The 70,819-nt window shown below is 41.5% G+C and overlaps 6 protein-coding genes across 19 annotated transcripts in view; 1 reads left to right on the forward strand and 5 right to left on the reverse strand.

The window, feature by feature from the left end:
- Positions 1-2,679: 2,679 nt before the first annotated feature.
- On the reverse strand, positions 2,680-10,690 carry stx6 (syntaxin 6). Its single transcript, XM_069519359.1, has 9 exons — positions 10,321-10,690; positions 8,365-8,596; positions 7,377-7,546; positions 6,994-7,088; positions 6,852-6,911; positions 6,579-6,707; positions 6,373-6,479; positions 5,352-5,446; positions 2,680-4,236 (listed from the first exon to the last, which is right to left on the reverse strand). Exons 2-9 carry the CDS (start codon positions 8,397-8,399, stop codon positions 4,160-4,162), a joined length of 768 nt encoding a protein of 255 aa, XP_069375460.1. The 5' UTR covers positions 8,400-8,596; positions 10,321-10,690; the 3' UTR covers positions 2,680-4,159.
- On the forward strand, positions 10,142-15,973 carry LOC109642499 (ELAV-like protein 1). Of its 5 annotated transcripts, none has more exons than XM_020107316.2 (8): positions 10,145-10,329; positions 10,749-10,809; positions 10,906-10,977; positions 11,231-11,399; positions 13,885-13,988; positions 14,425-14,578; positions 14,667-14,892; positions 14,995-15,973. In XM_020107316.2, the coding sequence occupies exons 2-8, from the start codon at positions 10,774-10,776 to the stop codon at positions 15,311-15,313; spliced, it is 1,080 nt and encodes a 359-aa protein (XP_019962875.1). In that variant the 5' UTR covers positions 10,145-10,329; positions 10,749-10,773; the 3' UTR covers positions 15,314-15,973. The 5 variants fall into 5 exon arrangements, with proteins under 5 accessions (XP_069375445.1, XP_019962875.1, XP_069375439.1 ...); XM_069519338.1 differs by having other exon boundaries at positions 10,160-10,188; positions 10,753-10,809; XM_069519331.1 differs by having other exon boundaries at positions 10,168-10,329; positions 10,753-10,809.
- A 25-nt stretch (positions 15,974-15,998) lies between these two features.
- On the reverse strand, positions 15,999-30,553 carry tmem259 (transmembrane protein 259). 2 transcript variants are annotated; one of them, XM_020107313.2, is made up of 12 exons: positions 30,081-30,552; positions 27,585-27,993; positions 25,331-25,627; positions 24,292-24,394; positions 23,196-23,306; positions 22,973-23,095; positions 22,711-22,811; positions 22,505-22,562; positions 22,159-22,242; positions 21,208-21,340; positions 17,995-18,094; positions 15,999-17,759 (listed from the first exon to the last, which is right to left on the reverse strand). In XM_020107313.2, exons 2-12 carry the CDS (start codon positions 27,795-27,797, stop codon positions 17,085-17,087), a joined length of 1,998 nt encoding a protein of 665 aa, XP_019962872.2. In that variant the 5' UTR covers positions 27,798-27,993; positions 30,081-30,552; the 3' UTR covers positions 15,999-17,084. The 2 variants fall into 2 exon arrangements, with proteins under 2 accessions (XP_019962872.2, XP_019962874.1); XM_020107315.2 differs by lacking the exons at positions 15,999-17,759; positions 17,995-18,094 and having other exon boundaries at positions 21,204-21,340; positions 30,081-30,553.
- Positions 30,554-33,539: 2,986 nt separating this feature from the next.
- On the reverse strand, positions 33,540-53,238 carry LOC138406729 (ephrin-A2). 2 transcript variants are annotated; one of them, XM_069519369.1, is made up of 4 exons: positions 52,298-53,215; positions 38,008-38,300; positions 35,669-35,734; positions 33,540-35,476 (listed from the first exon to the last, which is right to left on the reverse strand). In XM_069519369.1, exons 1-4 carry the CDS (start codon positions 52,423-52,425, stop codon positions 35,337-35,339), a joined length of 627 nt encoding a protein of 208 aa, XP_069375470.1. In that variant the 5' UTR covers positions 52,426-53,215; the 3' UTR covers positions 33,540-35,336. The 2 variants fall into 2 exon arrangements, with proteins under 2 accessions (XP_069375470.1, XP_069375474.1); XM_069519373.1 differs by lacking the exon at positions 35,669-35,734 and having other exon boundaries at positions 52,298-53,238.
- LOC138407295 (octapeptide-repeat protein T2-like) lies at positions 52,676-54,481 on the reverse strand. The gene is made up of 2 exons (XM_069522751.1): positions 54,435-54,481; positions 52,676-53,126 (listed from the first exon to the last, which is right to left on the reverse strand). The coding sequence occupies exons 1-2, from the start codon at positions 54,479-54,481 to the stop codon at positions 52,676-52,678; spliced, it is 498 nt and encodes a 165-aa protein (XP_069378852.1).
- A 7,173-nt stretch (positions 54,482-61,654) lies between these two features.
- Positions 61,655-70,819, reverse strand: part of ptbp1b (polypyrimidine tract binding protein 1b) — an 18,336-nt gene continuing 9,171 nt past the window's right edge. For 5 of the 8 annotated variants that reach the window (XM_020081927.2, XM_020081925.2, XM_069519394.1 and 2 more), the window contains 8 exons: positions 70,709-70,819; positions 70,522-70,599; positions 69,951-70,093; positions 67,981-68,014; positions 67,209-67,301; positions 66,825-67,041; positions 66,635-66,712; positions 61,655-63,919 (listed from right to left, as the gene is read on the reverse strand). The exon at positions 70,709-70,819 is cut by the window's right edge and continues 67 nt beyond it. In XM_020081927.2, coding sequence (XP_019937486.2) covers positions 63,787-63,919; positions 66,635-66,712; positions 66,825-67,041; positions 67,209-67,301; positions 67,981-68,014; positions 69,951-70,093; positions 70,522-70,599; positions 70,709-70,819 — 887 coding nt within the window. In that variant the 3' untranslated portion in view covers positions 61,655-63,786. The remainder of the gene's footprint in view (positions 63,920-66,634; positions 66,713-66,824; positions 67,042-67,208; positions 67,302-67,980; positions 68,015-69,950; positions 70,094-70,521; positions 70,600-70,708) is intronic. The other 3 variants (XM_069519425.1, XM_069519402.1, XM_069519407.1) reach the window with 1 other exon arrangement.

Consider the following 70,819-nt stretch of genomic DNA (forward strand, 5'->3'; position numbering starts at 1 on the left):
TAACTTCTACTACAATAAAATCTTCTGATGTTCAGACATCTTAATCATCACCATCATTTCAGATGAACCTGAAAGAAAATGAGACAGAAACTGCTGATTATTGAAGAAGTTTGTTTTATTTATGATGAATCAGCAACTTTAACTTTAAACAGCCATTGTTTGATGACTTTCATTCACACAGGAAATAGGAAGCTGACTTTCCTGCCACTTATACCATAAACATGATGATGTGGAACCAGTTAGAATATCACAAGCTCCATCTGAAAACCTCCTTAGACATTTAAAAGCTCTAAAAAAGTGTCACTGTTGCGCCACAGATCCTATTTAATGTTGTGTCATTGTTATGTGTTCACTCATTAGATTCCACAAGTGGCACCATTGCACTCAAATCACTAGTTTAATCAGCTGAACTTCTCATCACTGAGTTGATGGGTAATATTTGAATGAACTTTAAAACAAGGAGTGTTTTATTCAGTATGTAGGGTTTATGGACGAGTCAAAATGGAAACAACAAAGTGTCGGATAATTTGGATTCACCAACTACCAGGAAGTGATGACCACAGGGACTCCAGCTGCTCTGCTGACAGTCACAGCTCCACTGTGGAGGGAGAAGCTTCAGTGGAGTGAGACACCACCACCTCCACCTGCTGCAGTAAACCAGGGTCTGAACCTGCATCTGGACCAGGGTCTAAAACTGTGTCTGAACCTGCAGCGGCAAACCAGGGTCTGAACCTGCGTCTGAACCAGGGTCTAAAACTGTGTCTGAACCTGCAGCGGCAAACCAGGGTCTGAAACTGTGTCTGAACCAGGGTCTGAACCTGCAGTGGTGAACCAGGGTCTGAACCTACAGCGGTGAACCAGGGTATGAACCAGGGTCTGAACCTGCAGCGGCAAACCAGGGTCTGAAACTGTGTCTGAACCTGCAGCAGTGAACCAGGGTATGAACCAGGGTCTGAACCAGGGTCTGAACCAGGGTCTGAACCAGGGTCTGAACCTGCAGCGGTGAACCAGGGTCTGAACCTGCAGCAGTGAACCAGGGTATGAACCAGGGTCTGAACCTGCAGCGGTGAACCAGGGTCTGAACCTGCAGCGGTGAACCAGGGTATGAACCAGGGTCTGATCCTGCAGCGGTAAACCAGGGTATGAACCAGGGTCTGAACCTGCAGCGGTGAACCAGGGTCTGAACCAGGGTCTGAACCTGCAGCGGTGAACCAGGGTATGAACCAGGGTCTGAACCAGGGTCTGAACCTGCAGCGGTGAACCAGGGTCTGAACCAGGGTCTGAACCTGCAGCGGTGAACCAGGGTATGAACCAGGGTCTGAACCAGGGTCTGAACCTGCAGCGGTGAACCAGGGTCTGAACCTACAGCGGCAAACCAGGGTCTGAAACTGTGTCTGAACCTGCAGCAGTGAACCAGGGTATGAACCAGGGTCTGAACCTGCAGCGGTGAACCAGGGTCTGAAACTGTGTCTGAACCTGCAGCAGTGAACCAGGATATGAACCAGGGTCTGAACCTGCAGCAGTAAACCAGGGTCTGAACCTGCAGCAGTGAACCAGGGTATGAACCTACAGCGGTGAACCAGGGTATGAACCAGGGTATGAACCAGGGTCTGATCCTGCAGCGGTAAACCAGGGTATGAACCAGGGTCTGAACCTGCAGCGGTGAACCAGGGTCTGAACCTACAGCGGTGAACCAGGGTATGAACCAGGGTCTGAACCTGCAGCGGTGAACCAGGGTATGAACCAGGGTCTGATCCTGCAGCGGTAAACCAGGGTATGAACCAGGGTCTGAACCTGCAGCGGTGAACCAGGGTCTGAACCAGGGTCTGAACCTGCAGCGGTGAACCAGGGTATGAACCAGGGTCTGAACCAGGGTCTGAACCTGCAGCGGTGAACCAGGGTCTGAACCTGCAGCGGTGAACCAGGGTATGAACCAGGGTCTGAACCAGGGTCTGAACCTGCAGCGGTGAACCAGGGTCTGAACCTACAGCGGCAAACCAGGGTCTGAAACTGTGTCTGAACCAGGGTCTGAACCTGCAGCGGCAAACCAGGGTCTGAAACTGTGTCTGAACCTGCAGCAGTGAACCAGGGTATGAACCAGGGTCTGAACCTGCAGCGGTGAACCAGGGTCTGAACCTGTGTCTGAACCTGCAGCAGTGAACCAGGATATGAACCAGGGTCTGAACCTGCAGCAGTAAACCAGGGTCTGAACCTGCAGCAGTGAACCAGGGTATGAACCAGGGTCTGAACCAGGGTCTGAACCTGCAGCAGTGAACCAGGGTCTGAACCTGCAGCGGTGAACCAGGGTCTGAACCTGCAGCAGTAAACCAGGGTCTGAACCTGCAGCAGTGAACCAGGGTATGAACCAGGGTATGAACCTAGGTCTGAACCTGGGTCTGAAACTGTGGCGGTGAACCAGGGTATGAACCAGGGTATGAACCAGGGTCTGAACCTAGGTCTGAACCTGGGTCTGAAACTGTGGCGGTGAACCAGGGTATGAACCTGGGTCTGATTATGGTGATGCATCATTAACCTTCAATTGGACAAGGAAGCAATGTGCAGAAAGCAAAGTGAGTGGAAAACAAGGCTCTTAACTCTTCTTTTGGAACTTTTTTGGTTTTTGTTGGAATACACAGACCAAAGTGAAATGTCAGGAGAATTAAGGGACAGTCAACAACACAGAGGGACAGAGGGAGATTTTATTTTGTTGTAGTTAAAAACAGGTTTTCTAAATAATGCTCAGCAATGTTGTTCAGGTATTGTTCCTGAAGTAGTTTGTATGAGAAGCAGAAAGCTGTTTCCTGTGTCCTCCTGCTTTTGTGATTGTTTTTTTTGTTTGCTCTGATTAGGCAATTAAATGAATTGCTTTTATGTTATGTTGTTGTTATTGAGCCTGTTTGAAATGTTATTGACGGTATTAACTCCCTGTAGGAATAACAGTAGGATTATTTTCAGAGTTACCATGACATGTCAAGTACTCTAACCCTGCACTGGAAAATACGGCTCGCCATAAGCCACCATGTAATTGAAACCCTGTGTCGAACAATGTGATCTGTAGCACCTGTTCACCTCATGTCAGCCATTTTATTCAAACCCTGAAGACTCATTCACAATAAAAGCCTTCCAATGATTCCCTGAGGGCTTTTATTGTGAAGGAGCTGCAGGAAGTGCATGGTTTCATTTACGAGTAGTTTAACACTAGAAAGTCAATAAACTGTGTGTGTTGATCAATACATAACAGGAACATAAAATAAAACAACTTAAATAAAGTAAAATCAAAATAAAGTGTTGAGATAAAAATAAAATGTTTCAGTCACTTAAAATCCACAAAATCAAACTGTAAACAACAATAACACAAACAGTTTTAGTGTTAACACATTATTTTCAGACTAACAATTTCACACTCAACAAACTGGCATTAAAGAGTTCAGAAGAGTCAAGTAGAGTCCAGTTCAAACTAGTGGAGACCAGTATAGAGTAGGGTTGGGTACGGAAATCTGTACTTTAATGGGAACTGACCAAATTACATCAGTACTACCCGGTACCAATTAAGTTGTCTGATGACACTGTGTGTGTCAGTGTGAGAGATGAAGAATGATTTAACTCAAAAGTATTGATCAGTGTTGATATTGTGGCGACATTTCAAACAAATCAACGTTGAAACTGTCGCAGGTCAGAGACGTCAGGTGAGTGAGAGAGAGAGAGAGAGAGAGAGAGAGAAAGAATGGAAAGAAAGTGAAAGGTGGGCAGCGGAGTCAGTCAGTCAGTCAGTCAGTGTGTGTGTGTCCCGTGACCTCCCTCAGGTTCTGGGTCCATCATACAGAAGCTACACAACTTTTATAGTAATCAATCGTTTGTAGTGATGAATTTGAACCCAGGACAAACATTATCTCTATAAGCATTTATACTGAAATTTTGTCGCGTAGCGTATGCAGCACGAACTTCTCTGTGCAGGACAAGTTATACAGTGAGAGTAAAGTACCGAAAAAAAGTACCAACGGGTACCAGTACAGACTTCCAGGTACAGGGACCAGTACCGATTTGAATGTGAACGGTATCCAACCCTAGTCCAGTAGAGACCAGTTAAGTCCAGTTCAAAACAGTAAGGGCCAGTGTAGTGTCCAGTAGAAACAGGACTTAGTTGAATTTGGAGCTGAAATCAGAGGATGAAGAAGAGGAGGAGGACGACAAAGAGGATGGCGAGCAACACTCCGATAGCACACCACTGACGACGATCTGTAAAGACACCAGACTTAATTACTATCTTATTACAACAATATAGAACTCAATATAACTAACTATAATGTATTACAACTAAAATTAAACACAACCAGCTATAACGTATTACAACTACAACTAGTCATTAGCTGGTTTCAGACATGTCTTTCTCCAGAGTTTGTGTTTCACAGCAGCAGGTTTTCTGCACAGACTCATTCACAACAGCATCAAATCCTCCTCATTCTTCAGGTGAGAGGTGGAGCAGCCGGGTGCAGCAGACAGAGACAGGAAGTGATCAGAAAGTCTGCAGATAATCCGAAGGCTGTCACTCGCACATTTATGTTCATGCAAGAGAAAAAGAAAGTGCAGAGATTCTCTGGTGGAGGTGCATGTCTGAAAGCAGCTATATTTATATCTTATTTCTCTAACTTCCTGTAGTCACATATAATTTACTACAACTATAACATATTACAAATATGACTAGTAATTTTTATATCTAACTATAACTTCCTACAATGACATAAAACTTGTAATTAAAACTAAGAATAACTAACCATACCTATCGTAGCTCATTATAACTACTTTAACTACATTAACTATAAAACCGAGACACTAATTGAATCTAAACTAACTTTAGTGTATAATCATATACTAACCCTAACTTATAACTAACTAATTTATATAACTAACAATTTCTATAATGACCTAGAACTGTAAATATGATTTCAACTATTACTTTAATATAACAACTATAATTGTAACAAATAAAATAATTAATTATAATAATCACAACTATAACCAATCTTTACTATACCTAATCCTAACTACATACAACCACTGATATAGATCTGTAGAGATACAAAGCGTTTTTGGTCAACACCTCCAACTCTACATAACTCTAACCCTAACTACTAACAACCCATTTTAAAAAAACAACTAGTTATAGTTAACTAGACATTTGGTATATTGAAGCTATGTTATTGATTATAACTCCAGTGTTTCTGATACCTGATCAATACTGATAAGATTTAAAACACAGAGAATTATTCAGATTTCTAATGGTTCTTATTTTTCTATTGTTGCAGCTCCAATAGAAACAGAGACGTGACATCACGTGTTGCTGGTCAGATTACCACTGGTCATGTGAGACACTTTGGCCAGTTTCTTCATGACGTTGTCCAGTCTGGACTGAGTGTTGTCCATTTCATGACCGAAGTCATCCAACATCCTGCAGGGACGAGAACGAAACACTTTTACACTTTCTACACTTCTACGTACTTTTACCCAGTTTACACTGGTTTCTTTTTCTTCCTTTTTTTTATTGTTGTTATCATTAGTGATGTTTGATTATAGGGTCTGTACTACGAAGCAGGATTTGTGATCGGGTAACATCAGTCTTACGAAGCTTGTTCCCTTGTTACTGAGGTAAATCACCATGGTAACATGGTGATCAGCTGACCTGCTCCAGGTTAAGATAGAGATAAGAGATCAAACAGTATAAAGCTCCGCCCACTGACCACTCCCCTCCTTTGAACCATGACATCATGTTCTTATCGTGGAGCTGCTGTGGATCGTTCCAGTCTCTGAGGAGGACCAGGGTCTTCAGAGACCCACAAGATCCTCTGAGGAGTTTCTGAAAGATCTAGATTCTCCTCAGAGGATGAACCTTTGTCAGCTGCTGGAGCCCAACAGAACCAACCTGACCCGTAGGAGCAAAGTACTCTCAGTACCACAGACTGTCTGCATGTACTACACTTACTGATACTGATGTACTGGGAGTGTTAGCGGAGGAGAACCACACATACTTTAGTACTTTGATCCTTTAAGTAGCTTCATCCTGTGAAATAAATGTTTATTTGGGGAATAGATAGTTTACAGATTTACCTTGTGACCTTTTCGGTTAATTGCCCAGCCCGGCTTTGTATGTTTCATCACATATAAATAAAATTAGATTAAAAACAGGCCTGACAGTGGCAGTAGCACCACGGCCACCACTAAAAGGGGCTATGAGGTGCCTTGTAACTGTTGTCACTAAGTATTAGAACGTCCTCAAACTGGGTCAGAGGTCAGAACATGCAGGAGGAACACGAAATAACTTCAGTTAACAAGTCAGGGCACATGAACCTCTGACGTGAATCTGAACATGGTTCTTACACGGACTGCTCATCCAGCTCCATCCCGATCCGCTCTGACATGTTCTTCAAGACTCCGATCGTTCCTGACACGAGTTCCAACTGTTCATCCTGCTGCTCAGATATCAGCTGAAACACAAACACGTTAAATTAATCTAAGCAACACACACTGTCATGACATCATCACCCACAGCTCTGTAATTAGGTTAAGGTCATGTGAAACTGTACCTGCTGCTGCACCTGCTGCCCCTCAATAAACTGAGCGTTCGCGTTCTGTAGTTGATGATCCAGTCGAATGTATTTATCAGGACCAGGCTGCCACATTGGACCTCGAGCACCACACTCAGCCAGAAGAGCCTAAATGTCACAGGACAGACAGTCAGATGCAACTAATGGTCCATACAGGAGAACCTTCCATACCCTCAGTCTGACCCTCAGGAACCTTTCACACCCGTCTGGCCTCCTGTGGTAAGGTGTGTTACCTGTAAGAATGTGAATTACCTGTGTTTTCGTTCTGTCCACAGATGCAGCAGCTGGACTCGACAGCTGTTCTTTCATTTCCTTAAAGAAAAACAGTCAGACTCAGTAGCCCATCAGATCAGACCTGTTGGCAGCAGGCATGACCACAGAAATGTGAGTTTACCTTAACTGTGTGCCTAGTGCTGGTGATGAAAGCTTTTCTTTTCGACAGCTCGCCAGTGTCCAGGTTGAACTTTTTAGGATTTGACTCAACGATGCCTTCACTGACTGTTAAGAAAAAATCCTCTGCAAACATTTACAGTATAAATCAGGTGACCTCAGGTCAGAGGACCTTGTATCACTTCAGGTCACTGATTAAAGCAGGGGTGCCCCTAAATGAAAAGGTTTGGTGCACCAGTGCAACCAATGTGAAAAAGTTAGTCCGGAGCCCTGGTGTGATTTATGTGTTAATGACAAACAATAATTTAGTGTGGCCCTCGAAGGATGTTATAAAAATTAAGATGGCCCTTGAAAGAAAAAAGGTTGCCCCCCCGGATCAAAGGATATTGATAGTTTCGTCCAGGTCCTCCAGGTCCCATTCGATGGAGCGCAGACTGTTTCTCAGCTCATTGGTCGTCCAGTCCATTTCCTCTTTGGAGGCTCCACCCCCCTGTTGCAGCAGCTCACTCCACCTGTGATGGAGGCTCTGTGCTGCGTTCACTGCCTTCTGAACCTCCCTGTTCTCAACACACATCAGATAAGATGCTCACATCCATTACACATCACAACACTGCTTATCTGAAATCAGATGCTGACGTCTTTTAGCAAACTCATCATGTCGAGCAGTCTGATTATTAACGAGGCTTAAGGTTCAGTGTAGAATTTAGTAAAATCTAGTGGTGAAGCTGCATGTTGCAGTCTGGGCTACTGTAAAAAACATGGTGTCCTCTGTAGAGTAGACCCGCTTCCGATGTAAAAAGTATTTAAATATAAAGTATTAGGATATAAAGCATTTAATTATCAATGGCTGATTTTTGGGGTAAAGAAAACAACAAATCGTACAATTTAGATGAAACACACTTGTGAAAACATCACTAGGATTATTTTCTATTCAATTTCTGCCAATAGCCAAAATCTGACACACTAAACCTTTAAAGTCTAAAGGTAAATTAAATCATCATTATTATGTACAAACACACCATCATTTGACCGGAAGTGGTTTGACATCAGGACACTATGACGACATTCAAACTAAATAAGAAAATGTTCCATGTTGTGTCTGTGAACGACTGCACTGTTTACTGTGCACTTTAAAACTAGTCAGAGTGTGATTCCTGTTGATAGACGAGCTCTCTACTAACATGCTAACATGCTAACTAACTCAGAAAACACTGTTTGTGACCGTAAGCATGTCCGTTAGCTCGCTGCTAACCCGTCTGTAGTTAAAATACACGCTCCAGTTTCCGGTTTGTGTATAAATATCGATTATCGATCAACTATCAGCGGCCCCACACTAACATTACTCCTGTTAGCCTGGTTAGCACGGAGCTCTGACCCTTTGACGACGAAGAACGGGTCTTCCATGGACATGGTTCCGGTCCTGGCTCTGTTTCTGGCTCTGGTCCTGGTCCTGGGTCTGGTTCTGGTTCAGACTTTGTGGATCTCCATCCTCCGTCTCTTTGCTCCGGGTCCGTTTTAACAAACTTTATTTGATGATCCGCTTCTTTGTTTACATCATCGCGGCATCTGCAGCGGGAGACAGCCCGTGACGTCACACGCACGTTGTCCTGACGTAGAAAAACAAAAGATTGATTTAAAAACAATAATTAAAGAATTATAATAATTTACTCTTCACACAAATGAACTCTGTTATTATTTATATATATATATATATAGGTATAATTATTATAGTATTATATTATAGTATGGTAGTATTAGTGGTATTAGTTTAAATACACAGTAGTATTAGTGATAATAGTAGTTTTAGTCTAAATACACAGTAGTATTAGTGATAATAGTAGTATTAGTCTAAATACACAGTAGTATTAGTGATATTAGTATAAATACACAGTAGTATTAGTAATATTAGTATAATACACAGTAATATTAGTGATATTAGTAGTATTAGTATAAATACACAGTAGTATTAGTAATATTAGTATAATACACAGTAATATTAGTGATATTAGTAGTATTAGTATAAATACACAGTAGTATTTGTGCTATTAGTAGTACATGCTCTCCCTTGGTCAGATTATCCGCCACAACGGTCTAAGCTTCAACTGCTATGCTGATGACACGCAACTGTATCTCAGGACCAAACCATCCACTCAACTCCCCCGACAGTCTCTTGTCAACTGCCTGCATGATACAAAAATCTGGATGTCATCAAACTTACTCAAACTCAACAATAACAAAACAGAGCTCATGGTTGTGGCTCCCAAGGCGCTGCTCCGGAAGGTTGGAGATCTCCTTCTCACCGTGGATGGCTGTTCCATCCGAAGTCCGCAACCTGGGTGTCATTCTCGACTCCCCCCTCTCCTTCCAGTCTCAAATCAAATCCATCACAAAATCTGCTTTCTACCACCTCAAAAATATCTCCAGACTCCAGCCATCGCTCTCTGACTCCGTATTATCTTGTGTTAGTGTTAGTTTCATTTTTATTATTGTATAATTGTATCATTGTTTCTTCTCCTGTAAAGCGCCTTGGGTACCCTGAAAGGCGCTATACAAACCCAAGTTATTATTATTATTATTAGAATTATTATTATTAGTATAATACACAGTAGTATTAGTGATATTAGTAGTATTAGTATAAATACACAGTTGTATTAGTGATATTAGTAGTATTAGTGATATTAGTAGTATTAGTATAAATACACATTAGTATTACTAATACTAGTATAAATACACAGTAGTAATAGTGATATTAGTAGTATTAGTATAAACACAGTAGTATTAGTGATATTCGTCGTATTAGTATAAATACACAGAAGTAATAGTGATATTAGTAGTATCAGTATAAATACACAGTAGTAAAAGTGATATTGGTAGTATTAGTATAAATACACAGTAGTATTAGTGATATTAGTATAAATACACAGTAGTATTAGTAATATTAGTAGAATTAGTATAAATACACAGTAGTAAAAGTGATATTGGTAGTATTAGTGTAAATACACAGTAGGATTAGTGATATTAGTATAAATACACAGTAGTATTAGTAATATTAGTAGTATTAGTATAAATACACAGTAGTAATAGCAGCATTAGTAGAAATACGGACTGTGTTTCTCCATGTCACCAGGAGGGGGCGGTCAGTAGCTGATCGTACATTTTTAAATAGGAGAAGAAGATCTGTGGTCGCGCGATACTCAGCGTGAGTTGGTTTGTTTCCTTTGTGTCGCGCGGGAGCAGCTAACAGCTAACAGCTAATCTGTGTTAAAGCCGGTGTGTTAGCTTAGCATCAGCACAACATCCACCCGAAGATCCACATCAGACACAAACTCACCTGCCTCAGGTAACTGCTACGACCCGGGTTAGCGTGAGCGCGCTCTGTTAGCTGCGAGGCCTCACAAGAAGGCCACGCGGCTAACAGGCGGCTAACCTTAGCTCAGTGTTAGCTGGGTGCTATCTCAGTGTTAGCTTCGTCCGTTCATATGTTCAGTTATTTTCGGCTCCACGGCACCAACGCGCTCAGTTTTCGGGGGTTCGAGTCTCAGACTTTGATCCGGACCAGGAACCAGAGTCTGCAGCCGCCATGTTCTCAGCCAATAACGTTGATAATGTTACCACCGTTGATTTCTGAATCCACGTGTGACTCCATGTTTTCACTAATGGGAGACGGACGGTTCTTGGTGGATCACTGACGTATCGATCCTCACGCAGCTGATCACCGATCGATCACCATCAATAACGTGAAGTTGTTGTTTTTTTCAGACAGTGATCAACCTGTGACGTCACCATGGCGCTTCGAAGAGGACACATCAGGTACCTGAAGGTGAGTCAATCAATAACTGATCACATCAATACAACTTTGTCTTTTTCTTGTTCACTTTCTTTCCGGATTAACTTTTTTAAATCTTTTTTTATTCAGGTGTGCGAGGTTCAGTCATCCCAGAGTGACGTCAGGGACGCTCAGCTCGCCGCCAAAGGAGCCGTTGTGAAGGTGAGCGCTGCTCTCTGGTTGACTGAGTGGTTTTAATAGGGTTAGGGGTTAGTATTGTAGTATTCTGTCATAATAGTTTATAATTGAAACTGTATTGATCCCTCAAGGGGAAAATCTTTTTACACTCATTTTCATACATGCAGTTTAACCCACAATCCCACACACACACACACATAAAGGGCTCAAAGACATGCAAGTTTGCAGAGAGATGGTAGAGTCATCTGATGATCCTAATATGGCGTCTGTTGCTCAGGAGTTGTACGACAATGGCTTCAGTGACCAGATGATGGAGGATGAAGACGCTCGTACGAACCTGATCGTGAACTACCTGCCGCAGAGCATGAGCCAGGAGGAGTTGCGGAGTTTGTTCAGCAGCGTCGGCGACGTAGAGTCCGCCAAACTCATAAGGGACAAAGTGGCAGGTAAGTCCCCCTGCTGTGTGCCTAAGGTACTACAACTCCAAACTACTGCTCAGCTGCAGTACCACTGTCCACCACAAGGAGCACTGTTGTGTTGCACTGAGTGTAATTACGCTGCAGTAACTAACGAGAAGGGCTGGGTTTATGAATTCAAAGTATTCGCCGTAAAACGATTATCAATTCGGGTTTCGTTTGCAATGAGGCTCTCGTTTTGTCTTTATGACGCCAAGGTGGGCGGTGCATGTGGTTTCTGGTGTAACGACTGTTTTTCCTTAAATTAATGTCGGGCAACTAAGACAGGGTTAGAGAGGAGCAGGACACCATAGCGGACCGCAGGCTGCTGCAAAAATTATGGCTGCCGCTGCTTCAGGATTGCGGCAGATACACATTATAGGCTAGAGTTTGGCGATATCAACTTAACGATAGCATATCACGATGTTTGCAGTAAATGGACAATGAAATGGGGGGGGGAGGGGGCGACAACAACTCAACTGACGCCACAATATCAACACTGATCATCACATAATGATTGAGACTTTTTCACTGGAGTCTTTCTTCAGAGCTAAACTATCATTCATCAGACACGTGTAAACTCAGTCTGGGTAAAATCAACAAATCTGTAAACTTAGTAAATGTATGTGGAGCTGGGGGGGGGGTGAGCTTTGGTTTTGGCTGGATTTGGTAAATTACTGATGAATTAGCCAGTAAAACCTGCAAAAATAACTTTTTTATGAAGCATGAATCGTTATAACAGAATTATTTTTATCAGCATTTGTATGGGGACGACTCTGTTCCAAACTTTTTATTCATATAAACGGTTGATCTCTATATCCACTTTATTTTTCTACATTTGAGTAGAAAATGAATTTATAGTCTGTGGGGGGGGGCCCAACCCTATCCTTGCATCCTTTGTACTGTGCGGTATTACCAGAATCAGAAATAATTAGGACATGTACAATACTTGAAGTTTGTGTTTGTTTGATTCGCTCTAGAGTTTGAGACACGTATTTAAACATATTGAAAAATAAGTCCAACATTTTGTGCGCTTGCATTTCACCTACAATACACAACTTGAGAGGTAATGTGACGCACATGACCACAACATCAGAGTTAGTCACTGGAACAATCTGGATTCGCGATCCAACATCGACTAATGACTCCATACATGGGATCATTGGTTTGAACAGACACACATTTCCCTGCTCACTCATTCAGTGTAGACACTTTTATCTGTTAACATGGACGCCAAAATAATTTTTTTAAGTTCAATAAATGCATGTTTCCAAAGTCAAGGAGTAATCATGTTAACTATTCGTGATTATAATATTACTATTTATATAATATACTTTTGATATCTTACCACAGTGACTTCAGAGTCAACTCGAAATGTTGCTCGATACAGAGTAACTGTAATCTACTGCTATAGTTATCAGTGTCAGTAATGTTACATGTATGTATCGGTAGTTATAGTATTGTATGTATTGTTAATATCAGTAAGATTACATGTATCAGTAATAGATTACTTGCAGCATTTCCTGTTTTTTTGGGGCATTATTTGGTCGTTTCTGTGATCAGCTGATTTTTGTTTACATTTTTTTTCTTTGTTTTTAATGAATTTTAATGTTTTTTAGGATGATTTTGTGATTTTCTCTGAAAAGTTTCTGAATTTGTTTTGACACTAATGTATTTTTTTTATTTTTCACATGACAACGTTTCTGATCAAGTCAGGTCTAAACGACATGAATCAATCAAATATCATATCAGACTGAAGTTTTCAATGATTTAACAATCAATGATTTTTGTTGATCTGATTTAACTAAATTTTAATGTATTTTTCTAGTCCTCCTCATGTCGTTCAGTCCTTTGTTGTTTTGTTTTTAAAAGAAATTTCATGTAAAATGTTTTCACCTGGTTGATTTTATTTTTCAGGTTTAAAATCTTTGTTAAGTTTTGATGATGAATGTATGAAGATGTTTTAGTTCTGAACAAGTCCACAAAATGTCAAGTTTCCATTTCCCTGACAACCGCGAGATCGATCAGCTGATCGTCAGATCAATAAGTGACAGCACGTGATGAAACTCAACACAGCCAATCACATTTCTCCAAATGCGACCAACTCAATTTGGTCTCAAGAATACAAAACAGAATGAGACCTCTACCGCTGTGACAAGCTGTTTAACCTCTGTAGAGAGTGCACCACCATGTGGTGAAAATTCAGTAATCTGAGGTCAAAGTGTAATAGATCTGATTGGTCACGTTGACTGTCAATCAAATGACTCTGTATAAAGCTGTGATGGTTGACGAGAGCGTGATCGGGTCAACATTTATCAAACGCTCTGGTCGTTCTGACGTGCGTCGCTGAGTTTTGTGGGTTTGATCAGAAGGTTTTTTTTCCGCCCGTCGTCTGTGGGACGCCGGCGTGTCTGATTGGAGAATGTGCGTCGACAGTTTTGTTATTTTATTTTGTTGTTTGTTTGTGTTTCTCTAGGCCACAGTTTAGGTTACGGCTTTGTTAACTTTGTTAACCCTAGTGATGCAGAGAGGGCTATCAGTACCCTCAATGGCCTGAGGCTACAGTCTAAAACTATCAAGGTAAAGTTTCACAGGTGCTCTGTGATTTTCTACTGTCTCAACTGATAGATGTGTTATGTTCCCTGGACATTAGTGGGCGCTGTCACCTGCACTCTGTCTGACGGATGAAGGTATTTTTAACATCATATTCATGTTTTTATTGACGACACATGTCAACACTGAGTCTGTGACTTTCTTCAGTTCAGTGTGACCATATGTCAACTTTTATTTTGATAGATTGATGCCTTTATTTTGAAAAGTCCCTGATGATCTGAGCCTGTTTGGATGTATTTTGGTTTTTTGTTTTGCTTTAAACAACTGTTTCATTGTTTAATTTTTTTCATGAATATTCAAATATTTTTTTTAATGTCCGATTAGTCGGCTGATGTCACTTTTTTTTAACAACCTTTGTGTCGCGAAGATGTCCGACTAAGACGCTTCTTTTCACCTGCTGCAGGTTTCGTTCGCGCGGCCGAGTTCGGACATGATCAAAGATGCAAATCTGTACATCAGCGGCCTGCCAAGGACACTGAGTCAGCCAGAGCTTGAGGACATGTTCACTCGCTTCGGACGCATCATAAACTCCAGAGTTCTGGTGGACCAGGCGTCAGGTCAGTGCCGCAAGTCATGTGACCTGCCAAGCGACCAATTGTAGCCTTGCAGTCCTGACTCCTGTCTTTGATCTTGTTGGCTGTTCAGGTTTGTCTAGGGGTGTGGCCTTTATCCGTTTTGATAAGCGATCTGAGGCTGAAGACGCTGTCAAACACCTGAATGGAAACACACCCCCTGGGAGCTCTGAGCCAATCACGGTCAAGTTTGCTGCCAACCCCAATCAGGCCAGGAACTCGCAGATGATGTCACAGATGTACCATGGCCAATCACGGCGCTTTGGAGGACCTGTCCATCATCAGGCGCAGAGGTTCAGGTACTCTCGCCTTCCGCCTCAACTTTCACAACAGGAAGTGATGAGTTTTTTTTATATACTGCTTGATGATTGAAAAATGTCCTTCATCCTGATTGGTTCCAGGTTTTCTCCAATGAGTGTGGACCACATGAGTGGAGGGGGGGGGGTTTCCGGGAATGCATCCTCTGGTTGGTGCATATTCATCTATAACTTGGGTCAGGACGTCGATGAGGCCATCCTGTGGCAGATGTTTGGGCCGTTTGGTGCCGTTGTCAACGTGAAGGTGATCCGGGATTTCAACACAAACAAGTGCAAAGGCTTTGGCTTCGTTACCATGACGAACTATGAGGAGGCTGCCATGGCGATCCACAGCCTGAACGGGTATCGACTGGGAGACAAAGTCCTGCAGGTGTCGTTCAAGACCAGCAAGGGACACAAGTAGAGGGGGGAGGCATCTTCCCAGAAACAAGTTTTTGTTTTTTATCGTTTTTTCCCAGCATGCTCGGTTTATTTGACGTCACTTGTTGTAAATGGCAGTGGTTACTGATGTAACCACTTGTTAATGTTTCACTGACATCAAACTGAGGCTGTGGGGCAAAGGTCACAGGAAGTAGGCTTTTTTTTTCCCATTAATTATAAAAACACGTGTTGTGATGTATCAGACGATTGACAGCTGTCTAGGCCAATGAGTATGCAGTGGGCGGGGCTTCAGGTCACATTCAGAAATGTTCAATAAAGATTTTATTTCCTGTTTTTATAAAGTCATAACATTTAATGTCGTGATGTTTTCATTTAGTTTATTTTTGTATTTTTATTCAGAAATAAAACATTTCGTCATTGAAACGTCTTTTTAATGATCACGTATTGATAAGCTGATCCGTCATTTTAGTGCTAGCTGTAAGTATGCTAACTTCAGTAAAGAGCTGCTAATGCTAACATAACACACCAATGATTGGTTCACCCAAATATAAGCAAGATCATGCATCTAATTTTATTAGTTGACTTTATAGTGATGTCATTCCAAACAAACTTAAACTCATTTCTGTAGTCCTTCAAACAGCGTCTGTTTTATTGTTGAATAAAGTTTGATGTTTGAAATGAACAAGAAGAGTCGGAGGCATTAAGACTTGATGTTGTGAAATTTTACTGGTTAAACAGACGATGGGTGTCAGACGACTGACGACCAGCAGAGGCACAAAGAAGAAAGCTTGCTGCAGTGTCTGTCTCTGATGTCACACTTTAGGCCCCACCCTCTTCATCGATGACCCGGGCTCACGTCAGTGTTAGACTTCACCAGCCGTTGGGGCTGTTTATTTACATGTTTTGTTCTTAATTTACTGCGTGATTCAACATGTGCAATAACCGATCACAGGAAGGCTGAACATTAGAGACCAGATGTGACGAAGATTACCAACTGACACGGAGCACAGAGGGCGTGGTCTGTCACCACTATGCATTCACGTCACTTCAATTAGTTCTCTGGAGGCGGGGCCTAAGGTGTGACACAGTTGGCATCAAATTGCACAACCTATCATCTTGCTCTGCTGCTGACATTGATGAGACGTTCATAGTCCGGAGATTATTGATAAGGCATCGATTCTGACAGGAAGTCCTGATCCACCCTTCAAAACAAACGTCCTCTTCTAAAAGTCTTTTTCTTCTAAATAAAAGCAGGTGGAAACAAAAAGTAACACAGTTCAGAGTTTGTGCTTCAATCTGTCAGAACCAGAGCTAATGAACATACAATCAATGATCAATAACTGATCATCGGGTTAAGTATGTTGTCGCCTCTTTTCAGCTCCAAGTCCATTGGTTCATACTTAAGACGTGAAACTTAACGAACACTCGTCAAACACAGTTTCAAACAGGAATTTGAATTAAATCTTTGTAATTCAGATGATCAATTACTTCAATTGTTGATCGATTGTTTCGCCTGAAAGACGAAAAAAGCAACAAGAAAAGAATTCAACATCAAAACAACAGTTTCTCTGATTGGTTACACCGTCTCCATGGTGATAATTTAACAAACGGCTCGTCTCAGTTTCATGTATTGTTTCCATTGTAACTGAATCACGTCTGAACCAGATTCAGAAGTAAACTGATCAATGAGTCAGGAATTAGTTTACATTAAAAAGGTCAGATAATCAATCAATCATGACAAACGGAGGCACAGTGTCCGACAGGTGAGTTGACGTCAGACGACCTGAGGATCCTCAGGTCATAGACGACGTCTGATGAGGTCGACAGTCTGTTCCTGAACTCTGTGAGGGGGGGCAGTCTGTCTGAGGGGGCCCCGCCTCTGTCCCTCTTATTGGATGGCTTGGTGGAGATTCAACTCCGCCTCCTGCGGTGGTTTTAATTTCTACTGAGACGTTTGGATCCTCTCCCCCTTCACCCCCTCCTCCCATCCAAAACTCAGCCACCACACTGATCTCTCCAGCTGACCCGTGGCCTCCAGCTGACCCATGGCCTCCAGCTGACCCGTGGCGTCCAGCTGACCCGTGGCGTCCAGCTGCGGCTCCAGAAGTGACGGACTCGACAGAGACATTGTGGGCGGAGGAGGACAAAGCTTCGGAGATGATTGCAGCCGTGTGAGCGACCCAGTTTAGCTCTGACCTTACTTCCCCTACCCCACCACCTGCTGGAGAGGAAGGGGGGGGCGGCTGGAGGTCGGCCGGGGGCTGGGGGGGACTGGGGGGGTGGGGTTGTTCTGCTTCAGCAGGGGCGGGTCCTGCAGTGGCGGCATCGTTGTTGTTCAGGTTGTCTTGCAGAGCTGTCTGATTGGCCGCCTGAGCCGCCTGCTGGTTCTGAAGTAACATCTCCTGAATCCTGATCTGCTGAAGAATCGCAGGAAGCTCGTAGTGATGGAAGAAATAAATCATAGAGTGCTGAAGACGAGGAAGAAAGGAAAGTGGAAGGTTAGTGATGTTGTTTGACGTGATGTAAACATTACACATGGCAATATGTCTCCTTTACTGTTTTTAAACATACTCTGATGATCTAGTTCTACTGTCTGAGATTTGATGTGGTTCTCCTAACGATAATGTGGTTCTACAGTCTGAGGTTTGATGTGGTTCTCCTGAGGATGATCTGGTGTTTGATGACAATGGTGATAGTTCTGACCTGGATGAAGAGCCAGGACGTAACGAGGGCCAAGCTGCTGTACTGTCCGTTGAACCGGTAGTGGTAGGCATAGAACGCAAAGTGGTACAGATAGAAAAACCTGAGAACATAAACAAGAGAGGGTAAACATGGCAGTTAGCATTGGGAGGTCTGACAGCTATGCCTGTCTACAAACTAATTTCTCAATCTGTTCAAACAAAACTATGAGGAAACATGTCTTGGTGATAAACAATGCGACAGGCATGAGCTGTTGAATCAATTGCATGATAAAGCCATGAATGTTTCACTTATACAATTTCTGAGATATGTTCTCCTAGAAACCTTCATCTACTCATCCAGCAATAAACAGCAGAATAAAGTCGGAACAAAGCCAGGACGTGACAGGCCCATCACAATAATTTGCCTGTTACTGTCAGCTGACAAACATCAGTGTCCTGGCCCGATTACCAACAAAGCTGACAAAACAACAGCACCAGCAGCTTTCAACAACGCTTTCAGCCACAAGAGCATCAACCTGACTGCAGGAATATTCTGTTCCCAGAAAAACTCTGTGTACACAAGTTCACAATTCTAACCCTCCTCTTTGCACCGGCTGTCCAGGTTCTACTGGACTACCCTAACCCCACTGTCAGTCATGGTGGAGGGATTTCAAGGGAATCTTTCCAACGACATGGAAAGCAGCTATAGTGACACCCATTGTCAACCCATTGAACATCGGTTTATTGCCTGGCATCTCATAGATTGCTGGGAAATAGATATCAGAACAGTTCATTCTTCATCTTAACGACAGGCCCTTTGCTCTTCATCCTCTGCAGTTCGACTTAAGAGCAAAACACTCCACTTTTATATAAAACATCAAATCAACAATTAACATTTTTCTAGCCTAGCTTTCTGGGTTTAACTTTTCCCCCAATGCACTTAACTTAATACAATAATTGGTTATAGAAAGAGCTCAACACTCAGCTCTTATCAAATCTCTCCCTGGTGTCCCACTTTGCTCTGGTGTTAATGTCCAGATGTATGTGTATGACATGGTTGTCTATGTGCAAAAGTAAAGATGAAGTTGCATCAAAATTGTCTGCATAACTAGCTCAATTTGTATGTGTTCAGCTGCAACATGACACTTCAACACTAGATGTCACTAAATTCTACACACTGTATCTTTAAGAATTATAGAGAAAGCAACAGTTCCCACAATGAGCAGCACTTTGGCGAGAAAGAATAAACTCCCTCATTAACTGCAAGAAACATCTAAAACCCTCTAGACATCACAGTCTCTGGAAAAAATATAAAGATCATGTCTCAGTTCAAATATCTTGGCATCACTGTAAAAACAGAGGTCAGATTCAATCTGGCAAATTTTAAATACATAAGGAAATCCATGTCCACGAATTCAGCCCAAATGTTCACGGATGCAATGATCCTCACACACATCACATGCTGTCGGAAAAGTTGGAGACACATCAATAAAACTACAATGAAGCCAACAGAATCCCCCTACAAACAAACAATGAAAACTCTAGACATGAAACCCCCCATCACTGCAATATTCCAAAAAGACACAATTTACTAATCTGGGAAAACATGATCCAATTGAGTAGATGTCTTGTTTTCAAGGTATTTAAAAATCTGGCTCATCCACCACTTCGTACCTATATAATGTTAAAAACAAGCCAAACTACTAGAGCAACAACTAGAGCTGATTAACTGACACAATCAGCTTCTCTGTCAGAGTCTCACAGGTTTGGAACAACTTAACGCAACACATAAGAAACTTCGCCAACTACCATCTTCTCCTCCACATTAAAAGCCTGGTTTACTAGAAATCAAAAGTGTGAACATGAAATGTTTTTTGTATCACACTGGCATCTGATCGTAGTGGTGGACCATGATCAAGGTGTTAGCTGATGGTGGCTCCTGATGGCGGCAGTGGATCATGACGATGGATTGTGGACTATGATGGCATCCAATCGTCTATCCTGATCGTGGTGGCAGCTGATCGTGGACTAGGACTACAGCAAGACTACTTGATAAACAATATGTCTCCTCAGATACTCGAGCATTACTGACAATAATTCCTCAATTAATTTAACTTCCATCGAGCTACAGACTGTTTTATTCTAACCAATGCTGTAAATGCTCTTATTTTCTGATGTTCTCAGTTATACGTGGCATCCTATTGCACTTGTGTCCATCCTGAGAGACGGATCCTCACATGTGTCTCTCTGAGGTTTGTATGTTCTTTTTCCCAGTTAAAAGTTTTTTTTGTAGTTTTTCCTGACTCTTGTTGAGAGTTAAGAACAGAGGACGTCACACCTTGTTAAAGCCTATGAGACAAGTGATTTGAAAATATGGGCTATACAGATAAAATGTGATTTGATTTGTGTTATCTGTCTTGGTGTTACATGTCTTTCTTGCGTTGGCAGCTGCTCTGCTTGTGTCTTAGTGTTCACTCTTCACCAGACCTTATATTAATATTGTGTTGTCTTGCTATTTGTTAATTGTTGGCCTGTTGTTCCTTCTGAGTATTTTAACAGCTCTTGCTTTTATGTAAGTCAGGCGCTTTTATGTCTCTATATTTTTCATTGCTTTTATAGTTATCTGTATTTTAATGCTTTTATTCTTAATGTCTGCACTTTGATCACCTGCCCAGGGACTACAGAGGAAAATTTGCCTCTGTGACTAACTCTGGCATATATTTAGAAATGTTATTAATATGCACTGTCCCTGTCAAATAAAGTAATGGAATCTGAGAACATGAGAACATGAACAGAAGAACATGAGAACATGAACAGAAGAACATGAGAACATGAGAACATGAGAACATGAACAGAAGAACATGAGAACATGAGAACATGAGAACATGAGAACATGAACAGAAGAACATGAGAACATGAGAACATGAGCAGAAGAACATGAGAACATCAGGATTATCCTGCAAAGAGAATTGCGAGGCGATCACAGTGATCAATCGTTTATATAGATCAAAAAGCTTGGGACAGAATTATTCATTTACAAATATGATGATGATAATTTATTTTGTTGGGATTTATCGAATAACGAGAAGTGACTGTACTGTACTAGTTTGTGTCTTCAAGGGGTTTTCCCGGCACATTACAGGTTTATCAAAGGTTTAAAGGGATGTTTCATCGTGCGTGGTCATTTGTTTAAAAGGAGACAATGGCTTTAGCCGGCATTGGTCATTTGACTCACCTCAGCCAGTGACGTTTGCTGGTGTTGGTGTGGCAGCAGATGGCGTCATACTGGTCAGCCAACCAAACAATGAGGATGATGTAGAAGGCCGTGGTCGTATCATTGAAGAATTCTGACATGATGGCCTCCATACCTGACCAAAGGAAGTGACATCCCATCAACAAAGGTGCAAGAATTTAGGTATGAAAACATCTGATGCAAAAAATCAGGGTTAAGCCCCCTCTAGGTAATAAGGTAAAGTATCTATCCCCCAAATAAATATTTCATTTCACAGGATAAAGCTAATTAAAGGATCAAAATATTGAAGTATGTGTGGTTTTCCTCTACTAACACTCCCAGTACATCAGTATCAGTTAGTGAAGTAGATGCAGTCTGTGGTACTGTGAGTACTTTGCTCCTACGGGTCAGGTTGGTTCTGTTGGGCTCCAGCAGCTGACAAAGGTTTATCCTCTGAGGATAATCTAGATCTTTCAGAAACTCATCAGAGGATTTCTAAGGATCTTGTGGGTCTCAGAAGACCTTGGTCCTCCTCAAAGACTCCAACAATCCACACCAGCTCCTCAGTGTGCGGAGCTTTATACAGTTTGATCTCTTATCTCCAACTTAACCTGGAGCAGGTCAGCTGCTCAGCATAAGTTACCATGGTGATTTACCCCAATAACAAGGGAACAAGCTTCCTAGTACTGGAAACCCTGAACTAACCTAGAGGCTACAACGATATGTGCAAATCCGGCTTCGTAGTACAGGGCCCTGGTATGACCCAGACGCAGAACGCAGACTCTGACCAAGTACTCAGACGGATATTGAGTCACTTTCTCATTGTGTGCACTGTTGGTTTCTCTATATTTTTATGGTCTGGACTTCACTATATAAAATGTCTTGAGATAATGTTTGTTATGATTTTGCGCTATACAAATCAAATGTAACTGAACTGATTACAGGTGAACTTACCGACGAGGGCCAGGATGACCGTGAGCAGAGGAGCTGCAGGAAAAGCGATGGTCATGTTCATCTCCAACATCTGAAGCAGATCCACTGACAGGGACACACAGAATTCAGATCAAGACAAAACCCTGATGCTGAGAGGGCTGGTTTAAAAAGATCTCAGTGCACTTGTAAACCCCTGAGACCAGAAAACCTGGACCGGCTTAAACTGGACTGGACTACATTAAACTGGATCATATTAAACTGGACCGGACTACATTAAACTGAACTGGATTATAGTAAAGTGGACTGGATTATATAAATGTGGACTGGACTATATTAGTGTGGATGGGACATCTCACAACAAACTGACCGATGAAGACGAAGATCTGGTGATGAGAGTATCTGAGCAGCATGGACACGGACAGAGTCTGAGAACCACAAGACATCAAATAAATAAAACATCCATTAATATAATAATATTAATAATACAGTAAAGTCAGATTTGACATTGTGTGTTCTGTTTTTAAAATCTGACATATACTGACTGACCAGCTTCCTTCTGACTTGTTTACTTACGAATATGACCATGATGACAAAGGCGGCCAGGTAGGAGGTTCTGGCCATCCACATGCTGACAAAGCGATAATGTTCTCCAGACACCACGTTCCTCAGGAACCCTGCAGAAAACTCAGGTTCTATAGTCACACATTTAAAATCAAAAAACGTTTCCAGTTTCTGCATGACGAAAACAGTAATCTTTAGACGTATCTATTTATTGAGGCTGATATTATGAATTAATTTATGATCATGTTCCTGCTCTCTCTCAGTGTCTCTCTACCTTTGTTCTCCTCATTTTCAGCGAGCGCCTTCACGCTGGACATCAGGATGTCGTCGTATCCCAAAAACTCATCCAGCAGGAAACGACTGAATCCGTCTCCAAAACACTCGTCCTTCATGGGATCTGAACAGAGACAAGTGTCAGTCTAAGACAGTGCATGACACTGCTGGTGTTCAGGTGTGTGTCACAGGTCTGTATTTCAGGTAAGTATCAGGTGTGTTACCCAATGTGACGACCATGACAGGGATGTTGAGTCTTTGTCTTGTGCTCTGAGACAAACGCAGGAAACCGTACTCCAGAGAATATTCCACAATGTATTCCTCCTGAGGCCAAACTGAAACACAACAACAAATCTCAGGTCAGAGGACGTAACCTGGTTGACACTGGTGACAATGAAGGTCAAGATGATGAAGATGATGAAGACGAAGAGGCATCATTAAGGAAAGATTTGTTTTAATGTTGCATTTCAGTTGATTTAATATTTGATGTGAGGTTACAGAATAAATGGGACTGATTAACAGTCACTGTAACAAAGCTCAATCAATCAATCAATTACTAAATTTATCTAATATAATTTATTTTGTTTCATTTTAACAACTGCTGCCCCCTGCTGGTGTGAACTACAAGTTCAGCTGTTTACAAAAGAGGAAAAGGAGGTAATGGTGGAAGAGGAGGAGGAAGAAAAAGAGGAGGTGATGAAGGAAGAGGAGGAACAAGAGGAAAAGGAAGAAGAGGAAGGTGTGTAAAAGGCTGTCAATCAGCAGCAAGTTTCGAGAGTACACAGAGAGAGTTCACTGGAACGTGCAGTCACAAGGGGAGAGCAGCGAGTGGAGTACCAGTGATATGTGACGGAGGATAACGAGAAGCGTGTGGAGATTGACAGCTGTCTGTCAGCCAGACACTGCTGTCTTTCCTTGAGACCTGTGAGCTGTGTACTTTGTGTTATCAGTAAACTACATGTGTATATATGTATGTGCTTATCCTACAATTTGTGTACAGTGTGCCCTTTAGGTTATATAGTGGCACTGTGTTCAATCACTCAAATAGTTATTATCATCATTTATCTTTGCAGAAGCACCCACACACACATCCTACGACACATCATACTATGACACGTTTTCAAGAGAGAGAAGTCATCCGAGTCCGTGTTTTAACAGACAAACCTAAGGCGAAGCTGGAAACAGAATCAGCTAAACAGAGGAAGTTTCCAACATACAGTCCTTACATCCAATCCTCACCAACAAGAAGGAAGAGGAGACGTTTACCTAGTCTGGTCTTCATCTCCAGCTCAGACAGTGAGTTCTTCAGCAACTTCATACCTTTAGTGTTCTGACTGAACGAAACATCCTGACTGTCGTTCACTCCTCCTCTTCCTCCTCCAACCACAGACGGCTTCAGACGAGGTTCTATGTCGAGCTCAAACTGCAGCAGAAAGCAGAGACAACAGAAAAGATCAGAGAACATCGTACAGAGAGAACAGAACATAGAAAAGAACAGAGAATAAAACAAACAACCAGAGAACATAGGACAGAGACAATGGAGAACAGAACAAAATAGAGATCAGAAGGAGGTGAGAACGGCAAGTGGTAATCTGCTCCTCTCTTCAGTGAATAACACTGCAGCGCCAACTGCTGGTGATTAGAGTAAGTCACTGCTGTTGACCAATGTTTAACAGGTATTCAATGAAAAAAAAAAACTATCACTTTAAATATTCATTTGGAATGAGGGGAAGATAGTTTACACAAGCCCTGGGTCATTATTATGTCATTCGCACACGTTATTATGTCATGGTCATATAATATATTTTAACTTAAATGTCACCAAGTGGCGCCGTAACTTACACATTCACACAATCAGAGATGTTTTACCAGCTGTAAGTGTTTCTTTTATTCTGGATCATGTGCTTGCTCTCCTCATATTTTCTAATAGAACAGTTTGATCCTCATTGTGAAATATGAGGCTCTGCTGTCAGTCAAACTGTCCATGTCTGTGATTGGTCATACACAGTTATCCCTGCCCCTTTCATGTGCAAGCACTCCTATCTAGAGGAAAACCTGGGTTAACTTAATCAGTTGATCTCCAGCTTCACGTGACCACTTAGCGATTGCGATTGATGGGTAAAGCTCATCTAGATAATGAAAAGGTATCCTGGGTATGTTGAACCCGCTTCACAGTACAGGCCCCAGATGTTTAACAGATGTTTACTGATGTTAATCAGATCGTCCCTCTCTATACACATCTGACACCTGAACCAGAGCAAGAAGGTTCTGGTTCTGAACTACTCTTCTTTTCATGTTCAGGGGCATGGAGGATTCATTATTAAGTATACAGTGCTGACGACCTGGACCTGAGAATCACCTGCACCGAACTGTTGTCAAACATGTCAAGAGTCATCTCCTCCTCCTCCTCGTCTTCCTCCTGCAGTGCTGCGAGACTGAGCCCCACCCCTCCTTCCTCCTCAGTCTCTATAACCTCCTGGAGGCCACTGGAGTCGTAGAACTGCAGGAAGACAGGGGCCCGGCTGGAATTCCTCTGGATCTCCACCCGCAGGATCCCATCTCGAGGCCAGCGCTCCCTCACCGCCTCCAGACAGTTGATGGGCGAGCGAGAGAAGGCGATGTGGATGTAGGCGAGGATAAAGAGGACGAATAGTGCCTTAGGGGGAGGAGGAAGAGGAAGAAGAGGGAGGAGGGATGGATGGAAAAGATAGTTACATAGGATGGTGTCAGTTTGTCCTCCAGCTCCACTGTGAGGAACCTTGAGTTATGGTTGACCAGGACATTTGACCAACATATAAAACAAGTCTCTAGGACAGCTTTCTTCCACCTGCTCCTCACATTTAAACATTAACAATCAAACCCTTCATATGTCAAAGAGCTGATAACACCTCATTATCCAGATAGATCAGTTCACTACCAAAACACAGGTTCTCCTGTGGTTCTAGAGTCTGTAAGAGGAGAACAGGAGGTAGAACCTTCAGCTACCAGGCTCCTCTCCTGTGGAACCAGCTCCCACTCTGGGTTCCAGAGTCAGACACCATCTCTACATTTAAAGTTAAATTAAAATGTTCCTCTATGATAAAGTCTATAGTTCTGGATCACGTCCTGAACCATCACTTAGTTATGCTGCTATAGGTCTAGACTGCTGGGGGAACTCCCATCATGCACTGAGCACTACTCCACTTCTCTCTGTCCCCCCACACTCATTTATTTATTTTAATACATGTCAATGACTATTTCACTTTTTCCTCCCATAGTCCCTCTCTCTCTCTCTTTTTCTCTCATTTCAGATATCTCTGACTCCAGAACTTCAGGACAACAACAACTATTATTATTATTATTATTATTAATAACAACTCTTCAGTGGTTAATTATTATATGAATTGTTACTGTTATCAATAATAATCAATAACTTCTTTACACTGTATTGTTTACATTTTAACTAGTCAGATTTGATACCCGATGGTGCTCAAGTGTTCCCGATCTCTCTCACATCTCTCTCTCCCCCTCCCCACTATCTCTCTCTCTTCTCTCCCCTCTTTTCCACCTATCTCTCCTCTCCTTTTTTCTTTGCTCACCCCAACCAGTGGAGGCAGATGACCACTCACACTGAGTCTGGTTCTCGAGGTTTCTCTCTTTTAACAATGTTTTTCCTCCACAGTCTCAAAGTGCTGATCATTGTTGAAATGTTGGTTTCTCTACATTAATAAGATTTTAAGGTCTTGACCTTCTATGTAAAGTTCCTTGAGTGTGCTATACAAATAAAATTGAATTGATGTTTGTACATGTATAACCCTATCTTTCAGTTGAAGTCCCTCAAAGCAGCAGTCTGTATGGTGTTTGCTGAGAAAAGTCTGAAGTTGTGACTGTTAATCTGATTGAGCGAGAGATTTTAAATCCGTCAGTTTAAACACATGACCACTGAGCTGCTGCTGCTGTTGTTGTTGTTGTGCAGGTTCACTGAGTTCACTCAACTATGTTCTCCAGGACAGACCCACCACTCCTAACTATTTTTATCATGAATATTTTAGAGAACTGAACAGCGTATGGAGGTTTGTTCTGATCTGAAATTCTGCGAAACCCCAATGGGGTGACACGCCCCTGCAGCAGGCCGGGTTCAACCTGCAGCCCTTTGCTCATCCCCCACTCGCACTCTGCAACCCCTTCACCGCTAGCTCTCTGTCCCCCTAGAATATACATTGAAAAAAAATGTTAAAGTCTGCTCACGGAGTCGATAATCTTAAAACATTACTGTTGCAATGGTTACACCTTGAAGGGTTTTCCAGCCTCTAGATTGGGGACTTGTGTGAACTGATCTGGTTTTAGTTTGAAAACTGGTTTTGTGTTTTAGTCTGAACAGAAACTGAGACTTTAGTAAACGATGACGCAGACGTTCTCTTCCTGATCGGTTCATTTCAGTCACATGACTCGACTACCAGCGGTGAAATCGCGAACACTTCCTGTCAGTAACAGTTCCACCTTGTTGTCGCTCCAAGATAAGAAATCTGTGCTCTGACTTTTCACCATCACTGTTCTTCCACCTTCATCACAAACTTATGACATCATCATCATTGACGGACACTTAGAAAAAACAAAAGAAAACTTTTTCTCACCTTGAGCAGGACGAAGAACTCAAAGACTCTCCTGAAGGATGGAGGGAAGAGTCTGGCGTAGGTGACCGCCATCTTGAAGAAGAGGGCATGGAAGAGGCGGTCTCGGACATTGATGAGGGGGTTCTGGTTGACGTTGGGGTTTCGGATCCTGTTGGGTCCCATGTTGTTGTTGTTGTTTACAGGGACGTTGTTGTTGGCCTGGTTCTCAGACATGACGACTCTGACCTGGATTACTCTGCTCACACTGATTGAACTCACAGCTCTGGCTGATTCTAGGTCAGCATATCTGCCGTCAGGAGTCCTGGAGTGAGGGTCCAACTCTGACCTCAGATCAGATGACGCTATGAACGTCCACAGCTGATCAGTCTGATCGATGTGATTGATCTGAGCATGAGAACGGCACTGGGACCTGAAACAGCAGTCACTGTGTTTACACCTGATTACAGAGTTTATACCTGCTTATAGTTCACTTTAGAACATCAGTTTATTCTGCTGTTCACAATAAAGCAGTTATATAGCTATACATCAGTTAGTTCTCCTGTAAAAAATTATCACTATAAAATAGTATTCTACAGATTCACTAATGCAGCTATGTTATTGTCTTCATTGATTATTTTGATCATTGATCTTCTTGGTGAGGTAACATGGATTAAAGAGACAGGACATGAGGACATGTCTAGTTTTCAGTGACTAAGAAAAGATTCAATTTAATAAAAAATAATGCAAATATGAGCGAAGATTCTCAGTCATCAGCTCAAATATCTTCCGGGGGTAAAACAACCTGACAACAATCACCTGACTCACACAAACACTGTGGTTCTGGTTTGAGTCTGGACTTTTAATGTTGATCAGCAGAGGAGAAGCTGTTGGTTCTGATGGTTCCAGACTGGAGGACTGAAGCAGACTAAAGTAGACTAAAGTAGACTAAAGTAGACTGAAGTACACTGAGGTGGACTGAAGCAGACTAAAGTAGACTAAAGTAGACTAAAGTAGACTGAAGTACACTGAGGTGGACTGAAGCAGACTAAAGTAGACTAAAGTAGACTGAGGTGGACTGAAGCAGACTAAAGTTCACTGAGGTGGACTGAAGCAGACTAAAGTAGACTAAAGTAGACTGAAGTACACTGAGGTGGACTGAAGCAGACTAAAGTAGACTAAAGTAGACTGAAGTACACTGAGGTGGACTGAAGCAGACTAAAGTAGACTGAGGTGGACTGAAGCAGACTAAAGTACACTGAGGTGGAGTGAAGCAGACTAAAGTACACTGAGGTGGTGCGAAGCAGACTAAAGTACACTGAGGTGGACTGAAGCAGACTAAAGTAGACTGAGGTGGATTGAAGCAGACTAAAGTACACTGAGGTGGACTGAAGCAGACTAAAGTAGACTGAGGTGAATTGAAGCAGACTAAAGTACACTCAGGTGGATTGAAGCAGACTAAAGTACACTGAGGTGGAATGAAGCAGACTAAAGTACACTGAGGTGGAGCGAAGCAGACTAAAGTACACTGGGATGGACTGAAGCAGACTAAAGTAGACTGAGGTGGACTGAAGCAGACTAAAGTACACTGGGATGGACTGAAGCAGACTAAAACAGACTGATGAAGACTGAAGCGGACTGAGGTGGACTGAAGCAGACTAAAGCAGACTGAGGCAGACTGAGGTAAACTAAAGCAGACTGAGGCAGACTGAAGCAGACTGAGGTGGACTGAAGCGGACTGAGGTAAACTAAAGCAGACTAAAGCAGACTGAGGCAGACTGAGGTGGACTGAAGCAGACTAAAGTACACTGAGGCGGACTGAGGTAAACTAAAGCAGACTGAGGTGGACTGAGGCAGACTGAGGTAAACTAAAGCAGACTGAGGCAGACTGAGGTGGACTGAAGCAGACTAAAGTACACTGAGGCGGACTGAGGTAAACTAAAGCAGACTGAGGTGGACTGAGGCAGACTGAGGCAGACTGAGGTAAACTAAAGCAGACTGAGGTGGACTGCAGCAGAATGAGTCAGACTGAGGTAAACTAAAGCAGACTAAAGCAGACTGCAGCAGAATGAGTCAGACTGAGGTGGACTGAAGCAGACTAAAGTACACTGAGGCAGACTGAGGTAAACTAAAGCAGACTGAGGCAGACTGCAGCAGAATGAGTCAGACTGAGGTGGACTGAAGCAGACTAAAGTACACTGAGGTGGAGCGAAGCAGACTAAAGTACACTGGGATGGACTGAAGCAGACTAAAGTAGACTGAGGTGGACTGAAGCAGACTAAAACAGACTGATGAAGACTGAAGCGGACTGAGGTGGACTGAAGCAGACTAAAGCAGACTGAAGGGGACTAAAGCAGACTGAAGGGGACCCAGGCCCCCCCAGGTTCTCTCGGGGCCTGGTATCTGTTCTGGTTCAACAGATAAACATCCTGCAGCAAACACATCTCACCAAACAACACCAAATCACTTTAGATTCACATTAGCATGACCGCAGTGTCAGTTAGCATTTAGCTGACTCACCTGTTACTGGCTCCGCAGGTGAGGGAACATGTTAACGTCTCGTCCTCGATGTTTTCATCACAACAAACTGACTGAAGCGCACTTCAAGCTGTTAGCACTGTTAGCACTGTTAGCACCGGGGACACGACTTACGGCTAACAGCTAGCAGGTCCCGGACATGACCGAACGCATTGATCGAACTCCGAGTCAGAAAAAAGCGACAGAGAATCTGCTGCAGGTCAGAGACGAACTGTCACAGCTAACTGAAGCTAGCAGAAGCAAGCTAAAGCTAACTGAAGCTAACGGCCACTGAAAGGAGACGGAACCACAACTACGCCGGAAATACGGGTCTTTCGAAGAAACGGTGTTCTGTGGATTCTGTCCGCCAGGTGCTGTTCTCCGTCTCAACTCAAAGGTTAACAAACTCCTCAACATCATAATTAAAATACACGTTTATGATGTATGCGATTGAATAATTAATAACATTCATGGTGGTAAATACGATTAAATCATCAGTGTCTAATAAATCCAGAGATCATTTTACTCCACGTGCAACTCAACACGTTCAGTTTTATTTTGACATTCGGACATTTTTTGACACATCCTGCTTCCTCTACAACAGGAAGTAAGACGACAAATGTGAGTCTCTGAGTGTGTCATGTTCTGCAGCACAGACACCTTCTTGACCACAGACTGTATATAAACCACAGACTGTCTATAAACTACAGACTGTCTATAAACTACAGACTGTATATAAACCACAGACTGTATATAAACCACAGACTGTCTATAAACTACAGACTCTATATAAACCACAGACTGTATATAAACCACAGACTGTATATAAACCACAGACTGTCTATAAACCACAGACTGTATATAAACCACAGACTGTATATAAACTACAGACTGTATATAAACCACAGACTGTATATAAACTACAGACTGTATATAAACTATAGCCTGTATATAAACCACAGACTGTATATAAACCACAGATTGTATATAAACTACAGACTGTATATAAACCACAGACTGTATATAAACTACAGACTGTCTATAAACTACAGACTGTCTATAAACTACAGACTGTCTATAAACCACAGACTGTCTATAAACTACAGACTGTATATAAACCACAGACTGTATATAAACTACAGACTGTATATAAACTATAGCCTGTATATAAACCACAGACTGTATATAAACCACAGATTGTATATAAACTACAGACTGTATATAAACCACAGACTGTATATAAACTACAGACTGTCTATAAACTACAGACTGTCTATAAACTACAGACTGTATATAAACTATAGCCTGTATATAAACCACAGACTGTATATAAACCACAGATTGTATATAAACTACAGACTGTATATAAACCACAGACTGTATATAAACTACAGACTGTCTATAAACCACAGACTGTCTATAAACCACAGACTGTATATAAACCACAGACTGTATATAAACTACAGACTGTCTATAAACCACAGACTGTATATAAACCACAGACTGTAAATAAACCACAGACTGTATATAAACTATAGACTGTCTATAAACCACAGCCTGTATATAAACCACAGACTGTCTATAAACCACAGACTGTATATAAACCACAGACTGTAAATAAACCACAGACTGTATATAAACTACAGACTGTATATAAAACACAGACTGTCTATAAACTACAGACTATATATAAACCACAGACTGTCTATAAACCACAGACTGTATATATACCACAGACTGTCTATAAACTACAGACTGTATATAAACTATAGCCTGTATATAAACTACAGCCTGTATATAAACCACAGACTGTATATAAACCACAGACTGTATATAAACTATAGCCTGTATATAAACTACAGACTGTATATAAACCACATACTGTATATTAACCACAGACTGTAAATAAACCACAGACTGTATATAAACTACAGACTGTCTATAATCCACAGACTGTATATAAACTATAGCCTGTATATAAACCACAGACTGTCTATAAACTATAGCCTGTATATAAACTACAGACTGTATATAAACTACAGACTGTCTATAAACCACAGACTGTATATTAACCACAGACTGTATATAAACTACAGACTGTATATAAACTACAGACTGTCTATAAACCACAGACTGTATATAAACTACAGACTGTATATAAACTACAGACTGTCTATAAACCACAGACTGTCTATAAACCACAGACTGTATATAAACCACAGACTGTAAATAAACCACAGACTGTATATAAACTACAGACTGTCTATAAACCACAGACTGTATATAAACCACAGACTGTAAATAAACCACAGACTGTATATAAACTATAGACTGTCTATAAACCACAGCCTGTATATAAACCACACACTGTCTATAAACCACAGACTGTAAATAAACCACAGACTGTATATAAACTACAGACTGTATATAAAACACAGACTGTCTATAAACTACAGACTATATATAAACCACAGACTGTCTATAAATCACAGACTGTATATAAACCACAGACTGTCTATAAACTACAGACTGTATATAAACTATAGCCTGTATATAAACTACAGCCTGTATATAAACCACAGACTGTATATAAACCACAGACTGTATATAAACTATAGCCTGTATATAAACTACAGACTGTATATAAACCACATACTGTATATTAACCACAGACTGTAAATAAACCACAGACTGTATATAAACTACAGACTGTATATAAACTACAGACTCTATAACCACAGACTGTATATAAACTACAGACTCTATAACCACAGAGTGTATATAAACTACAGACTGTATATAAACTATAGACTGTATATAAACCAGACTGTAAATAAACTACAGACTCTATAACTACAGACTGTATATAAACCAGACTGTAAATAAACTATAGACTGTCTATAAACTAAAGACTGTATATAAACTATTGCCTGTCTATAAACTAAAGACTGTATATAAACTATAGATTGTATATAAACTACAGACTGTATATAAACCAGACTGTAAATAAACTATAGACTGTCTATAAACTATAGACTGTATATAAACTATAGACTGTATATAATGTAGACTGTATATAAACATAGCCTGTAAATAAACCACAGACTGTATATAAACATAGACTGTATATAAACTATAGACTGTATATAAACTATAGACTGTATATAATGTAGACTGTATATAAACATAGCCTGTAAATAAACCACAGACTGTATATAAACATAGACTGTAAATAAACTATAGACTGTATTTAACCAGACTGTATATAAACTATAAACTATATAGTAAATAAATATATAAATACAAACCATTACTTTAGGACCAGCATGCATGATCTAATTTCCCTTTGGGGATAAATAAAGTAATCTATCTATCGTGTTAGGACCAGCATGCATCGCTTTCGGACCAGCATGCATCGTGTTAGGACCAGCATGCATCGTGTTAGTCAAATCATTCGAGTCATTTTTAGTGAAAAGGATTTTTATTGGTGGTGAATTTATCAAAACACAGATTCACATGTTTCTTCACATTTTCTCTCTGAAATCTTTGTCTCTAAATGTTTGATTTTTTCGCTCATGCAGCGCAGGACCTGATGACCTCTGACCCCTGAGGGCTCCTCAGCCAATAAGATCGCTGCATTCTTTACAACATGAATGTCATCAGCGTAGGTAAGAAAATATAAAAAGAGAGATTTTTGTCCTTAAACAGTAAAATATCTCACTCCCTCTCCATACACTGCCATCAGAACACAGAAAACTGATGAAAACTCACCAACATTATTGAACACAACCTGAACACGGGACTACAAGGACCAGAATGCACTGGGATAGATGCAGGAACAAAAAGAGAAAAAACAACAGATTTATTCCTTCATTTCTCACATGAATCATTTTTAAACAGAAAATGGCACAAACATTAAATAAGAAAATGAGGAAACGTCAACGTCAGTTTGTTTTCAGTGCCTTGTTTCTGTCTTGAGTCTAAGTGCTACGTCACAGTGCGCTCCTTAGTTATACTGCATTTCCCAGCATGCCCCTGCTCGTCGAGACAAGGACATGTTCCCCTACAGCAGAGATGATAGAGGGATGATAGGAAGACATGACAAAAACCCATAGGAAGTTCTTCACCTCGACCACACGATGTCGCTGTTTGTCCTTCACAAAAAAATTCAGCACCATGTGGAAAAGGCCATTTAATTTTTATTCTGCAAAAAAACATTTGTTTCAAAGTAACAGAAACAAGATGACCCCGCCTCTTGTATATGAAGGGGTGGGATTAGTGTGACACCTATTTTGAATGACCCCCGTCACCCCCGCCCCCCAATGAAGACCCAACAAGTCTTTGGCAGATTTACAGGAAAGAGGCTGGAGGTGGACGAGAGACATAGAGATAAACAGAGAGAGAGACAGAGAAGAGAGAGAGAGAGAGAGAGAAAGAGAGAGAGACAGAGTTTTAAAAAAATCTAATTTTCAGTTGAATTTTTTAAATATTTTTTTAAAATTAAATGTAAAATTGATTTGAACTGAATCTGAGAAAATAAACCCTGAGCATGAATTTTAAAAATCATATAACAATCAAAGAAGGAAACAGAAAAATGAATATTAAAATAATGTTTCAGCTATTTTTTAATACACCAAAAAATCCTCTAAAATCTTTAAATCTTGAGGAGATAAAAAAAAAGATCTTGTTCAGTTATAAAAAGTCCGATTCTATCTTCACCTCCAGCTTTTCATTTATATCTTTTATTTGATTTCTTTATTAATTCTTAGTTTGGATACTTTTATATTTTTGTTGTTTTCATGACTTTTCTCTTTGTGTTTCTTTCTCCATGATTCTGTTCATGTTTTATTTTGCTGTAAATAAAGTTAAAATAAAGTTTAAATTTAATGAAGGATTTTTGTTGTGAGAATATAAAATAATAACTCAGTCATTTAAAAAATGAAAATCTGTGGTATTTCAGCCTCCTGAGCCTCCGTACAGCTGTGGTTCTTTCAGTTGGATTTTCAATTTTGTCGTCTGAGCTGAAAGGTTTTCATCAGAGAACAGAGTCGATGGCGTCGACAGTGTCTCCACTAATATTGTTAAACAGAACCAGCAGCCACCTGAGCTCCAGGCTCCTCTCACCAACAGCACCTGCCTCCTGATTGGCTCTGCTGCTGGGTGTACTTCAGGTGAAGGTCAGAGGTCAGGGAGACGGAGCTGGATAGGTTTCCTGTGTCCGATCTGTCAGAGAGACAAAAGGAGGATGAAGAGGAGGTACTATGAGGGGGCGAGGGAGAGGACAAAGAGTGTGGTGAGCAACATGGTGACCAGCAGGGGGAGGCGGGGCAGAGTGAGGACGCAGCCGCCTGTGGTGTCATCAGTCAGAAACGGCTCCGGAGACTCGTACACAGAGTCGTCTGGAAACAGAAAAAATCATTCAGAATCACATGTTTCTGTCTGTCACATTTTTCAAACATCTTTCAAGTGTTTGACCAATCAGAGGCCTTGAAACATTAGATTGAACAGACAGACAAACAGACAGATAGATAAATAGATAGATAGAGAGAGAGAGAGTGAAATAGAGAGAGAGAGGTGAAGAACAGACTCACTGGTTGGTTTGACGTAAACTTTCAGCTTCAAACAAGGTTTTCCAACCAAATTCAGATGAGGAGACGCTGCAGAGAAAAGTTTATTTTACTACAGTTACACACCAATAACTGATTAATAACTGATTAATAACAGATTTATAACTGATGAATAACTGTTTAATAACTGATAAAAAAATATTAATAACTGATTAATAACTAATGAATAACGGATTCATAACTGATGAATAACTGATAAAAAAATTATTAATAACTGATGAATAACTGATGAATAACTGATTAAAAAATGATTAATAACTGATTAATAACTCATCAACAACTGATCAATAACTGATTAATAACTGATGAATAACTGATGAATAACTAATTAATAACTGATTAATAACTGATTTAAAAATGATTAATAACTAATTCATAACTGATTAATAACTCATCAATAACTGATGAATAACTGATTAATAACTGATTAATAACTGATTAATAACTGATTAATAACTGATGAATAACTGATTAAAAAATGATTAATAACTAATTCATAACTGATTAATAACTCATCAATAACTGATGAATAACTGATTAATAACTGATTAATAACTGATGAATAACTGATTAGAAAATGATTAATAACTAATAAATAACTGATTAATAACTGATGAATAACTGATAAATAACGGATGAATAACTGATCAATAACTGATTAATAGCTGATTAATAACTGATCAATAAGTGATGAATAACTGATTAAAAATGATTAATAACTAATAAATACCTGCTTTATAACTGATGAATAACTGATTTATAACTGATGAATAACTGATGAATAACTGATGAATAACTGATTAATAGCTGATGAATAACTGATGAATAACTGATTAATAAATGATGAATAACTGATTAGTAACTGATTAATAACTGATGAATAACTGATTAATAACTGATGAATAACTGATTAATAACCAATGAATAACTAATAAATAACTGATTTATTACTGATTAATAACTGATGAATAACTGATTAATAACTGATGAATAACCAATGAATAACTGATTAATAACTGATTTATTACTGATTAATAACTGATGAATAACTGATTAATAACTGATGAATAACTGATTAATAACTGATGAATAACTGATTAATAACTGATGAATAACTGATTAGAAAATGATTAATAACTAATAAATAACTGATTAATAAATGATGAATAACTGATTAATAACTGATGAATAACTGATCAATAACTTATATAATATTAATTTTAATCAGTACTCTCAGATGTAATAGTACTCACATATGTAATAGTACTCTCAGATATAATGAATACTCTCAGATGTAATAGTACTCACAGATGTAATAGTACTCTCAGATGTAATAGTACTCTCATATATAATGAATACTCACAGATGTAATAGTACTCTCAGATGTAATAGTACTCTCAGATGTAATAGTACTCACAGATGTAATAGTACTCTCAGATATAATGAGTACTCTCAGATGTAATAGTACTCACAGATGTAATAGTACTCTCAGATATAATGAGTACTCTCACATGTAATAGTACTCACAGATGTAATAGTACTGTCAGATATAGTAGTACTCACAGATGTAATAGTACTCTCAGATATAATGAGTACTCTCAGATGTAATAGTACTCACAGATGTAATAGTACTGTCAGATGTAATAGTACTCTCAGATATAGTAGTACTCACAGATGTAATAGTACTCTCAGATATAGTAGTACTCACAGATGTAATAGTACTCACAGATGTAATAGTACTCTCAGATATAGTAGTACTCACAGATATAGTAGTACTCACAGATGTAATAGTACTCTCAGATATAGTAGTACTCACAGATGTAATAGTACTCACAGATGTAATAGTACTCTCAGATATAGTAGTACTCACAGATGTAATAGTACTCTCAGATATAATGAGTACTCTCAGATGTAATAGTACTCACAGATGTAATAGTACTGTCAGATGTAATAGTACTCTCAGATATAGTAGTACTCACAGATGTAATAGTACTCTCAGATATAGTAGTACTCACAGATGTAATAGTACTCACAGATGTAATAGTACTCTCAGATATAGTAGTACTCACAGATGTAATAGTACTCACAGATGTAATAGTACTCTCAGATGTAATAGTACTCACAGATGTAATAGTACTGTCAGATGTAATAGTACTCTCAGATATAGTAGTACTCACAGATGTAATAGTACTCTCAGATATAGTAGTACTCACAGATGTAATAGTACTCTCAGATATAGTAGTACTCACAGATGTAATAGTACTCACAGATGTAATAGTACTCTCAGATATAGTAGTACTCACAGATGTAATAGTACTCGTGTCCCGGTCTGAACTCGAAGCCGAGGCTAAACGGAGTGAACAGCTGGAACTTCTCGGAGAACTTGAGTGGTCCGCTGACGCTCAGTGGGCGGTTACACTCCCAGCGTTTGAATCCCTTCCTGCGGTGGTCACACGTGGTGTAACCATCGTAGTTCACCATGTACAACACATACTGCTCCATGTGCTCCGATGACTCCACCCCCTCGTAGTGCGGACAGTATACGTCCAGGTAGTCGTTGATCACCACCTCCACCGTGTACTCGCCACCGAAGAACCTGAGGAGCAGAAGACGTATAATAAAATATAAATATAAAATAATATAATTAATTAAAATAAAGTATAATATAATAAAATAAAATATAGTATAAAATAAGATAATTAATTATAATAAAGTATAATATAGTAAAATAAAATGTAGTATAAAATAATATAATTAATTATAATAAAGTATAATATAATAAAATACAATATAGTATAGTGTAATATATTATGATAAAATTAAATATAATGTAAAATAATATAATTTATTATAATAAAATAAAATTAAATATTATTAATTATAATAAAATACAATATAATATGATTAATTTGTATAATAAAATACAATATAATATGATTAATTTGTATAATAAAATATATTATAAATAATATTATTAAATGTAATAAAATACAATATAATCAATAACTGATATAATATTGACATCAATATTGATAAATAAATGAGTCATTAATAATTCACCTTTTGTTTTTGGCATCATCACATCTTTAGTTTGTTTATTTGTTGTTGTGGGTCATTAATAAAGAGAAACACAAGAGTCACAGTGAGGAACATGTTTGTGTTTTATTTACTGACTCTTTACCACTGAGTGTGTGTGTGTGTGTGTGTGTGTGTGTGTGTCCTCTTTGTCTTTGCTAACACCATTAGCAAAGTGCAGCTAACTCAGTTAGCTTGAATGACTAAGAGCTGGAGAGCGGTGCTGCACTCACTGACCTCTGCCGCTCACATCATCACTCATCTGTATAATGGACTCCAGCTCGGTGTCCGTCCCAGCATGCCGCAGGGTCATCTTCATCAAAACTGTCATCTTCATCAACACCGTCATCTTCATCAACACAGCAAAACTTTGCTGTGTAAAGATCAGTGTTGTTGTTTACAGCTCGACCCTCATCACCAAAACATCTGGAGTCTCCTCGTCTTTCGAAGGTGACGTCTTTGTCTTCTACGTGTACGGCTCCTCTTCTTCAGATTTGTGTTCTTCCAGTTTCACGTCCGTCACGTGTTAGAAACCTCAGAGACACGCCCACTCGCTCTCTGAGAAGGTTCCAGCTGTTTTCTCTCAAGGACTCACTCTGACCTCTGACATTTTACAGATGTTTCACTAGAGGCTGCAGGAGAAGATCCAGAACATGTGCAGAGACACTGACTCAGACATTTGTTCACTCATACGAACATGTGAGGAACATGTGAGGAACATGTGAGGAACATGTTCAGTTGTCAGATGTCTGAAAACACCCTCAGAGAAAAACAACACAGTGTCAGTGATTCTGACGCACACACACACACACACCTGATCTGAAGCATTGTCTGTCAGCGATGCAGCAGGTTCACTCCTTCATTTATTCACTCATTCACTCCTTTATTCATTCACTCATTCATTCACTCCTTCACCCCTTCATTCATTCACTCATTCACTCCTTCATTCATTCACTCCTTCCCTCATTCATTCATTCACTCATTCACTCCTTCATTCATTCACTCATTCATTCATTCACTCCTTCCCTTCATTGCCTCTATCACCCTCATCCAAGGAGGAAGAGGAGGAGTGATGTGCTTGGCTGCGGGGATTTGATTGACATTCATCTCCAGCCAATTGAGACAGACTAACGGAGCGGGAAGCTTCTCTGGCAACCACAAGAGAATCTATCAGAGCTGTCAATCAAAGACAGAGAGACAAAGTGTTGATCGCTCGATTTATGAAGCATGGCCTTCTCTCCCACGATGCACCTCTCCATCTCTCTCTCACACACACACACACACACACTTTAAATGGTAAACATTTTCTTATAGTCTCGATAATGACAGTGAAGGAAATTCAGGAAAATATCTTGCCCAAGGACACTTCGGCATGCAGATGGGGGTGACTGGGATCGAACCACTGACCTTCTGGTTGAGGATGACCTCCTCTCAGTTCGATCCCTGGTTCCAGTCCGCATTTCAAAGTCTTTGAATACTCAATCGGACCGTGTGTGTTATAAATGTGTGTGAATGTGACTTGTACTGTAAATAGCTTCCATTTGTCAACCAGTCTCTATAAATATAATATAAATATAATAAATATATACGTCTCCAGCTAAATATGTTTCAGTTTGATTCTCACCCATCTGCCCCAAAAGGTGGGGGAGGGGTAACAGCAGCATGACCGTGACCAATCAATGAAGTGGGGGAGGGAGGGGGGTGTCAACACTTCATAGTGTGAGTCTGATGATCTGTCCACTGATCGTCATCATGAAAGTTTAAAAGACTGAAAGTCAATTAATCAATAAATAATAAGCAACAAAATTGTTTCAGATTCTGAACTACGAAGATTTGTTGTATTTATCAAACACTTTTCTGTTTGAGACACACGAGAGAAAAAGTCTCTGAGCTGCAGCTGCTCTCTGTTCTCTCTCCCGTTTTCAGACATGAACTGAAGTCCTGACGTGTTCCTTACATGTTCCTCACATGTTCTGCAGGTTCTGTATGTGAGTCAGTGTCTCTGGACATGTTCTGGATCTTCTCCTGCAGCCTCTAGAGAAACATCTGTAAAATGTCAGAGTGAGTCCATGTGAGAAAAAACAGCAGGAAAACAGAAGCAGTGAAACAGTTTGAGAGTCTTCGTGTCCTCAGGGTTCAGTTAACTGTAATATGTATCTTCACCAGTAGATGTCTCTAAATATCTTCAACATCCTTAGGTATCGTACATGTGAATATAGACAAGATGTCTAATACTTAATAATTACTTAATTTAATTTCAATTTAGAGTTTTAAGTTTCAGGAACATAATTATTTAACAAATTAATATTGATCCCTGATCTGATATTTTGTATCTCAACACAGAAATTAAGAAGACATTTTTTAGTACAAAACTGTAAATTAAAGAATCCATATTTATATAAAATATATATTTATAATTCTGTTAGAACATTAAACATGAGAATTAATAGGAAGCTGATCATTTGTGATTTGTACGAAATAAAATACAAAATTCAGAATATATTTATAAACTGATTATTACAAAAGATTGTACTCATCATTGACACACTGATCACTCACACACCTACTACAACAATCATTTAAAAACTTTATTTCTTAAAATTCAATCTCTACAAACTGTTAATGTTCCTCTGATGTTTACCTGATGTTTTATTTCTTTGTATTATTTACAGAATATTTAAACATTTGAAATCACACATGCTAATATAAAATATTAATATTTTATTATTACTTGTTTATCAGTATATAAAACATAATTCTTCACAAAATTCTCTCTGTTGAAATTATTTAATATCAAACAATAATTCATAAAATGATCAAATTGATAAACAAAAATATTATTTAAGTCAAAATGATTTAGTGAAATATAAACATTACATAATTTCAGAAAATGTGGGTGTATAAAGGATTGATCATAATTCACTATTATAGTATATATTTTATTGAAATAAGTTGCAGAAGAACTATTCATATTTGACAGAAAATATTATTACTCCATATTCCAGTTTTATTTATCGTGAGGAACTGGATTATTTATTGGTTTGTCATTAAATTAAATCAATAGCATATTATTATATAATTAATATAATTTATTTGATGAAATTTAACATTTTGAATAAAAAGTAAAATTAAAATTACTAATTATAAAGTTATAAATAAATGATTTTCTACGTCTTTGTGAAAACGCTTCAGATCTTTGTGTGTGTATGGTGGGGGACATTAGGGGGGGTGGGGGTGGATTAGTTCTCCTCGACTGACCATCATCCCCCCTCCTGTCAGCCTGTCAGCCGCAGACATGCTCCACCAATCACACGCCTCCTCCAAGGGTAGCTGCATCATTCCCAGAATTCCCTGAGTGGACGGAGCATTCCCTCCAAAGATCCTGCCGCAGCACGAGATCTCACTCTAATTAAACCTGAAGGCTGATTTCATTTCAATTACTTTCACTGACCAATCATGACTCAACACTTCACAAGCCAATCGCTTCATCAACCATCCATCCATCCAAATATTCATTCATCCATCCACATTAATTCATTCATCCCTTCTCCTGTGCGCTTGGAATTTTTTGTGTTACAACCCTGTCAAAAGTCCCCAACTCTCTCACTCATTCACTAACTCACAAACACTAATACACACACAAACACTCGCTCACTCACAAACACTCACTCATTCAGTCACACACAAACACTCTCTCACAACATTTACATTTACATTTAGGGCATTTAACAGACGCCTTTGTCCAAAGCTACTCACAATAAGTACATTTGTCACAAGAGAGAAACCACAACATATCCCCGTCGATGGGGTAAAACCAAATATAGAAACAATTGTCAAGCCCTCATCTGAGGATCGTCACTGCTATTTGTGAAAGATTCTTAAGTTCTATGATTGAAGTGCTACTCATACAAACATACAAGTGCATACGTTTTTTGTTTGTTTGTTTGTTTGTTTTTTTGGGGGGGGTTGGGAGGGAGTCATGCTATGCAGGGTTGAGGTGAAGTCTGAACAAATGAGTCTTGAGTCTGTAGCAGAAGATGGAGAGCGATTCCGTTGTCCATTGACATTGGTCAGGAGTTTGTTCCACCACTGAGGTGCCAAAACAGAGTCGCCACTTCGCTGAGCGGGCTTTGTTTGCTCTCAGCGATAGGGGTACCAGTCGGCCAGCTGATGTAGGTGAGCGAAATGCTCTCGCTGGGGCATGTGGTCTGACCAGTGTTTGGAGGTAGACGGGTACAGTTCCATTGACGGCCTTGAAGGCCAGCACCATCGTCTTGAATCAGATGCGGGCTTCAACAGGAAGCCAGTGGAGGTCACAGAGGAGGGGGGTCACATGGGAGAATTTGGGAAGATTGTAAACGAGGCGCGCTGCAGCGTTCTGGATACGCTGCAACAGTTTAGTCGCAGAGGCTGGGAGTCCAGCCAAGAGGGAGTTGCAGTAGTACAGGCAGGAGATGACCAGCGCTCGGGGAGTTACATTCCGAGATGCACGTCGCAACGTGGGTGCTGGAGGAGGATGTGGGAAAAGAGGGGAACAGTTGGGTGTCGTCAGTATAACAGTGGTAAGAGAATCCATGCGATGTGATTGCAGAGCCTAGTGATCTGGTGTATAGTGAAAACAGAAGTGGTCCTAATACTGAGCCTTGAGGGACACCAGTTTCCAGAAGGCAGGGATTCCTGTGACCCGGGTTTTCATGTCAAGTCTCTGCCCCCTGATGTGGACGCTGTTACATGAATATGAACAAGTGCTGAGTGGACGCACAGTTGCTGGTATGAGTCCCACGTCCTCCTCTGATGACCACGTTCACAACAAATCTGTCTGACCATAAAGACCAACTCACAACCGAGCAGAGAATCCTGGGCTGCTGCGAGGAGGAGGAGGATTTAAGTTTCTCCTTGTGGACAAGACAAGGACAGATGATGAATGATAAAATGAAGGTGTGTTCCCAGCATCCAGTGGGAGTGGAGGAGGAGGACGTACATAGGGTCTGTTTTGGTGGAAAAATGGGCTCAACAGGTGCCGCTTCCATTTAAACACTTTGAACACAGCGGTGCAAGGCATCATGGGAGGCCTGTTTATTTATTCATTGAAGACTGAAGTGACATTCTGTGAGCGGACGTGACTCCTCCCACTGCATCCTGAGGTGAGACATGATGGGAGCTGCTGAGGGCCAGAGGGGGAGTAGACTAAGCGGCGAGGGCACAACGACATGGTAATTAATAACCATGAGGATTTTTAAACATTAGACTACGTGACACAGAAGAGCATCGATCTATACATTTATGAATTATTAAAATCAATCTTTTTCATCATATCCTTAAAACCTGATTTGATCCTTGACACATTGTGGCTGTCACCTCGTTCTAAAACCAGAAAAAGAAAGAGAGAACTCACCTCCGCCTCCCAGATGATGGGAGCTAAAGCCGACGACTGATTAAGACCGACGGTTCCGTGAGTAACTGAGATACAGTTTTTTTTTAGTTATGTGTGTGTCCGCAGGAAAACCAGGAGTTCTGAGTTGTGCTTCTTTTGTGTTGACAACTGAAGATGATTCAGTGAAGTTCTCCGGTCAGTGACATCACCTGTTCCTCCTGTTCTACACAGTCTCCATGTGTCTCTGAACCTGCGTCTGAGGTTGTGTGGAACCACATGTTCCTCAGGAGCCAACAAGGTAGCAGAGGGAGAACTACAGCTCCCAGCATGCCCTGGGACTCACTGCAGGTACTGACAGGAGAGACAGACTGAGAGGAACCCTGAGCTGTCTGCACCCCGATGTCACCATGTCACCATGGCAACACACTCAAAGCAGTCCTGATCTGTTTCAAGTGAGGTTGAGAGGGTTGGGGGGGGACACTTGTCCGTCCAGAATGTAGACATGTCCCACAGGATCTGAGACACATGTTCACCCAGTTTCTTCTTATTATACATGTATTTATATATTTATATTGTGACTATATATATATATATATATATTTTTTTTTTTTTTTTTTTTTAATTTAAACTGATGGGTTTAAAAGCAACAAGTCAGGACTTAAAAGAGATACACAACCTTTACACACTGACACACACACATTCATGAAATTGTTGTGTGGACAAAAGTGAATGAATAAATGAAAGGAAACAAGGAGAGAGTGAAGGAAATGGAGGGGAAAGGAAGACAGAGGAAGGAAGGAGGGGAGGAATTAAAAGAAGGGGAAGATGAATAATCATAGAAAAGTGATGACCACTGCAGAGGATGTATTTATGAAAACACACACCATGAATTATTACTGGCTGCTGAAAACCATCTGCAGGCCATCCACCAATCACAGAGCTCTATAACTGTCAGCCAATCAGAGAGTAGGGATCACAGCAACTAGGGTTAAACACCTTTCGTCTTGTTTCCTCTCCTTCCTCTCCTCTTCCTCTCCTTCCTCACTTCCTCTCCTCTTCCTCTCCCTCTCCTTCCTCTCCTCTCCTCTTCGTCTCCTTCCTCCCTTCTTCTCCTCTTCCTCTCCTTCTTCACTTCCTCTCCTTCCTCTCATTCCTCTTCTCTTTCTCTTCCTTTCCTTCCTCTCTTCTTTCTCTTCCTTTCTTTCCTCTCTCCTTCCTCTTCCCTTTCTCTTCCTTTCTTCTCTCCTCTTTCACATCCTCTCCTTCCTCTTCCCTTTCTCCTCCTTTACTTCCTCTCCTCTTTCTCTTCCTCTTCCTCTTCCTCTCCTCTTCCTTTCCTTCCTCTCCTTCCTTAGGATCTGAATCAGGATCAGTCTGAAACAGTTTACCTTTGCTGCTCGACTCTAAATATGAAGTTTTATTGTGAAAAGGTTTCATGAATGAGTTGAGCTGCAGCAGAAACACACAGAGACGTTAGATACACAACAGTCACTCACTGTCTCAGCTTTACAGACACACACTCTTCAGGAGTTTCTGAAACGTAACAAGCAGCTGCTTCTTCTTCTTCTATGGTTTAATGTGTCTCTACTTCCTGTGATTGGTCCAAACTGTCCAACAAAGTGTTTTCACTGTGAACCAACAGAACCAGGTTCAGTTTGATCCAGACCCAGAACTCCTCTTCTGGTCTGAGGAACCGTTCACACCTGAAGTTTAGACTCAGACTGAACTGACGAGTCTGAAACAAACCAGGTGTGAACGAGTCCTGAGTCTGGTCCTAAATACGTCACCTTGGTCTCAAACTGGCCCAACAAGCTGTCTCAGATATCAATTCCTGGAGGCAGAGCTGATGGTGGCTGTTCTCTGGTTCAGGGGGTGGGGTTTTCTTTTATTCTGACCAATCAGCAGCCACACAGACATTAGTTTGGGCTGTGTCAATATGATGCTGATGTCATGCGGTTGAAGCGGGATCTGAAAGTGGATTGGTTATAAACTAGGAAACATATTTTGATGATTGGAGGATCGGGAGTGGAAGGTTAAACAGGAAGAAGGTGAAGTTTATCTGATTGGTTCAGTCTGGTCAGAGTCCTGCTCTGCTGAAGTGCTTCAGTGCCAGGCACTGAGCTGTCAATCACCCAGTCGACCTTTCACCCCGACTTCTGCGGGCCATCTCGTCCCACCAGCTGCTCCTCCGCTCCACCCTTGTCATTGTGTCATCTTTTCAGCAAAGGTCTGAGCCGCTCGACCATTTCCATAATCTCCATTAAACACTTGAGATGGCGCTTTAAGAGCGCCGCCATCTGCATAATCCCATTAACTCTGGAGCTGCAGCGCCGTGGCCGACACAAGGCCGCAGCAGCCGGGAGGAGCTGCGGCTCAGGTGAAAGAATGAATGGCGGAGAAAAGACAGATTTAGTTTGCGAATGAATGAAAGGACGAGGAGACAAGGAGAAGGAGCGACTGACGGCTCAGGGCGGAGAAGCAGCAGAAGAAAGAAAGAGAATCTTTTCAGACTAAAAGCATCATCCTGGTGCTGCTGCTGCGTCTTCCCCTCTGTCTGGGGAAAGTCCGCTTACAGAGTTTGCTGTCTCACCCCTCCTTCCCCTCCCACCAAGGAGAAGAAAAACAGATTCACACTTTCTGAAGACAAGAAAAGTAGGTCAGATTTAAATTCAGACCAAATCCGGGTATTTCAGCGCTGACGCTGGTGAAACAGCGGCCGACAATAAAAACTCTGGCTCTAAATGAGCCAGAGACAAGAAAGTCCAGTCCTGGTCCAGGTCCAGGAACCTCATTTATAAAACTGTGCTTTCCAGGTTATTTCCATTCACACACATTCATACAGAGCATCTATGGGCAGCACCTTTTCTATGAGGGGCCATTCGGGCTTCAGTATCTTGCCCAAAGACACTTCAGATAGGGATAACTAGGATTGAACCACCGACCTTTTGGTTAGAGGACAGTTATGTCACGCTTCTGCTTCAGTTCACCTCCTCACGTCAGAGTTCATGAACAAGTTTGTTTTATAGATCCCAATTGTTCCGTGAGAAGTGGCGTACGCTTATAAATAAGGCCCCAGATCCAGTGGTCTAGCCTAGCTTAGCACAAAGACTACAAGCAGAGGGAAAGTGTTAGCCTTAAATTAAAGTAATTTTGACTTTCACTGTGAAGAGCAGAAGACTGACCTCAGATCAGCTGAGAGAACGTTCATTAACCTGCAGGAGGGGAGAGGGGTCACTCCACCCGTCCCGCTGGGCTGTCAGCAGACACAATTCAAACACTCCTCATTAAGATCCATCAACAGTATCAAACACCGACTGAGGAACAACAAAGAAGCTCCATTGTATTTTAATTCATTTTATTTTATTGTCCAGGCTCTTGAATTAATTCTGACATTTAATGTGAATGTGTTCATCTGGATTTAAGTGAGTTCCCTGTGAGTTTTCAGTTTTTATTCAGAAATGAAAATGTTCTTTTTCTTTAAGTTACATATTTGATCTAGATGACAACAGATTATTTCATGTCGTTCTTCACTTCACTAAATTTATATGATTTGTGGACATTTTTTGTGAAATGATCAGATGTGAAAAATAAACGTGTGTTCAAGCTCATCAGCTCACATCTGGATTATTGATCCATCACTGATCAGATCGATCTGATCATACACTATCTCTCTCTCTGATGTGGGTTTGAATCCTGTGGGGGGGTGAGAGGGTTAAGCACTGCAGTCTGCTTGACGGCACATTGGCAGCAGCCTCACCTCAAAACAGACCAATGAGGTGTGTGCATGTGTGCGTGTGTGTGTCCCAGCATCGTCCACAAACACGTCTTCTGTTTTCTATCAGTCGATAATTTGGATTAACACCAGTGTGAACATTCTAATCCTGTTAAGGAACACCTGAGCTGCAGGCTAATCCTGTACACACACACACACACACACACACACACACACACACACACACACACACACACACACACACACACACACACACACACACACACACACACACACACACGCGCCCAGATGCGTCAGATCCTTTTATCTACTGATATAAACCAATTGATATGAAAACTTGATTTACAGAATAGACAATAAAGAAAAGATTTAAGATGATATTTTACATTTAACAAAAATATTTTAATTTTTTTAATTCAGATCGATATATTTGGATTGTATTTCTGTTTCCATTTATGTGAAACAAAGTTGATGGTTAAACTTAAAAATTTTAAACCTGATTACATCAAGGTTCTTCTTTTACCTTTTTAAGACCTCAATAAACGTTGAAACATTTTCTTTGATAGAGAATTTATATAAACCCATTAATAAGCTTAATAAGATATCAGAATAATAACATTGATTGAGGATAACTGTTGGAGCTATTTACTGTCTAATTTAGTGTTTAATAGTTAGACATTAATTCTTTTAGTTTTTAAAAATAACTAGTTAGATTATGTCTTTAGAATAATAATAATAATAATAATAATAAAAACAATAGTGATATTGTTTCAGTTATTTTTTGTTCATTTGGTAATTAATGCGTTTGCTTTGAAGGCACTGAGCACCATCTGATATATATATGTGTACATATATATACAACCGGGAGGGTTGATGTTTTTGCCAGAACAAGAGAGACAGCTGACGTCATCATCTTTAGTTTGTTTGTTTGTTAAAATTTTAAAATACACCACACAACACTTAACGCCTGGCTGGACTATGGATTTATTCCCTGAGTAAGATTTACTAATCTATGGAGTTTTTATTCTTTTGCTTTGTCTAATCAAGTTTGAGGACAAATTGCCATTTGAGTAACATTGTTTTCCTGATAGAGAGCTTAGACATTAGAGGAAACCTTTTAACAATATATATACATAAATATTGCTATATATATATATATATATATACAAACACATATATTGTACATACACATGTGTATCTTCTTTTTGTAGTAAATATCAGGTTTATCTACAATTAGAATTGTTATTACCATTGCTGTTGTTGTTGTTGTTACTACCATTATATTATTATTAGTCTGTTTGTTTATTAGTTTGTTTGTTGTTATAGTTATGTCAGCCGATAAAGTTTAATTGACTTGAACATAAAAACATTTTTTTATCACATGACTATTATGTCGATTCACTTTTCCTTTACATTCACCTCATAACCACACAGGCAGGCAGTAATATACACATGCAGTAATATACACATGTAGTAATATACACATGTAGTAATATACACATGCAGTAATATACACATGCAGTAATATACACATGCAGTAATATACACATGCAGTAATATACACATGTAGTAGCACTCGCTAACTTTAGCATCTGTGCACCGCCTGCAACAAGCAGATCTTTTCTGCCCCTGAACACATCACTCTGATTAAACTGATGATTTCCTGAATGAAAGCGTCTCAGTTTCCGAGGAAACAACAGATGTTTTCACTCACTTCCTGCTGGACAGATGTTCTGCAGATGTTCTGCAGCATCATCACTTTACATCTCCAGCTGTGACATTAAGTGTGAAAAAAGTTTTATTGAATGAGTTTAACTCTCTCTCTGTATCAGTGTCCTTGAACGCCCTCTCACTGAACCTCATTCAGAAAATTCAGTTTTTAAAGTTTTGAACTGGATTTTTTTGTTTTTGTTTTCATGAATCTCACATTTAATAAAAACCTAAGAATCTTTTTTTCAGTTTTGTATTCTTATGATAATAATTATCTGAGCCCTGGAGAGTTTTTCTAGAAGTCTTTTGGTTAATTTTTTTGTTCTTGAAACACGTTAAAACAAATAAAGTGAATAAAACAGATGTTTTTGTACTGAAGCTGACACAGTGACTGAGGCTAACAGTTTCCGCCTGCTTCCAGCGTTTGTGCTAAGCTAAGCTAACCTTGTCCTGGACATTGATTCTGTAGTTTGTTTCTGACTGAAACTCGTCTCCTGATGTGACCTGATCCTCGTTTCATCACAACACACGAGGCTCAACATTTTCACCTCCTCCTCCTGCTGCTCGACTTCAAAGTTCCCCTGAGTGTGTGTGTGTGTGTGTGTAGATTCAGTGAAATGTGGGTCAGACATTAAAATGCATGAGCGGGAGCAGAAAGCATCATGAAGTGCTGAGACACGAGGAGCAGAGAATATAAAAATAACTGGAGGAGCGGCTCCGACAGAAACCACTCCCTGCCGACTCCACGACATTGGTTCAATCCCACCAACAAAATAACAGAGAATAAATAAAATTTAAAAAAAGTCTTGTTTCCAGCTCAGAGGACGACTGACACACACGTCTACGAAGAGGAGTTCTAGAATAACTCTTAAAGTGTGTGAACATGGACATACAAAGCTCAACCAATAAAACTTTATGCAGCTATATCCACATCACATATTTGTCCATATGAAAACTTTTATTGTAATAATAATACAAAATAATAATTAATTATGAAGAAAAGATTTGTATGATGTTAATATTTATACAGAAAAATAGTGTTTATTTTCTTCTTCCTTGTTTTTATTTTTCTATAGAACGTGTGAGGAATCAACTTTATCATTCATCATGATTTTACTGAATATGTCTGAAATATTGATCAAGACAAATATCAGATGATTGATTAGGATATTGGTATCAGGGTCATGTGGTTGTATTTTTCTGCCGTGTCTGAAACCATTTGTTCGGCTGAGACGCCGCCGGCTTCACGGGGGTGTGACCTCAGAGTGAAGAGTCTGAACAAAATGGCAGCTACAGCAGAAACGTTTCACGTTCTATCTGTTCTAATCAGAACCTGCTGACGTGGACGATAACACGACATTTAACCTGCTCTCAGAGGGCGGAGCCTCCTTCAGGTGCTTCAGCTCTAAAGTCTCAGCAGGATTAAACTGTGATTTAAAGTCATTAGATTACTCACAAGCAGCACGGCAGCACACTCATACTCAAGAGTCAAACCAACAACCCAGAGTCTGAACTGCTGAACCAGAACCTGGGTCCACAGACACACACACGGAACAACACACACATAGAAACACACGTTTCACTTCCTCTCGATTTAGTGAGAAGGTCGGAGAACAGAGGCTGAGGAACCTATGGGAACCCGACAGGAACAAAGCTGTTCTTCATTCATTCTCACACAAACACTGAGTTCACTGAGGTCAAAGGTCAGTCTGAGCCCGAGCTGATGTCAAACACCTCAAACTGCAGAACCAAAACCGCTCACTGTGAAGTTTCCAGATGTTTTCTCACATGGACTCACTCTGACATTTTACTGTAGGAAAAGATCCAGAGACACTGACTCACAAACTGAGTTACTTCAATATTTAAAGATGGAAGAAGAAGAACTGCTGTTGTTTCTCTGTCTCTTCAGGAACACTATGTGTGTACACACACACACACACACACATATATATATAAAGATATGAATGTGTACACACACATACACATATATAAAGATATGAATGTGTGTACACACACACACACACACACATATATAAAGATATGAATGTGTACACACACACACAAACACATATATATAAAGATATGAATGTGTACACACACACACACACACACACATATATATATAAAGATATGAATGTGTACACACACACACACACACACATATATATAAAGATATGAATGTGTACACACACACACACACACACACACATATATATATAAAGATATGAATGTGTACACACACACACACACACATATATATAAAGATATGAATGTGTACACACACACACACACACTCAGCCTCTCTGTGTCTGTTTCTAAATTTTATTCAAGCTCTCACTCAGATGTTTAATTGTAATTGGAGGTTCAGACAGAAGGCGACCAATCAGAGGACAGACCTTAAGTCTCTGCAGCAGAGTGATTGACGTGTGACAACAGAGGTCAAATGTCAACTACAGGTTTGTCCAGATGATGGACAGATGTTTCCAGATGTCTCATCGTCCTGTTTGATTATTATAATTATTGATTATATATGGATTTGATCTAGAAATGAATTAATCACTCATCAATGATCAAAACTGATCAAATGATGTTTTTATAAAGTTATTATATTTATTTGTATTCTTTATTTTGACCCCCATGATACATTAAAGTGGTTAATTGAAATTCGCCCCTTCACATGTTTACACACACACACACTCACCGGGGGTTGGAGCTGTTCCAGTAAACCTCGTACCGGTCGGAGATGATGCGGTCGTCGGTGTCACCGGAGCAGAACCGGAGCATCAGACCGAGCAGCAGCAGCAGAGGCGGCCGCCCGCAGAGCTCCATGTCCCGCAGAGAGAAGAACCAGAACCGAGACACATCCACCCTCTGATCAGCTGATTTATCTGCGCAGCTGATCGATACTCATCGATTATTGGCTGTTCAACTTTTTATTTCCCAGCAAGCACCGGGACAACAACCCGCTTCAGTCCAGAGTCGGGTCCAGATCCACCGGCCTCAAAGTTTCATCGTATCTGAGTCAGCCCCGGATCAGGACCGGATCAGAGCCGCAGGAGGACCGAGCGTTCGCGGTCCGTTAGTCCGTCCATATGTGTCCCGCTAGAACCGGATCTCTCGCACTGGATCCATGTCCTCCTCCGAGCCTCTCACTAAACTGTCCCCGGCTCCTCACACCCTCACTCCGGGACTCCTCTGGTATCTTCCCGGGTTGTTTGTGGCAGTGAGCCCGCAGCGGGACCGGGTCTCTGGTCCTCTGGTTCTCTGGTTCTCTGGTCCTCTGGTTCTCTGGTTCTCTGGTCCTCTGGTCCTCTGGTTCTCTGGTTCTCTGGTTCTCTGGTCCTCTGGTTCTCTGGTTCTCTGGTCCTCTGGTTCTCTGGTCCTCTGGTTCTCTGGTTCTCTGGTCCTCTGGTTCTCTGGTTCTCTGGTCCTCTGGTCCTCTGGTTCTCTGGTTCTCTGGTTCTCTGGTCCTCTGGTTCTCTGGTCCTCTGGTCCTCTGGTCCTCTGGTTCTCTGGACTCGCTCCTCGCGCTTCTCTCGAACAAAGACTCAAAGTTTAGTTACAGCTCTGATCCCGGTGAGTCCTGGTGGGCGGAGCTTCTTATTCTCTCTCTAGCTCTGTCCTACACACACACACACACTCACTCACACACACACACACATACTCTCTCGCAAACACACACACACACATTCACTCACACACAATGAAATAGAATATATAAAATAAGAAAAGTAGTGCAAATATTATAAGGTGCAGAGAGAGGGACAGGGGCAGTGGATGAAATGGGAGAGCATAGAAAAAACCTCCAGCAGTGGCTGAAGATCCATCCTGCCTCCAACTCCAGCATCATCCTCACTGGTTGTACAATAAGTCTCTCAACACAACCAGGTACTCAAATGTCTTGAATGCAGCAACAATAGAAACAAAGATTAGATCGAACTTAATTGACCCTTGGGAAGACTCCCTCAGGGAAATTAAAAGAAGAGAAGTGCTTCCAATGCCATGCCATCAAAACATCAAATGCAGTGCAAAGGACAACTTCTGTCTGTGAGGGGGACAGAGAGGTTCTCCTCTACTCTCCAGAACAGGTCAGTCCCATCACATATTGTCACCACCACCCTAAGACCAGACCTGATGCTCTGGTTCAACCTGCGCCTTGTCTAATTGGTAGAATTTTTTAAAATGTATTTTTTGGGCTTTTTGTTATTTTTATTTGGAGAGGACAGAGAGCAGGCTGTGAGGGGGGAGGCAGAGAGAGAGTGGGGGACGACACGCAGTAGAGGTCCGCGGGTCAGAATTGAACCCGGGCCACTACGGGTGAGGCTTAGCCTCGATGCTCTGCCAATTGAAATACACTCCGCCCCTACTTGGCAGAATGGACAGAACCCTGGGAGGATAACGTAGATGAACGAGAGGAAGAGGCTGACATATGAAGACATGGAATTTGAGGCAGAGCAACGAGGCTGGAAACAGTTTGCTCTGTGGAGGTTTGGCTGCAGGAGTTTCAGTCCAACAGCCACCATCAGGTTGCTCAAAGATCTGGGATCCAAGTCCTGCTCCAGACCATAAAAGAAACATCTCACACTGCAGAACGCTGCAGCTAACGGCTCTGGATCAGGAGGAAAGATCCCAACTGGTCCCAACATGTTAGAGACACATGCCCAGTTCTGATCGACCTGTGGTGGGCCGGCCTTAGAGGAGGCTGAAACACCTGATGACACAACTGAGGACACGTCCCTAACATCTGCTGGTGGCTGCTAACACCTGCTAACACCTGCTGGTAATTAGTAACCTAAATTGTGCAGAAGAACGTCAAATGTATAAGAGACATTCATCACCAGACATGGTTGAAACAGCTGTTCCAGCTGTTGGTGCTGGTCTTCATGGTTCTGATAATCTGAGGAGTCTCCTCCTCTCAGTGATTCAGCACTCATTAATATTTCACAGTGACAGCTTTGAGGAGGGAGGAGGGGGAGGGTACAGATGAATCTTTAATTGTTGCTTTTAAAGCGAACGTATATTAATGCAAGAAACTTTCAGAGGATCCATGAATAAATACAGAGACCACTGGGCGTTCGACATCCACTGACCATGTTCTCTGAGGGAGAGAGAGACAGACGGTGTCAGTGGGTGTTACAGGAGAATCACATCTGGAGCAGGTAACATCGGTTCCTTCACAATGAACCCCAGGAAACATCTGGAGCAGGTAACATCAGTTCCTTCACAATGAACCCCAGGAAACATCTGGAGCAGGTAACATCTGTTCCTTCACAATGAACCCCAGGAAACATCTGGAGCAGGTAACATCGGTTCCTTCACAATGAACCCCAGGAAACATCTGGAGCAGGTAACATTGGTTCCTTCACAATGAACCCCAGGAAACATCTGGAGCAGGTAACATTGGTTCCTTCACAATGAACCCCAGGAAACATCTGGAGCAGGTAACATCTGTTCCTTCACAATGAACCCCAGGAAACATCTGGAGCAGGTAACATCGGTCCGTTCTAATGAACCCCAGGAAACATCTGGAGCAGGTAACATTGGTTCCTTCAGAATGAACCCCAGGAAACATCTGGAGCAGGTAACATCGGTTCCTTCACAATGAACCCCAGGAAACATCTGGAGCAGGTAACATCGGTTCCTTCACAATGAACCCCAGGAAACATCTGGAGCAGGTAACATCGGTCCGTTCTAATGAACCCCAGGAAACATCTGGAGCAGGTAACATCGGTTCCTTCACAATGAACCCCAGGAAACATCTGGAGCAGGTAACATCGGCCTTTTCTAATGAACTCCATGAAACATCTGGAGCAGGTAACATCAGTTCCTTCACAATGAACCCCAGGAAACATCTGGAGCAGGTAACATCGGTTCCTTCACAATGAACCCCAGGAAACATCTGGAGCAGGTAACATCAGTTCCTTCACAATGAACCCCAGGAAACATCTGGAGCAGGTAACATCGGTTCCTTCACAATGAACCCCAGGAAACATCTGGAGCAGGTAACATTGGTTCCTTCACAATGAACCCCAGGAAACATCTGGAGCAGGTAACATCGGTCCGTTCTAATGAACCCCAGGAAACATCTGGAGCAGGTAACATCGGTTCCTTCACAATGAACCCCAGGAAACATCTGGAGCAGGTAACATTGGTTCCTTCACAATGAACCCCAGGAAACATCTGGAGCAGGTAAAATCGGTTCCTTCACAATGAGCCCCAGGAAACATCTGGAGCAGGTAACATCGGTTCCTTCACAATGAACCCCAGGAAACATCTGGAGCAGGCAACATCGGTCCGTTCTAATGAACTCCAGGAAACATCTGGAGCAGGTAACATCGGTTCCTTCACAATGAACCCCAGGAAACATCTGGAGCAGGTAACATCGGTTCCTTCACAATGAACCCCAGGAAACATCTGGAGCAGGTAACATCGGTTCCTTCACAATGAACCCCAGGAAACATCTGGAGCAGGTAACATTGGTTCCTTCACAATGAACCCCAGGAAACATCTGGGGCAGGTAACATCGGTCCGTTCTAATGAACCCCAGGAAACATCTGGAGCAGGTAACATCGGTTCCTTCACAATGAACCCCAGGAAACATTTGGAGCAGGTAACATCTGTTCCTTCACAATGAACCCCAGGAAACATCTGGGGCAGGTAACATCGGTCCGTTCTAATGAACCCCAGGAAACATCTGGAGCAGGTAACATTGGTTCCTTCACAATGAACCCCAGGAAACATCTGGGGCAGGTAACATCGGTCCGTTCTAATGAACCCCAGGAAACATCTGGAGCAGGTAACATCGGTTCCTTCACAATGAGCCCCAGGAAACATCTGGAGCAGGTAACATCGGTTCCTTCACAATGAACCCCAGGAAACATCTGGAGCAGGTAACATCGGTCCGTTCTAATGAACTCCATGAAACATCTGGAGCAGGCAACATCGGTCCGTTCTAATGAACTCCAGGAAACATCTGGAGCAGGTAACATCGGTCCGTTCTAATGAACCCCAGGAAACATCTGGAGTAGGCAACATCGGTACGTTCTAATGAACCCCAGGAAACATCTGGAGCAGGTAACCTTGGCCCGTTCTAATGAACTCCAGGAAACATCTGGAGCAGGTAACATCGGTCCATTCTAATGAATCCAGGAAACATCTGGAGCAGGTAACATCTGTTCCTTCACAATGAACCCCAGGAAACATCTGGAGCAGGTAACATCGGTCCGTTCTAATGAACCCCAGGAAACATCTGGAGCAGGTAACATCTGTTCCTTCACAATGAACCCCAGGAAACATCTGGAGCAGGTAACATCTGTTCCTTCACAATGAACTCCAGGAAACATCTGGAGCAGGTAACCTTGGCCCGTTCTAATGAACTCCAGGAAACATCTGGAGCAGGTAACATCGGCCCGTTCTAATGAACCCCAGGAAACATCTGGAGTAGGCAACATCGGTCCGTTCTAATTAACCCCAGGAAACATCTGGAGCAGGCAACATCGGTCCGTTCTAATGAACTCCAGGAAACATCTGGAGCAGGTAACATCGGTCCGTTCTAATGAACCCCAGGAAACATCTGGAGTAGGCAACATCGGTACGTTCTAATGAATCCAGGAAACATCTGGAGCAGGTAACATCTGTTCCTTCACAATGAACCCCAGGAAACATCTGGAGCAGGTAACATCGGTCCGTTCTAATGAACCCCAGGAAACATCTGGAGTAGGCAACATCGGTACGTTCTAATGAATCCAGGAAACATCTGGAGCAGGTAACATCTGTTCCTTCACAATGAACCCCAGGAAACATCTGGAGCAGGTAACATCGGTCCGTTCTAATGAACCCCAGGAAACATCTGGAGCAGGTAACATCGGTTCCTTCACAATGAACTCCAGGAAACATCTGGAGCAGGTAACATCGGTTCCTTCACAATGAACCCCAGGAAACATCTGGAGCAGGTAACATCTGTTCCTTCACAATGAACTCCAGGAAACATCTGGAGCAGGTAACATCTGTTCCTTCACAATGAACCCCAGGAAACATCTGGAGCAGGTAACATCTGTTCCTTCACAATGAACTCCAGGAAACATCTGGAGCAGGTAACCTTGGCCCATTCTAATGAACTCCAGGAAACATCTGGAGCAGGTAACATCGGCCCGTTCTAATGAACCCCAGGGAACATCTGGAGCAGGTAACATCGGTCCATTCTAATGAATCCAAGAAACATCTGGAGCAGGTAACATCGGTCAGTTCTAATGAACTCCAGGAAACATCTGGAGCAGGTAACATCGGTTCCTTCACAATGAACCCCAGGAAACATCTGGAGTAGGCAACATCGGTCCGTTCTAATGAACTCCAGGAAACATCTGGAGCAGGTAACATCGGTCCGTTCTAATGAACCCCAGGAAACATCTGGAGCAGGTAACATCGGTACGTTCTAATGAACCCCAGGAAACATCTGGAGCAGGTAACATCGGTCCATTCTAATGAATCCAGGAAACATCTGGAGCAGGTAACATCGGTCTGTTCTAATGAACTCCAGGAAACATCTGGAGCAGGTAACATCGGTTCCTTCACAATGAACCCCAGGAAACATCTGGAGCAGGTAACATCTGTTCCTTCACAATGAACCCCAGGAAACATCTGGAGCAGGTAACATCTGTTCCTTCACAATGAACTCCAGGAAACATCTGGAGCAGGTAACCTTGGCCCGTTCTAATGAACTCCAGGAAACATCTGGAGCAGGTAACATCGGTCTGTTCTAATGAACTCCAGGAAACATCTGGAGCAGGTAACATCGGTTCCTTCACAATGAACCCCAGGAAACATCTGGAGCAGGTAACATCGGTTCCTTCACAATGAACTCCAGGAAACATCTGGAGCAGGTAACATCGGTTCCTTCACAATGAACTCCAGGAAACATCTGGAGCAGGTAACATCGGTTCCTTCACAATGAACCCCAGGAAACATCTGGAGCAGGTAACATCGGTCTGCAGGGAGGCAGGTTCTCCAGTGGTCCTTTGGTTTGACATAGAACCATCATTGACCAGCTCTGTTATTGGTTCAGAAACCAGTGATGTTTAAAGAAACCTGACAACTTCACTCACGGTCACTGAAGAACCTGACTCCACTTTCTACTGAATTGGAAAATGTTCTGCGTGTTTGTGGTTCCACAGAGAACCTCAGACATCAGAGGAACCTTCTGTGTGTGAAGTGGTGTTTTGTGTTTGTCCTTGTTGAAGGAGACGAAGCATCTCAGCAGAAGTCAACCTCCAAACAGACACACAACTTAATTGACTATCTGCTGATTCGTCCATCAGCCTACAATTGACCTGCTGTGTGTGTGTGTGTGGTGTTTATGATCAATTAAAGGGTTAATTATCACCCAAACAACAAGTGATTCTTCTGAAAGCCTCTCGTCTGATCTCCCCTGCAGGACAGAGCAGCCCAGGGGGGTTGCTGATGGTCCAGCATCAGGCCGCAGGTTTCAGCAGGGGTGATGGAGGCCAGTGAACTGAACGTTTGCATAATCTATCTTTGAGGCAGAAGCACTGAAGCTGTCAGACGGATGCAAAGCGGCCGAGGCCTCCTATTGAACCCGTGATGGACCTGTCAGTGACGACCATTAGTCTGAGTCTCTTCTACTGCTCTCTGTCCAAACACCATTTTCTTCTGCTCTCAACATGTCAAACACGCGTTGACTGCTCATCAAACCACACACATGGCATTTCTGTCGGCGACGGCTGGATCAGCTGTTTGACAGCCATGTTGTGTTAGTTTGCAGCGGTCACTCTGCGGGGGGGCACCCGGGCGGAGAAAGGCGAGGAGGCGGTTATTGTTTGGGTGCCTGAAGGCAGGAGAATTAGCATTTAAAGTAGGTGCTCTGCAGGTGTTAGCACAACTGAGTGAGCTGCGACGTTTCCAGCTGAAGTCATAGAAGAAATGAAAACGAGTTCAGACGTCGTTATAATTTTACACATGAACAGAATTAAACACGTTTATAAACTTTGTTTAAACATTAAATATGAATCATCAATGAATTTACTTTCCTCACACTGTCCATTGTAGCAGGTTCGGGCTTTAAGTCACAAGAAGTCAGGGTCTGCTTCTGATAAATCATTATTATTAAATTGAACATAAAACTCAGCAAGAAATACAAAGAGTAAATAACAGCAAAAAGAGAAAATTCAAATCAAGAACCAAAAACACAGTTCAGCAGAAAATGAAAAAATACAAAAACTCATATCAAGTTTTAGTAAATGTATTTCAAACAACCTGACAAAGCCACATGGATGTGTGTGTGTCTGTGTGTGAAAGTTCAGTCCAGATACCAACACAAAAGAAACACAACTCAAAACAAACCAGGAAAAGAAAAAACATTGTCTGTGTTTAATTCAGTTTTAATAACAAAGTACCTCAGGTAGTCACAGGGCCGGTCGTCTGTCAGTCAGTCGTCGGCTGTAGCTCCATTCCAGCGGCACATCCAAGGGAATCAACAATCCACCAGCCTTTTCCTCCTGCTGACCGACAAACTCCAGAGACTAATGACTCAGAGCGTCTCCTGAGACTCAGACTTTAGTGACTCTATCAGACAAGAGGACCTTAGAGAGCTGGTGTTCACACATTCAAGTTCATCGGGTCCAGACTCACTTCTTTCCGGGTGAATTTAAAGATCTATGAATTTTAAATTCTATTCTCGATTTAACCGGAAGCCAGTGTAGTGAAGCTAATACAGGAGACATGTGGTCTCTGTTCCTGGTTCTTGTGAGGACACGTGCTGCAGCTGCATTTTGGATAAACTGCAGAGTCTTTAACGACTCACTGCTGGAGCCTGATAATAAGGAATTACAATAATCAAGTCTGGATGTGACAAAGGTGTAGACTAGTTTTTCTGCATCTTTTTGAGATGTCTGATTTTTGAGATGTTACATAAGTGAAAAAAGGTTAAACCTCAGATCTGAGACAAAGCTGCTGTACCAAAGCTTTTCTTTCCCACAATCCCTCTTTGTTGGGCGGCGTTTCAGCGGTCCTACATGGAGATGTGTGTGTGCGTGTTTGTGTGTCTATAAGACAGTCTGTTCATCTTCAGATCTTCTGTTGTTTCCTCAGGACTCAATACTCTTCTGTTTCATTAAGTCTTCATCCTCCTCTCCCTCCTTTTTCTCTCTCTCCTCAGCTGCTAAATAAGAATCAAAGCTTTGATCGTCCTCTCAGATAAAGTCTCAGAATCTCTGCAGCTTTAAAATCACATGAAATATAAAGTTTTATATAAACTCATGTTTTAAATGAAGGATGTCCATCATGAGATATGTGGATTCAGTTTCCTTCTTCAGGCCCACGAGAACCTCCACCTTTAGCTCAGAGTCACATGTGAGGATCTGTCTCCAGGACACGAGGACAATAGATGCTGATGAACTGAAGACGTCAACACAACAACAGATTCTCTACATTAGAAGAAACAGTTTGTGACTTCAGGTTTAAAGTATTTGTACATGAGGACATGTCTGATAGAGATGAAGGAGCAGACATATGAACTGAGGAGTTACTGATGAAGATGAGGAGACATGTTGTGTATCAATCACTTAAAACAATCAGTGACAATGGCTCCACCTAGTGGGCACAACTGTGAACATCATCTATTTTCACTTTTATGTTTTTAAACGAATCACATGTCCAAATCAAACCAAATTCAACACAGAGCTTCACTTCAACAATCAACTCGAAGAGTGTGAATCCGACACCATGAACAGTTTGACACGAGACACAAGGTTTGTGGAAGATAAAACATGTTCAAATGAGTTTGTTGTGTCAGGACTCTGTCTAGATGTTATCACGTGGATTTTATTCAATTCAATTTAAAAAGACTTTGTCATTGCACAGTCATACGTACACTAGCACACTGATCAGTCATGATTGACAGCTGACACTGACAGCGTGTGATTGGTCAGGACCTCGACACCAGCAGATGTTTAATTAGTTTAATGTCACAGTTTCTAAACCTTTAAACCTAAAAACTGAATAGACAACGACACATCAACAAAATCAGAATCTGAGACAAAGACACTTTAAGATAAAAAGTGATTTAATCTGTTTTTTCTTTGAGGCTCAGAAATGGTCAAAATAAACATGTTTCATCAGATATAAAACCAACTATCACATGTGCTACAGAACATGTATGTACAGTTCAACAGCCCCGCCAACACCCCTCACCTGACAGCTTGTGATGTGTTCAAGTCACCTGGGAGAAACCACTCAAACATTCATCAGAATTTAACTTTCAGTAACTGAAGGATTCAGGTTAAATGTTCACAGTAATTAACAACATGGGGCTGCTGTCACCGTCGAGCCGAGGAACGACCACGTAATGGCAGGTCACTTGATGGGGGGGGGGGAACAAACGTGATCAGATCCTGCTTCAGAAAACGTGTTGAATGAAAACTCTTGAGATTGTTGATCCTGAGGTGACTTTAACGCTGACTCAGTTACCATGGTAACAGACTGACATCTCGTTCATTCACGTCAAGAGTCGAGGATTTAATGATAAAACAGTTATTTCAGAATCTGTCCAATCAGAGTTCAGAGTTTCCCGCTGTATTGGAACCAGTGCTGTTTTCTGATTGGGCAGTTTACAGGCGTCTCTGGTCTCAGAGAGAATGAGCAAACAGATTTTAAACAAGTGCCTGAAGTGCAATGCATTGTGGGATACTCTGCAGGAGCCTGAACAGGAAGTCCCGACTTGAAGAGACTGACCTGCGACACAGCAGCCGTTAACACACAGATTTTTTCTTTTACTGTCAAACTAATCTCCCAGGTGCCCTGAATGCACCATGAGGAACATGTCGGTCAGACGCAGCTCGTCATGACAACGATGGAGCAGCTGGAATGTCGACGTAATAATGTGAAGACACAAACAAACCAGTCACCACCGGTCTCTGTCAAACTGTCAGAACCAGAAAAACCAACGTCTAATGTGCGACTCAACGCGGCGATGAAGGCACTGCACGGAACAACCCCCGTTTTGAATAGAGACCAAAGTTGCAGCATTGGGCTGAAACCAGAGAAAAGAATAAAAACCAGATCAGAGTTTGCTTTTTTTAGTCCTTAAAACCAGAAACCTGAGGCAGGTGCGTACATTTGCATCTAGAAAACCGTTTTTGGTTTCAGCTGTAGTGGATCACGAACTAATAAATAAAAACCGTTCACAGCGTAACAGACGAGCTAACAACACAATTCACAACAGAAATCGAGAAACATTTGTCCGCACATCGTAAAAGGCAGCAGAGCAGAGAGAACCACAATTCACCCAAAACAAACAAACCAATAAAAGCTCAGGAATGATTAAATATTGCTACAATATCTGATTTGAATAAACCGTGATTGCATACATGGAAACAAAGAAATCCAAAAGGACCAGAAAATAGACTCTAGGACTAAAAACCCAACAACGTCTATGAGTCAGTTCACATGTGTGATGCTACAATAACCCTCAGTACAAAACACTAACACAAAGACCAACAATAAAATACACCTACATGTGAATATATCTGTAATACAGCTCATCAACAGTAAACCTTTATCAACTGTAAACCACCAATTGACAAGAGGCATGATGGGAGATTATTCTCTCAAGAGGAGATCATTCTGACTCCAGGAATAAGGCACAGTGTTGTCTGAAGGCCAAACCAGGTCCCTGGTCTCAGATCTGAGGGTTATTTCATTTATCAGAACTGGTTTGTTGAAGACACAAGTGTTGGTCAGAGGGGAGAGGACGAGAGCCACGGGAAACAAAACTCAGCTAAAAGAAGTCTGAGCTAAGTGAAGATTTCAAGGATTCAAGTCCCAATTCTGGAGAAATAAATTAAAATACTGACTTTAATACCGGACTCTACGATTAAGTCAAAAGTCAAGAGAGACTAAAATAACTGGTTTACAAAATGAAGACACAATGTGAATTTTTTTTCTTCCTTAAAATCCTGACGATTGACAGACTTCATTCCCTGAATTCAGAGAATAATCTCAGAACCGTTTGTTTTCCAGAAACCCTGATCCTCCTCTAAGGCAAACAACCTAAATGAGTTTTTTTCTTAATAATTTAACATCACACCAGAGTTCATGGTGGGTTCAGGCATGTTGGAATGATTGGAGTGTAGTGGACAACATTGAGTCCGCTCTAAGGAGGGTGAAGGATCCAGAGACTCAGATGGAGGACTTGGAGAAGGAGACTCGAAGGTGGTGGTTTTCTCCCAGGTCGTGGTTGTGGAACTCGATGAGGGACTCAATGGCTTCCTCCACAGAGCCCATCTGAATCAGAGCCATCTTATGGTCCTTTCTGGAGTAGAGACAAAAAGAAGGTTCTTGAGACGTCAAACAAGATGGCCACATGTTTCATTTGAGTGACAGGGAAATAACGTCAATCTCAGGGCAATGGCCTGGTACACACCGGGAATCAACATGTGCTGTAGCTGTGTGAACTACTCAGCTGACGTCTCTGAGCCGCTGCAGTGACACTAAGAATCAAAGGTAGTTTTTTCTCTTCTCGTTGATTTGTTTGTAACCAAGTTATCAACACTGATCAACACATAATGATCTGTACTTTCATTAAACTGGTCAAATCTGTCCACGCACACGGTAAAAACAACACTACTTGGTTATCGTGAACAGAAATTACATGTTTGTATAGAGAGAGATGCGATCATGAGACAGGTTAGTACCAGGTGTGAACGTACGCACTCAGGGGCTGTTGACTTGTGATGACGTGTTGATAGCAAGTGTGTGTGTACGGGGCCACCGAGGCCTCGGGACAAGGGTCAAAGGTTTGGACATAACAGGGACACAAATCAAGGGCAAGCAAGAGTTTCCTGGAGGGACAGGAGGGGTAAGACAAAGGCTGCGTTCAGAAAGTCGAAACAATCTCCCTTCTTAACCACTAGTCCTTGACCCCAATGGAATAAGTCACAAGGTCAAGGAAAGATGAGAAGGAGAAGCCGTAAGGAGTTAGGAAAGGAGAAAACCTGACTCCACTTACACTCTAACTTTATTCATAACAGAAGATAAGCACAGACAGAACAGTTCTCTGTGCTCTGACAGTTATAATAAAGTTTAAGAAGAAAACCGTATATAAGAGGAGAAAAATCTTTTTGTGTCTATTCCACAGTCGGAGGATTCAAATAACTTTTATATTTGTATTTAGTTACGATGATGATATTTAGAACTGAACATATTAGTTCATGATGTTTGTTGACAGATGTGACAGAGAAGAAATCAGACACATCAGTTCCGGATCATGAGAATAAAACAGCTGTTCTGTTTTTTATATTTACGCGGGCACGTTGTGTCACTTTAAATATTGCTGCAGCAAAGGATTGTGGGACGGCATTTTATCCTTTCCTTTCACAAAGGATAGTCTGATGTTTCCTATGCTAAAGGAGATAATTTAGGTAGCATTGAAGCTCCTGTCCTCATCATTCAGACAATTCAAACTGTTATTATGTGGCGGCTGCTGAAATACTTCAGGTCATTTCACTCAGTTAAGAAGGCTCCTTAGAAAATGTACTATTTGAACGCATCCAAATACTTCAGGACAGGAGAGGGACATGGGTATGTAAGGAAATGTAACATTTTGATCATGCACAGTATAATCATGTTCATTTCCTCTATGATTGATCCTGATTGAATCTTATACAATGTGACCTGAATCCTGTACAACTGAATGAATCTGGGCCTGATTGCCTCAACTAAGACAGTGTTGCCCTGATGTCATCAGAAGATCCTGACCTTTGGCTTAGAAACAACCTCAACCAGCGTGGGAGGAACAAGCCAAATGTATAAAGAGAAAGAACAGCTTCCCATCGTGTGCACATCACAAACCAACCTTTGTCTTGTGTCCATGCTCTGAGCATTAAAGTGTGACGGTGATGTAAGATATGTGTGTCTTGTTCCTCGTCAGAGTAGGATTACAGAATTGCCACAACAGGTACGAGCTTAAGGTTCATGACAGAGGACAGGGACTTTAGGGTAAAGTTAAAGACTTTAGATTTCAAGATAAGATCATGGTTTGACGATATGAACATGCACTACAGAACAAGGAAGGGTTTATGAAATGGATGAGGGCTTCAGTAGAAGGTTTTGAGACAAGAGGAGCAAATGGAGCAAGAATCATGACAAAGATGAATGACAAGAAGAAGGCTTCAGAGGAAAGGTAAAGATTTTTTAGGAAGATCGAAGGCTTCAGAGCAAGACAAGGACTTAATGCCAAGGAACAGGAATTCAGGATGAAGGCTTCACGACAATGCTGGTACAGGGCCTAGACAATAACTCAATTGTAGGACATGCATGACGTTTTCTGGGTGGGTACAAGGACTTCAGAACAAGGATGATGGCTTCTAGACAGTTTGAATTAAGAGCTGAAGGACGGGGACTTCAGGGCATAGATAAATGTTTCGGTAAAGTACCAGCACAAAGATAAGGGATTCAACATGGTTTCTTGAGAACAACAGACATCAGGACACGATGAAAGGATCAATGCCAAGGAAAAGGCTATTTAGGGCAGGCACAAAGAACCCAGGGTTTTCAGACCAGGCATAAAAGATTTTAGGGAAAATGAGTTTGGGAAAATGAGTAAGATTTCAGGAAAGAGTTGGAAGGTTTTAGGCTGGGATAAGAACAGGTACTTCAAGGTAAGAATGAGGCATCTTCAGCACAACAGGCGAAGTCAGGAAATTTAGCACAAAACAGGTAGAGGGACTTCAGCAAAAGGATGAAGGCTTGATTTGCTGCAGGTTACGGCGAGGGTACAGACATCAGGGAAAGACAAAGGCTTGAGAAAAAGGACAAAGACAGGGGCTTTGAGGCAAAGACAGGAGATGGGGACAGGGAACAACACTTCATGCCAAGGAAGAGGACACGAGGACAAAGAGAGAGGTTTGAAGGTACAGATAAAGACTTCATGACTTTGACAAATGTCTCATTCAAAGAAAAGGAATTTCAGGTCAGATGAAGAACAGGGCCTTTGGGATACAAGAGAAAGGCAGGGCTTTAGACTTACTGGAAGAACTTGAAGCCCTTGACCATTGATCCTGAGCTGGAAAACAGCATCTTGAGGTCATCTTCTACTACAGAAGGGCTAAAAATAAAAACAGATATGAGAGAGAGCTTGTAGGTCATCTTAGTTTGGTCTCTGGTGTATTCCTGTGTTTGGTCTACAAGCCAGGTGTTGGAGCAGTTGAAGGACTTACGGGATGTTGGAGAGGTGCAGAGTGGCAGAAGGTGGGAAGATGTTGGAGTAGTTTTTGGAGCCGGGTTTCTTGAAGCGGTGAAGAGGGGAATTACTGTACTCTTTGGTCAGGCCCTGGTCCTCATGTCCTTCACGGGGAAGCTGGACATTGGTGTGTTTGGACAGCGTGATGCGCAGGGGCTTCCCATGCAGCCGCTGGCCACTCAGGTGACTCATAGCTGCAACCAGAGTGGAGAACGCTGTTCAAGTTTCTGAACAGACACGGACTCAACTAATAAATCTATTATAATGGAGCAGTAATATCTATATTGGCTATAAAAGTCAAGTTTCCCTGATTAAACGATGTCATGATATTTTTAAGCATGCAGCAGCAGCAGGGTGTTACCTAGCTGAGCCTGTGTGCTGTCAGACATCTGAACCAGAGCGTTTTCCTTCTTGTTGAACAGGATCTTCACTCTCATCACGTCACCATAAACACCTTCAGACAGTCATAAATAAAAACAGAGGTTTAGCACTTTCTACACGTCAAACAAATATAATTAACTCCAAATGTTAAACCCGTGACAAGGGTCTGTCTACATCCTGCCAAAACACTGACCCTTGTTCTAATGATCAGATTCAATAAATGAGGACTTCCTGTGTATTAATGTGATAATAATGAGATTCAGCACTGAAACTAAAAGAAACCAGACATGCAAACTCACTGAAATAAGACCAAACGCACAATAACTGCAACTCGCCCAGGTTCACCTGATGTTTCATGTTTAAACTGAGTCCGACAACGATACACGCCTGACCAGACGCCAATCACACTGTAAAAGTCTGTCAAAGAAAATAAATGTTTTGGTCTTTTCTTTTTAAAAACTGAGACGTCATGATTGACAGCTGAGACTGACTAATGAGCACGTGTACAGGCGGAATGTCATCACCACAGGACAGCAGCGTTTGTATCGGAGATATTTGAGCTTATTTCTGGAGGAAGTGGTGACGTGTCGCAACACTCCGGTTTAGGCTCTTTGAGGCGGAGCTGCAGATATTGTGAATAAAGTCAAATCAACATCAAAAATCTTTCCAAAATGAAAACAAGAAAAAAACCACAAACAGAAACTTCAAATCAAGCAGATGATAATCAAAATAAGAAGCTTGTGACAACATACCAAAGAGAATAAAGAGGCAGTGGGGCGTAACTCTCTTTAAAGACAGAAGGCAGCGGAGGGACAGGACAGGTAAAGGTGGGAGGGCAGGACAGGTGGAGGGTCCGAGGCGTTTCCATGGCAATAAATTAAAGAAACAAAAAGAAACAGGTGAGGGGTCAATCAGCAGGTTAATCACCTTTTTTTTTGGGGAGGGGGGGGGGTCAATATGAGAACATGTAAATGGACAGGTGTGTGTGTAGGGTTTGTGGTTATCAGGTTAACTCCAGGTTTAATTCATAGTAACTTCAAGTTTAATTCAGAGTTTTCAGTCCTAAGCTCGTTCCCTTGTTATCGGGTAAATCACCATGGTAACATGGTGATCAGCTGACCTGCTCCAGGTTAAGTTGGAGATAAGAGATCAAACAGTATAAAAGCTCTGCCCACAGACCAGTCCCTTCCGTTGAACCATGACATCATGTTCTTAGAGGATCGTGGAGCTGGTGTGGATTGTTTGAGTCTCTGAGGAGGACCGGGGTCTTCAGAGACCCACAAGATCCTCTGAGATCTTCTAGGAGTCTCTGAAAGATCTAGATCCTCATCACAGGGAATAAATAAATTATATTTGTATGTTTTATTTCCTCCAGCTGAGCTTGAAGCCACCAGGGTTTCACCTGAAAGACTCAAACTGTCCCACACAGTGAGAATACATGTAAATGACATGTGATGGAGACACAGATGAGATTATATTCAGATGGACTCTTGTTAACAATAGTTTTACTATAAAAACAATCCAGATGTTTCACCAGCTGTTCTTCCTGCGTTTAGCAGCTGGAACTGTTTCTTTTATTCTGGACGTTTGTTCTCCTCTGATTTTTATTATACAACAGTTTGATCCTCGTTAAATATGAGGCTCTGCTGTCAGTCAAACTGTCCATGTCTGTGAGTGGTCATATGTAGTAAACCCCGCCCCTTTCATGTGCACTTGCTCATATCTAGAAGAAAACCTGAGTTAACTTAACGAGTTTAAACCAGCGTCATGTGACCACTTAGCCTGAATGTGATAGTTTAAGTTCAGCTGGATAACTGAAACATATCCTGGGTATGTTCAACTGGCTTCGTAGAACAGGCCCCTGGTGTGTGTTTGTGTGAGGGTGGGGGGGTTATATGACAGCATTAAAACAAAGGAGGTTGTGGGGGTGCACAATGTAAATAAAATATTTATAATCAATAGAACAGGAAGTCAAAGTGATGACATCATGAGTGAGAGCCAATCATCACGCTGCACCAGGACATGGTTGTGTCTCTGTCCTCAGTGTCTCCATCGCCCAGGTGTTGTCTCTCCGGACGGACACAGTGATGAACCTGATCTATCGGCTTAGCTCCACGTCGTGATGCTTCAGCTCTGGGACCTTGTTCTTGTGTTCTGAGGTTCTCCTTACACCACAAGGTTCTGCAGGTTCTTCCACCTCATCGGTCTGACAGATTGTCTTCACAGCTACACTCATCATCTTCTTCTTCTGTGATGTTTTGACATGGACACTGTGTGGTTGACTTCATCATGACTCTTCATCAGTCTGTTTGTTAAGAGCTCTGGTTCACAGTGTTTCACTGAGTCAGGTTCGATCCTGACTCCAGTTATCTTCCATTATACCAGACTTCTCTGATGTTTGAATTAGAGCCAGGCTCATCTCAGAATCAGTGTTTGTTGATATGAAAACTTTTATTTCACTTTACATTTTTAATAATAATGAGTTTAATTCAACTTCTATATATTTGTGTTTTCATTTATTTATAGTTATACATAAGGTTTATGGTTCAAAATATCAGACCTCAAATACATGGAGGTCTTAGGAATCACTGACAGTTATATATGTAAATATATATCAGCTGATGTATCAGTATCTGATTTGAATGATGTTCTCAGTGTAAACAGAGTGAGAGAAAATGAGATGAGGACCAGAGGACTTTCTCAGGTGCCGTAACAAACTCACCTCAGGGTTCAGGTTGCTGACCAACAGGACACAGTGTCCAGGAGACATGGGGGGGAATCCCAGCCTGCTGGCCCCTGGCAGGGACAGAGAAGCCAGCGCTCCTGGCAGAGCAGGGACCGTCAGGCCTGTGTAGTGGGAGGACACTAAGAGAGGTGAGACCAGTAAACACATGAACCACGAACTGCACAAGAGTCCTGATCCAGTCTGAAAAGACCGCACTAGCTCTGAGTCCATCCAGGTCTGCTCCACATCACTGTAGACCCCAACACTGACCAATCCAGGGTCTTAATAATATAATGATATGATACAATAATGATAATATTAAATGAGACATGACCTCAGGAATCTACAAGGAACTGTTTCACTCTCTTAACTCAAATTCTCACAGCTCCTTAGTAAAAAAACAACACTTCCAGAACATTCTTCTACTTTAGTAGTAGGTTTTGAGACTTTCTTCTACTTTACTTTAATTTACTTAAAGTCTTATGATAACTTCCTGTTGTCACTGTATCCATGGAAACAGACAGCGCTCATAGGACTGAAGCTGTGATGTCACAAAGGTGAGACTTACTTGCAGGCTGGATGGTGAAGGCCGGAGGGAAAGTGTGAGTCGCTCCAGCGTAAGGTGCTGCTGAAAAGATGCCTGGAGCTGAGGAAGAGAAGAGAAGTCTTTACCGAGTCAGAGTCTGTGCCGAGTCCGGTTACTGACGGACTCAGGTGCTCTAACGGGCTGTCTGCACTGCATCTGCGTCACTTACTGAAGGCTGTGGCCATGGCTGGGTGCTCCAGCGGGGGATGGCTGTCTCCAGTGGGCAGGTCAGGTCTGGTGAAGTCTCGACTCTTCTCATTGTTGTACTTGACGTTGAGGG

This window comes from Paralichthys olivaceus, chromosome 3 (assembly GCF_024713975.1).
Source record: "Paralichthys olivaceus isolate ysfri-2021 chromosome 3, ASM2471397v2, whole genome shotgun sequence".
NCBI classification, from domain to species: domain Eukaryota; kingdom Metazoa; phylum Chordata; class Actinopteri; order Pleuronectiformes; family Paralichthyidae; genus Paralichthys; species Paralichthys olivaceus.

Bases quoted from the DNA above. Each gene is read 5' to 3' on its own strand.
- tmem259 (XM_020107313.2), bottom strand. From the start codon at position 27,797: ATGTCTGAGAACCAGGCCAACAACAACGTCCCTGTAAACAACAACAAC. The intron at 21,341-22,158 runs GTAAGTTCACCT...TCCTTTGGTCAG, and splicing joins GGTCATCCTGGCCCTCGTCG to GTATGGAGGCCATCATGTCA. The intron at 18,095-21,207 runs GTGAGTCAAATG...TTATGTTCTCAG, and splicing joins AGCAAACGTCACTGGCTGAG to GTTTTTCTATCTGTACCACT.
- LOC138406729 (XM_069519369.1), bottom strand. From the start codon at position 52,425: ATGGAGCTCTGCGGGCGGCCGCCTCTGCTGCTGCTGCTCGGTCTGATG. The intron at 35,735-38,007 runs GTGAGTACTACT...TTTTCTCTGCAG, and splicing joins ACACGAGTACTATTACATCT to CGTCTCCTCATCTGAATTTG. The intron at 35,477-35,668 runs GTGAGTCTGTTC...TTCTGTTTCCAG, and splicing joins AGTTTACGTCAAACCAACCA to ACGACTCTGTGTACGAGTCT.
- LOC109642499 (XM_020107316.2), top strand. From the start codon at position 10,774: ATGGCGCTTCGAAGAGGACACATCAGGTACCTGAAG. The intron at 10,978-11,230 runs GTGAGCGCTGCT...TCTGTTGCTCAG, and splicing joins CCAAAGGAGCCGTTGTGAAG to GAGTTGTACGACAATGGCTT. The intron at 13,989-14,424 runs GTAAAGTTTCAC...CACCTGCTGCAG, and splicing joins TACAGTCTAAAACTATCAAG to GTTTCGTTCGCGCGGCCGAG.
- stx6 (XM_069519359.1), bottom strand. From the start codon at position 8,399: ATGTCCATGGAAGACCCGTTCTTCGTCGTCAAAGG. The intron at 7,089-7,376 runs ATATCCTTTGAT...CAGTCAGTGAAG, and splicing joins GGACCTGGACGAAACTATCA to GCATCGTTGAGTCAAATCCT. The intron at 6,708-6,851 runs GTAATTCACATT...TGTGACATTTAG, and splicing joins TGGACAGAACGAAAACACAG to GCTCTTCTGGCTGAGTGTGG.
- LOC138407295 (XM_069522751.1), bottom strand. From the start codon at position 54,481: ATGAAGACCAGCACCAACAGCTGGAACAGCTGTTTCAACCATGTCTG. The intron at 53,127-54,434 runs GTGATGAATGTC...GTTCGAGAGAAG, and splicing joins AGCTGTTTCAACCATGTCTG to CGCGAGGAGCGAGTCCAGAG.